General features: G+C 38.4%; 8 protein-coding genes across 8 annotated transcripts in view; 2 read left to right on the top strand and 6 right to left on the bottom strand.

The window, feature by feature from the left end:
• Window positions 1-384, bottom strand: part of LOC110776955 (protein MAINTENANCE OF PSII UNDER HIGH LIGHT 1) — a 2577-nt gene extending 2193 nt beyond the window's left edge. Inside the window, exon 1 of the mRNA XM_021981524.2 lies at window positions 42-384. Coding sequence (XP_021837216.2) covers window positions 42-218 — 177 coding nt within the window. The 5' untranslated portion in view covers window positions 219-384. The remainder of the gene's footprint in view (window positions 1-41) is intronic.
• A 3413-nt stretch (window positions 385-3797) lies between these two features.
• On the top strand, window positions 3798-6549 carry LOC110776961 (uncharacterized). Its single transcript, XM_021981532.2, has 3 exons — window positions 3798-4198; window positions 5229-5302; window positions 6190-6549. Exons 1-3 carry the CDS (start codon window positions 3962-3964, stop codon window positions 6275-6277), a joined length of 399 nt encoding a protein of 132 aa, XP_021837224.1. The 5' UTR covers window positions 3798-3961; the 3' UTR covers window positions 6278-6549.
• A 667-nt stretch (window positions 6550-7216) lies between these two features.
• On the bottom strand, window positions 7217-11252 carry LOC110776959 (cytochrome c oxidase assembly protein COX15). Its single transcript, XM_021981530.2, has 7 exons — window positions 10936-11252; window positions 9951-10246; window positions 9544-9769; window positions 9203-9448; window positions 9001-9111; window positions 7812-7943; window positions 7217-7666 (listed from the first exon to the last, which is right to left on the bottom strand). Exons 1-7 carry the CDS (start codon window positions 11134-11136, stop codon window positions 7496-7498), a joined length of 1383 nt encoding a protein of 460 aa, XP_021837222.1. The 5' UTR covers window positions 11137-11252; the 3' UTR covers window positions 7217-7495.
• Window positions 11253-41755: 30503 nt separating this feature from the next.
• LOC110776958 (uncharacterized) lies at window positions 41756-43984 on the top strand. Its single transcript, XM_021981529.2, has 4 exons — window positions 41756-41944; window positions 42488-42881; window positions 43217-43333; window positions 43747-43984. The coding sequence occupies exons 2-4, from the start codon at window positions 42531-42533 to the stop codon at window positions 43819-43821; spliced, it is 543 nt and encodes a 180-aa protein (XP_021837221.2). The 5' UTR covers window positions 41756-41944; window positions 42488-42530; the 3' UTR covers window positions 43822-43984.
• A 3133-nt stretch (window positions 43985-47117) lies between these two features.
• On the bottom strand, window positions 47118-48585 carry LOC130465401 (uncharacterized). Its single transcript, XM_056834145.1, has 3 exons — window positions 47953-48585; window positions 47494-47842; window positions 47118-47310 (listed from the first exon to the last, which is right to left on the bottom strand). The coding sequence occupies exons 1-3, from the start codon at window positions 48520-48522 to the stop codon at window positions 47138-47140; spliced, it is 1092 nt and encodes a 363-aa protein (XP_056690123.1). The 5' UTR covers window positions 48523-48585; the 3' UTR covers window positions 47118-47137.
• LOC130465433 (uncharacterized) lies at window positions 48572-50546 on the bottom strand. Its single transcript, XM_056834185.1, has 4 exons — window positions 50271-50546; window positions 49426-50047; window positions 48670-49203; window positions 48572-48583 (listed from the first exon to the last, which is right to left on the bottom strand). Exons 2-4 carry the CDS (start codon window positions 50044-50046, stop codon window positions 48572-48574), a joined length of 1167 nt encoding a protein of 388 aa, XP_056690163.1. The 5' UTR covers window position 50047; window positions 50271-50546.
• A 1234-nt stretch (window positions 50547-51780) lies between these two features.
• LOC110776956 (cytosolic sulfotransferase 15-like) lies at window positions 51781-52683 on the bottom strand. The gene has a single exon (XM_021981527.1). It carries the CDS (start codon window positions 52681-52683, stop codon window positions 51781-51783), a length of 903 nt encoding a protein of 300 aa, XP_021837219.1.
• Window positions 52684-56156: 3473 nt separating this feature from the next.
• LOC110776960 (PLAT domain-containing protein 3-like) lies at window positions 56157-58320 on the bottom strand. The gene is made up of 2 exons (XM_021981531.2): window positions 58067-58320; window positions 56157-56609 (listed from the first exon to the last, which is right to left on the bottom strand). The coding sequence occupies exons 1-2, from the start codon at window positions 58139-58141 to the stop codon at window positions 56157-56159; spliced, it is 528 nt and encodes a 175-aa protein (XP_021837223.2). The 5' UTR covers window positions 58142-58320.
• Window positions 58321-71084: the final 12764 nt, after the last annotated feature.

Genomic DNA, 71084 nt, shown 5'->3' with positions numbered 1-71084 from the left:
AATTAAGAATTAAAAAGAAAATAAAAAAGAGAGAGAGAAACCTCTTTATCAGGGGCGCATTCTTCGACATTGCAATCCTCAGGCTCAACAGAAGAAGCTCGGATTTTGAATCTGGAAGCATCAATGCGCCCAAATTTGTTACGGAATTGGTGCGTTTTGAATGAAAATGAGCTAGAATTTGCTGCAATTGATATTACTGAGCGCGAAGCACACGCCATTGTAACAAGCCCTGTTGCTAGAAGAAGCTAGAGGAGAGAGAAAGTGGCAATTGTCTGACACCACAAATTCTCACCTTGTAATAAAAATTAAGTACGAATTTTGTTTTGTTTTCGTGATGAGAGAGGGTTTTGCCTTTTTGGAGGAATTTCTAAATTTTCCTTGAGCACCCTTTTTTTATAGCTAAATTTTGAGAGGGTTTTTATTTGTGATGATGCTCAAGCCACCTAGTCAACTAAGAGCATCAATAAGGGGAGACTCTTATTTTGGTGACTCTTAGTCTCTCTCCTATGTCCACATAAGCATAAACTCCAAATAAGAGCCCTTTCCAAAAATTGTAGAAATGGACTAACTCTTAACACTACCTCTTATTCTCTCTTACCCTATTATTTTATTTTATTTTCATGCAAAAATATTGACATGGCACTAGCTCTTATTTATTGGAGCTAGCTCTTATTTCAGAATTTTTACTTACAAACTCTAATTAAGAGTCTCCCCTTTCTCACCTAAGAGTTAGCTCTAAATTTTTCTCTCTCCTTAAGAGACACCTAAGAGCCTCCTCTTATTCATGCTCTAACTCTTGCGGCTCATCCCTTCTTACTTCTTACTGTGCCTACTCTTTCAAAGCACCAAGCTTTGCGTCTTAGAATTCTTGACGTACATTAGATCATGTATACATGTCAATACGATGCGTGCGAGAGTACATATCATCTCTATTCTATAATACAATAGTAATCCGTATCTCTCTTACTCCGTATTACCTTTAATGCGCCCTTATTAAAAAATAAACTTGTAAAATCTTTACCATTAGATCAAACTTAAAGTAATAAGCGAGTGACAGCCGAATATCAGATAACTTATACGGAGTAATGCTATACAGAAATTTACATAAAGGTACTTCCAACTGGGTCAAGGTGTTTGACATGTCGTTATATTGTTGTTCAAGTGTTAATCCCAAATCTTACCTGCTCTACTTTATGAAAATGGATTTTTTACGAAATACCCCCGAGGTTTAAGTTTATTTACCAAATACCATCGTTGTTTCAGTAATTCACCAAATACCTCTGAGGTTTCTTTTTCTCGCATGACTTAATCCTGTCGTTAAGTGACCGTTAGAAACTTTATTTCAAAAACTTTATTTCACCAGATACCCTTGTGGTTTCTGATATTTTCACCATATGCCCCTATGATATACAATATTTCACACAATTTAACTTGACAACATACAACAACACATTCGATGAGCAAACTGTTCATTCATCACAACTTATTCAATCCAATCAACTACAACAAAAACTTAACAAACCCAAAATATTTGAATACGGAGACATCAAATTAAAACCCTGATCATAATCAGTTACTATCGAATCATTCAATTCCACAAAACTAAACAATAAAAATCCACCATGAAAATAAAATTCAACAGTTACCCAAATTAAAACCCAACCTTTAAACAAAAAAACACAAACCCAATTCAATACCCAACAAAATTGCAAAAACAAGTAATTAAAACTTACCTTGAAATTAATTGGGTAATTCACCAAAATGGTTTTCTATAAATTGAATTGAATTCGGAAATTGAAGAACAATAAAATCTGAAAATGAAGAACAAAAACCAGAATAATATAGAAGAGAATCTGAAATTTATGAATTCTAATCATAGAAAATAAAAATCTATACTCAAATTCGAACTCCTAATTGTTCTAATCTACCTAAATGTTGTTGTCGGTGTTCCTCTAATTACGCTATTGCTGCTGCTATCTTCAAACATAAAATATGGGCTGCCAAACAAAAATAAGAAAAACGAAGAAGGAAAAACTCAAAATACGAAAAACTAAAATTCCAATTCTAAGCTACAAAATCTGTTTTCTAATTTCTCTCTAATCTCCCCACCTCGGGTTGCTGCTGCTATACTCCATATATTCTTGTTGCTCCTCCTCCGAACAGAACCTAGCCCCCTTTTCGCAAAATGAATCAGCCAGCAGTTGCTCCGTGTTTTTGTGTGGGCGCATGAATATGGGTGTGTGTGGGAGCACGGCTAGGCAGAGAAGTTTGAAATGCATCATAAACGGAGAAGAAGAGGAGAGGTGGCAGAGGAAGGAGAAAGAGGGTGGTGGTTGAGGAAGCGCGGCGGAGAGAGTGGGGGAGTGAGAGAGTTGGTGTTTTTTGAGGGAAGAACATAGGAAGAAGGACGTACGAAGAAAGTTCGGGGGAGTAGAAATTGAAGTAGGGGTAGAATAGTAAAAGCACACTAACAGAGACTTAACGCCGTAAGTCATTAAGGGGGGTGTGGGGCTGGGGTTTTATCGCCGGAGTGAAGAGGGGAAAGGAAGGAAGTAAAGAATAAAAAACAAAATAAGTAAAAATTAATAAGTATAATTTAAAAAACAACGAATGGTTGCATGTCACATGTATTAGTTACATGCTGTATCGGGTTGGTGACCGGCTGGGTGCAATATAAATTAATGGGGTGCAAAAGTTAGATTTTTAAATAATAATTTAAAAGTTAGATTATTAACTGAAAATTGTCGAAAGATTGGATTATTTAATGTAATATTTTTATTTTAATAACTTTCCCATCTTTTTAATGCCAATGAGTAGTTATTTTGCAATTCATATTTCACAGAACCTCAACTTTGTACATTTAAGGATTAATTGTTTATACCACCAAAAATTTGAAATTTTTACACTATCAATTTGAGAAATATTACCAATTATGTGAATTAATAGGAAGACAAATTATGTGAATTAATAGAAAGAGAAGGAAACAGATACTCCGTGAAATCGTGGGAGAAGAGAATGATAATAGAAATAAAGCTGTTGAGAGAGACTCACATAACGTTTTAGTGTGTGTGGGGTTTTTTTTGTTTGTTTTTTTTGACAAGGGCGATAAATGACAATATTTGTTTTTTTTATTAGGTGGTAAAATACAAAATTTTATTTCTTAAGATGGTTAAAAATAATGAGTCAATTTTTTAAAATGGTAAAATATAATTCACAAGGTCTTGCGCGCACAAGTTGTACAATAAATTTATTGTACACCAAGATAACTTTTACCCATTTTTTTTAACTTTAACCTAGTTTTGATTAACTTTTATATTAGTAAAAAAAGTTGATAGATAAACAATTTAAAGGTTTAAATGATTAGTTTTATACATTATTAGTGATTTTGAAGAAATAAGTTTTACTAAAATTAAAAAATTTATCACTAAAAAATACTTCCTCCATTTCTATATATTTGCAACACTTCCCTAAAATGGAAATGTCACAATAGTTGCAATATACCTAAATTGAAAACATTTTTTACCCAAAGTTACAAATTTACACCTAAGATGAAGTGAGTAATGTGACTAAAGTGGTTGTTCCCCACTCAAGTACCACTTTCTTAACTACCGTGTAGAGGGGCATGTTGCAACAATAAATAATTGGAGTAATTAGATAACTTTTACATATATAAGCTTAACTTTTACTCCGTAATCATTTTGAGTTAACATTTACTCCGGTATATAATATTTATCGTACAATCCTTATAAATAAGTAATTGTGAATACTCCATATAATTTATTTTTCCATTAAATAAAGGTTAGTTTCTCCCTCTCCACTCTTAAACCCAGCCGAGTTTCCCCAAACACAAAGAAGCTCACTATTTTTCTACATCAACGCAAAAAACTGAAAAAAAAGTCCCTGGATTTGATATCATTTTTCCTTGTGGGGATTTCTCACAGAGTAGAAAGATAGCGAATTGATGGCGTTCAGATTGGGAATACAAAGAAATTTGCAGGGAAATGTTGATGGGTGCCTGCATACTGTCAGAAGATTTACCCACGCTTTTGCACTTCCACCATCTTTCGCCAATTCAATTGACCCAATATCATCGCCCCCTTCAATTCTTCCTGAAGATGATTCCAGTTTTTCCTGCGAATTTCCAGAATCTGCTATTGGGAGCGGATTCATGGACCTCATGGCTGTTCCCAAAAAGAAGGTAAACGAATTAAATTTTTTATTATGCCCTCATTTTTCGTTTAATTTTAAAAACACAATTAAGTAATGTTGTTTGTTAGATTGGTTTCAATTTCAGTTCCTTTGTTGTTCTTTGGGGATTTTTGGTTGCTGGAGTATTTAGGGTTAAGGAATAACGTTTACAGTTTTTTGGGTTTAGGGTTTAGCTACTGTGCTACATTGTTGGCGATTTATGTTAATTGTTGCTTGTTCCTGACTTTAGTGTGCTATTGGTGTCATTTGCGTGCTTCAATTTACTTGATATTGTCCCTGCTCAGTTGAAAACGGGTGTTAATTGTTGATTTGGAGGCATGCTGATACGAAATTTCTACAATATATGTACTGATGTTTATGATTTCTAGATTTTGGACTTGTTGTTGTTGGGTTATTGCCTGCATTTTCAAAATTGTTGAATCCTGAAGAGGGTGAGGATATCTCAATATTAGCTACTATGTCGATGGTTTCTGGTTTGTTTCTTGGGGCCGTGGAGTGTGAATTAAATTTTGATTGCTGCATTATCTTGTTTTTGGGTGTAGTAGTTGCTAGCAAACTAAAATATTGAAGCTGTTTGTTGGTTCTTACGAGGGTATTAATTCAATTGGCACTGTATCGTAGCTGCTGTTCCGACTTAGAAAACACTTGTTGTTAAGGACCTCATGTTTGATATGAGTGATACTCGTGGAATTTGGTTTTCCTTTTTTCTTATGCTGCCTGTTTTTGTAGACATCTCATCATGATAGTTTAATTTGGGAAAGGTTAGTACAAAAGGCTTGTTCTAGTGCATATTAACAGTCATGTCACCTTGCCACTGAGTTCTTTAGACACCAGATTTTGATGTTCTTTTGAACTGGGCTGGTTTAAATGTTGTGATGTCTTTATTGAAAAAATTGCGCTGTTTGTAGAAAATGATTTTAACAGGTATATAAGCAAAAGAGGTTAACACCTGTTATAACCTACAAAGAGGTTTGGCTAGTTGCATAATTTACTAATGTGAATCATATTTGCTTGATCAGATTTCAAAATACAAGAGAGGCCTTAGAAACGGGCCGAAGGCTTTGAAACCTACCCCTGTTATAGTCCGATGCAAGTAAGGTTTTTCAACTTATATTTGTTTGTAAGTTTTATGTTTGACTTGGCAAGAACTGTGTAAAGTATTGTAGCATTTATGAGTTGTATAGAAGATATAAAGGTATACTATAACATGTGGATCCTCTTTGGGGTCGCAAGTACATTAGAATTTGATTAAGAATGATATTATGCAAGTCCCCTTCACACAGTTTATTATAGTGGGAGTATGGGACATTTGTGAACTTATTCTCCTAATTGGATATCATATGATAATATCCAGTGTGAATTATACACCAGATAGGACAGTAAAGTCAGTGGCAAACCATTGTATTATTTTTGGCCATTTGAGTATTTCTGTAGCTAGATCTGATTGTCTTTGGAGCAGTGGGGAATTTCTTGTTTCCTACTCCCTTTGTCCCAAATGGAACTTCACATTTGGGGTTGGCACTAATATTAAGAGTTTTTTTTTTAATGTAAAATATAAAAAGTGGCCAGAGAGAAAAAACAAATTTCAGCATGTTGGTCAAGAACAGCATAGTTTATGAAGAGATGAAGAGAGAAAAGATAGAAGTTTGTAAAAGAAATGCGAAAATCATTTTGGGCACCCAAAAATAGAATGTGTGAAGTTTATTTTAATATTTAATAAAGCAGATGGAGTAAGAAAGAATGCTGAATACTAAGAGCAATGTAATTGTCCAATCTTAGTGGCATTTTTTTCTATCTTAATAAAGAGGCATCTTGGAGAAAACCACCTGAATCACAGAGATTGGTCAAATTTCCCAACGCTTTGTGTGTGTAAATATTATGATGTCATGGAATTAAACTCCCAGTTTACCACCTTGTCTCGCTAAATTTAAGCAGTGTTTGCAGTTGTATTTATGAATTAACCTCTACTATTGCCTGTAGGAGTTGTGGTCGTGTGAAGTTGCCACATTTCTACTGTTGCAGTGGCCGTGTTGAAGATTCTGGCGAGAGAAGCGATGCAGTCAATTGATTGAGCTCTTTGCTTTAACGGAGTAGAACATGAGTTTTCTTCCAATTTCCTACCGTTGATAAAGTGAAACTTGGAATTTGCTAAAGTTGAATGTGCACGGATATATGATCATTGCAATTTGCATATGCATATGCTTATTTCCTATAGGTATTTAGGTAAATTTTGATAATCTGGTGAAATATCAAAGTGCTTCGCTCTTATTCTGGTTATGGTCTCCGAATTCTATTGCTTTATTCACAAAATTAAGTAATAAAATACCGCAATTTTGAATACAGACTTCTTATTATCGGGATTCTGTTCCCTTAGAAGTTGGTAATACCTTGGAATCAGGATGCCAACACATGTGGATGAAATTTTACACTTGGGTTTTGTTGCGCCATGGTTTTGTTGGAAAAAACTTTATCTACCCACCGGGTAAACTACCCACCACTAATAGAGAGTGTGGTAGTGGAATCCATATCAGCTTTATTAATTGTTTTTTAATGTTCTATTAGTAGTGGGTTATCTACCCAGTGGGTAGATGTAGCAATGTCCGGTTTTGTTGCATTTTTTAGAAGATTTATTGTACTTACTGAATATAAAGTCGTATAAATATCAACCATTATTCCAAATTTTCGCATATTTTAAAATAGGATCTCAGATTTACTCTTGAAAATTGTCAATTTGTCACATGTCATATTTAAAGTGTATTCAAAATAGAATATAGGAAGGAAGAAATTTGTCACACTTTGATCGATCAAATTGCTTAGCATGGAAAAAAATGGTTCATTTGGTCTTTTAAAATCGATTTGGCAACAAGAAGGTTAGAAATTTCAAAGCAACCATTATTAAAGAGAGTTCCTTGGATTCGATACAACTTCCGCTCCATAAATTTAGAAACATCAATTCATCAGTCCAGAAAGCAATGGGAAAATATTTAAACAGGAACACAGTGTGCACTTGGCCGGGAGGATCCATAGGGACTGGGGGTGTATTTTTGCTTCAATTCAATTTAGTGATAAACACTAATAATCTGGTATTACATATCTTTGTACATGAATTGGTACAAAGTTTCCAATTTATGATGAACACTATCATCTGAAACTTGAGGATTTCATATTATATTGTTTGTCCCAGAGTCTAGTCCAAACTATGCGAGAACATGAACATTCTCAATAATGAATGTTAAAGAAAGTTTAACTAAATACTCACAATTTCTGAAAAAGAGGGATGATGCAATCATGTTGTTTTTGCAACTGAAGGCAGTGTTCTTAGAAGAGATAGAGATGGCTTGCGAACAATATGAGTAAGCAGGACCATCAGGGTTAAAAGTGTTAATGCTCCAGCCTGATGAGCTGTGCCAAGCGAAACTGGAACGTATGACAACAAAGTTGAAACCCCTAGTGTAACCTGCAAAAAGAATTATGCTTTTGAGATAAGTAAGAAGCACCAGGGCCCATCTAATTTGTACATAAAATGTCTACAATTTGCTGAATCAATAATAAATTATTCCAGGTATAGCTGATTATGCAAGCACTAGAAAGTTTAAATTCACCTGTAGACCGGCCATTCCGAGAGTAGTGCCAATTAAAGATCTCACAGCAGGATGGATATCCAGCTTCCTTGCAGCCCACCACAAACCACAGATTGATGCCAGTGTTGCAGTGGCTAAGATACGATGATCCAACTGCATCACATAGTAATACAAATTATTTCATCGAAACATCCTTCAACATTTTAATTATGACTTTAGAATGTTCACTACAAGAAAGTTCAAATTATCTAATCATTCTAGTCACATAATCACAATACATGCTTGAATATAACTAAAGATAGGAATTGACTGTGGACAGCAAGATCTTAAGGGACTGCAAGTGCATATACCAAGTCAAAACCAATCGACACACTAGTAGAATAAATTATTGAGCAAATACTTGACTACAATCAAGCGAATTTCAAGACTTCTCATTTTCGTTACTACAACGACATTCCTACTAAGGTACGCTACTCTACAGGTCAAAAACTATTCGAGGGCCATTATACTGGCATCCGTGCCGAGAGATCCTATTAAGGCTTTTCATTCCCAGCTGTTGGCTTGCAGTCATAGCAATTGAATTATCCAGTATGGCATATTACAAATACAATCACACAAGCCACAAGGATTCAGTAATGCTGCCTATGAGCTTATCTTACCCAATAAAACAGAAGTAGTAGAGATGGGATGCACTAGAGGACTCCACCATTTCATGGTGATGGGTTGATCTTAACTTCCCTATTGTCAATGATAAATTGTAAAGGACTATAAGAACGTCCAATAATTGGTTCATTATGCACATTTAGAGTTTGTTTGAATTTCTTATTTCTCCTTTTGTTTGTGGTTGCGGTTGGGGTGGGGGTGATCAGATCTGATTGGAAGATTCAAAAAAGAAACTTTAGAAGACCACAATTCGCCAGGATCCAATAAGGTAATTTGAGATGCAACCATGCAACTCGGCAAGAGAAGAAGAGCAACTACAAACACAATAAGCTTATTCAGTGCCACTTTGCCCCTGAGCTTGTAATAACAAAGAGAAGCAGTACCACGTAAGGAAACATTAACTAATCTTCTACAAATGGAAGATACCATGGTTTCAGGAACGCTTTTGGAAATCACCAGTATGACATAGTTTTATAATACAGGCAGGATATATTTTTACACTAATTACAGAGTTGACCGTTGTATAAAATGGAAGCATAACTTGTACCTGCACTGTAGATGTATTTTCAAAGAAATTTCGCATAATTGGCTTCATACTCAAAACATCATCTGGAATCCAAGTATCTCCCATCTTAGGAAAGGTATTATATGCACGGCCCTAATGAAATATACCTTGTCACTCTTTGTCACAGATAATAGCAGAGAAACCAAATAAATGAAGATGAGAGAGGAAAAGAGAACTTTCATACAGCATCATTTCCAGCAACAAATGCTCCTGAGACTGCAGTGACACCAACAAGGAGACTCACAGGGATGGCAAGTCTCTTAAGCTTTGCTGCACCGTTAACCCAGGCTAATGACTCGGCTGGTGGTTCAGGCATCACTACAGAAAGAGCAGTCCAAAGAAGACCACAATATATAGCAAAAGCCGAAGTAAGGTGGGCTGCAAGCCGGTAAGGACTCACCCTTGGCTCAGCATATTCAGATTCAGGTTCCTAAGTTAGGGAAAAATAATTGGTTGAGATGTGACTAATCATTATTATGCAAGCATGGAATTGATGTAGTCCTCGATTAAGTTTGAGTGCATTACCTCAAGACCACTTTTAACCATCCACCAGCCAATGAGCCCTTGCCCAGCCCCAAGCGCAAAAAGAGCTGAAAGCCTTACACCGAGGCGTACAGTAATAAACCCTTTACGTAGGAAATAAGAAAATGGCAAAGCAAACATGATACCAAGGGCCCTTCCCCACATACGATGTGCATATTCCATCCAATAAATGAACATAAAATCTTCAAGACTCATCCCCTTGTTTATACTGGATGAAAACCCATAGAAAAACAACAAACATTAGACAAATTAAACAAGACACAAGCTTATATACTTCAGATTTCATGCAATTACTAGTAAGAATGCCACCATCGTAAAACACTTGTCATACGCCACAACAGTTGCTTAATAGTAGTACCACAATGAACTCAAAGGGAGTGAGCACTAACCGTTGGTACTCCGGTGATTGCTTGTATTTCTCAAATTCAAGTGCCCACTCATCCTCCGTCATAGGAGGAAGGTTCCCGGTAAATTTCCAATCAGTCATTGAAAGACCAGAACGAGTAAGCCGAGTTATTCCACCAAGGATAACCATGCTAAACACCCATGCTGCAGAACCAAATAGCCATATCCCAACCATCATCTGAGCACGTGGCCCAGCAGTCACTAATAGTTTCAATCCTGATTTTCCAGTGGGAATTGAAGGCGCTGTGCACATGCCCCTCATTGAGTATCTATGGATACCCTGTTATTAAATTTACAATCAGTAGCATGATTAAGGAGCAAAGACTTATTACACATGAACATAGCAACAGAAGCTGAATTAAAACAAGGACATTACAACATTTAACATCCAATGCACAACAGGCAAAAGTTATTCTTTTTCTGCCACCGAAAACTCCAAAATAGTGTGAGTTTTCCTAACAATTAGTACCCCAATTATATCCAATTTACTTTGCCAAATCTCACAAATTGATACATTTCTCAAAGCATAAAGAAAAATGTCGGATTTCCCCTATCTAGCTCAGCTCTTAATTTACTAATTAATGCCAAAATCAATATAAAACGGAACAGTACTTTCATCAGTGTAAGATAGGAAATGATAATTTTACAAGAATACTACTTCATACTCCAATCATAAAGGCAGGCAAAATTATAAATTCGGGCACGCAAAAAAACAGAATAAACAACAAAAATTGATCTAAAATGTACCCTTTTCAGATTAATAAAAGCTAAGTGTTTTTCATGATCCAAGCAGGTCAGGGTGATATTAACAAATTCCGGTAAAATTAGATAGAACCCAGAAAATAGAGCTAAAATAATACCCTTAACCCAAAAAAAAAGGTCCATGATCCTAGCAAGTAACAACATCGAAATATTGACAAATTCCAGGAAAATCAGAAAGAACCCAGAAAAATTGAGCTAGAAAAATACCTTGGGAAATGATCTGAAGGCAGAAATAGGTGCATTTCTGGCGGTGATTGCAGCAGCAGAACCTAATGTAGAGAAGAATCTGAAGCCTTCATTAGAGGAATTTCTGCAACTGCTATTAATTAATGATCCCTTGACGTTGTTGTACAAGATGGAATTCAAAGCTTTGTTTTTCTTCAGCAAAAATGACGCAACTCTGTTCATTTCTCTTCCTCTTTCTTTCTCTCTTTCTTCGGTTTCAACTTTCAAGGGTTTAGTGGCCTGAATAGCATACACGAAGTGGGGGTTTAAACTTCGAGTTGTGCACTTGTGCCTACGGGAATTGAGAAATTGTTACCTTCTTTGCGAATTTTGTAAAACACCGGGGATTTTCGTAATTAAATAAAGTATTTTTTTTGACGGGTCGTAATTAAATAAAGTAAAATAATGTAATTAATTTTTTTAATAATCACCTCTTATTTTTAAGAAAGACTATATATAATCAAAAAAATGTATTGAGTTTGGTATTTTGGCCAGTTGTTCGGGTTGTACGATAATATTTTATGCATTGAAAACATGAGAAATATAACCAAACTCTTTGAATCTATGTTTTTTCTTTCTCAAAAAAACAAAAAACAAAAAAACAAATCATTACTAAAGTAAACTACTTACATAAATTTGTATATGTATAATGTATTAGTTTGATGTAAATTTGATGTGCTATGTGAAACTAATCAACCAGACGCTTAGTTTAAGGTCAACAATGCTTATCAAACTCCTAAAACATACTCTAAACGTCGAACAATATTCAGGCTACGAATCAGAAACAAAATTCCGCAGTCAGGAGCCTAATGCCAGAAAAAAGTAGCGCGCTCTGACCTGCGCTAGAAATTTCCAGCGCTCAGAAGCTGAGCGCTAGAAAGTTCTAGCGCACACGACGAGGAAAAGAAAAGTAATCACAATGGTCGGCGCACCAGAATCCCACGCTGACCAGGCCTGTGCTGGAAAATTCCAGCGCTGCCCTGTCGTGCGCTGGTATTTCCAGCGCACACTCACTTTTCCTCGCATTTGAATTATTTACCAGAACTCGAAAATTCAGAACCCAATCTATCGTGCAACCAGTTCGAAAGACCAAAATACGCATTTGCCTAAGCACTACGTAGGTCTGGCCGAAAATACCCATGTCGGAATGCATATTCAAAATTGCGCCGAAGGTATTTTCGCAAAATTGAAGTATCCTTAAATCAAAATTAACGAAAATCCGCATTAGCTTTTACCAATCCAACCCAAAGGCCAGTACGCGGAAATTACTTATCACTTGCGTCGGAATGCTGAACGTTTGAGTGCACGAACGCTCTAATGAAGGGTCCAGTTTTGTAAAGTTCAAAGCCACGGATTAAAACTGACTGAAAGGAAAAATCTGCACAAGTGCCTGCAATTCCAGCGCTCCACAGGCAAGCGCTAGAAAATTCCGACACTGCAAATTCAAGCGCTGAAATGTTCTAGCACAGCTGGCTTCATCTTTGACAATTTTCGCGTACTCTGGCCTAACTATAAAAAAACGATTCGTAAAAGTAATTGTCGGCTCTCCAATGATACTTATGGATGGCATGACACCATTCAAGCTAAAAAATAAGTAATTTGACGTTCACCTGAGTTAAGTCTTTGTAAGAAACTACCCTTACCCAAGAAATTGAGTCATTCCGAGTCAGTATTAAGTTTGTATCCTATAGTACACCAATCCGTCATCCTAAATAGATGTCTTGTAACATAGGGCTGGTTCCGCTACTTGGCGCCGAACTGAAGATCAAAGATTAGCACGTCTTGAGTCTGTCACCCCAATTGCCAGTCCGATTGCAGAAATAGTAACTCCTGTCTCCACCCATCGTTCCCCTTTTCCAGGATCTCCAGCCTTCCAACCCCGGTTCTCCTCTGCATCAACTAGCAACATGTCGCTCGAATATTTGACCGCACAGGTCCAGCTAATGGCCACTGCTATGGAACAGCTCCGCATGGAAAATAAAAAACTAACGGCTACTCAGGCCCAAAATGAGCAGGATAACGCTAGGAAAATCGAGAAAATGGTCCTCCAACAGACCACGGGAAGCAAATTCTTCTGGTCGACCCTACACCCCTTGCTGGAAAATTACCAGACAAGTTCAATTCATCTGACTTGCCCAAATTCAAGGTGACAGATAATCCCAGGAACCACCTTTTGAGCTTTGTGGGCGCGATGAACCTGAAAGGCGTAGACAGATCCATGTATCTACCAGCCTTCCCCTTGTCCCTGGAATCAACTGCACTCCAGTGGTTCTATGAGCTAGACCCTAAGACTTTCCCCACTTGGGAGGACTTTACTAACATTTTTGTCAAACAATACTCGTCAAACATGGACTTCCAAGCTAAGTAACCATGCGCGAGCTAGAAGGCCTCTCGCAGAAAAAGAACGAAGGATTCACGACTTACTTCAGTCGATGGAGAGCGCAAGCCACTCAGATAATAAAGAGGCCTCCCAAACAAGAGTTAGTCCAAAATTTTATTGACAACTTGGACCCAGCTTATAAAAAACATGTTCGGTACCTCGGTCTGGATTCTTTTAAAAGAATCTACTACGTGGGCATCAAAATTGAAGACGATCTCTTCAAAAGCACCCAAAAGGCCGCGGCAAAACTGCAATACACACCTCGGAACAACACTTAAAAGAAAGGCGAGAAATCTCAGGCCCAAGAGGTCCACGCCGTCGAAAACAGTCCGCCAAGGACCAAACGCTGGTTCAAGGGCCGAAAGTTCGCCCCAGTAGGGTCAACTTTGGGAGCGGCATTCGACAAACTATGCGCTCAAGGAAAATTGGTCCCATTAGAACCAACACCAGAGCCTACAGTCAAAAGCAAGTACTGGGTTGACTCTGCCTACTGCAAATGCCACAGGGTCAGAGGCCACGACATCGAAGATTGTTGGTTCCTTAAGAACACGATACAAGATATGATAGAAGACAACATCATTCCCCTGCCCAACGTGAACAAACCAAGGACCAACACCAGCCCTCTGGGAGCCTGCTGCATAACACTCGATCACCCATAGTGCACAACTATTGACCCCTCGAGGTATATAACACCTCAAGGGGAACCGCTGGCCCGATTACCAGGACACTTTGAATTTAACGACGTCTGCGGCATTTGGGGCCAGAACTACTTCACCGAAGAATGGCACGCAATACCCTTCACCTACCCTCCTCTGGAAAACCGAGGTCAACAACTTAACCCGATCTGGAAGAGTGTACCGAACAGATAATAGCCCGCCACCTACGAGCGATATCCCGGTCCGGCAAAACACCGAAGAAACCCGACCCAACACCATAGCCGGGGTTATCAAAGATCCCTTTCTGAGACAGTTGAAGAAGACCAAGGAAGAAATAACCATATGGGATCTCATGTGCACCTCAAAAGTGACCACGTACAAGTAGCAAATACAATGTTCTAATTGCATGATTCAACCGACTTAGTGTCATGATTAGGATTCCATGAAATTGATCCTTGTCTTTTATTCGAATGTACTTGAAAAGCTTGCCAAATAAGCGGTTTGTTCCCGTGCCCGAATCTCACACATTCGGTTTCTAAGATTCAATGCCTTATCCACAAGAGTCAATCTCAGTCCTTCCAGACCGGACCCTTAAAATGTTTGGTGGCGACTCCTTCGAAATTAAAAATCTCAAAACCCATAGGGATACAAAATACAATACAAAAAAAAAATCCCTACAATGTGTACGGAACTTTTATCTCGAAATTTACTTTTGCACTCACGCGACAGAAATTCTGGCATTGGCCTTAAGATTACCCCACATGCCCCTATTATTCGTCCTACTCTTTGCAGATGATAGCTTATTACTTTGCAAAGAAAAATCTTAAACATTTGCTAAGCTGCGAGACATGCTTGCAAAATTCTTGTCCATGTCAGGACAATTGATTAATATTCTTAATTCTTCAATTGTATTTTATAAAATGGTAAACAATAATAGAAAAAACATATAGAAAATTATTTTAATATGTCTAAATATTTTTTGGGTCGATATTTAGGTATTATTTTTAACTCTACGTCGTTTGCCAAACAAAATTTCTACCATTTAGTCGTAAAAGAGGAACAAAAAATGAATAGTTGGTCTTCCAATCTATACTAATATATTAAAAGGAGTTTGTGAAAACATATATGTGTCACATAGGCTCCCTCCGTATTACGCCATGTCACCACTAATAAGCATCATGGTATGTTATTGACAACCAAAAAAGCATGTAGGAAGGATCGAACATCAAACCTCATGGATTAAAAGTTTCACTTCCTACCATCTCAACTAGCTACAATGTTTGTCATATTTTCACATATAAATGTAAAATACAATCTTTTAAAATTGGGCACATTTTTCGAAAACGTAAACCCGACTAAAAGTAAAACCCGGAGCAACGCCCGGGCCACACACTAGTTTGGTTTCAAAATCAGGGAAAAGAATTCTAATTCTAAGTCACTTAGAGGCCCTACCTTCGTATGCTATGACGACATCACGTCTTCCCAAGACAATTTCTAACTCTCTAGATCAAATTAATCGAAATTTCTTCTACAAGCAATCCCCAGAAAAGAAAGGTGAGCCTAAAAACAAAGGGGGCCTAGGTGTGAGAAAAACTGAAGCTGCTAACTCTGCTTTCTTGACAAAGTTAGGTTGGAAGATACTTTCAGATCATAATAATTTATGGGTTCAGACTATCCATGCAAAATATTTGCAACATAATACTTTTTTTTTGAATGTAAACCTCAGGCAAAGGTGTAATCCCTCGTAATTTTATTTATATATTTTAAACGTATATTTAATATATATTTAAACATAATTTACGGATTTTAGAAACGAATATGTAATAGAAATATAATTATTTTATTTCATTTGGAATACTTTTAATGATTTACGAAATCAAAATGCATTTTCGGATTTTACGTCAAAACGAATTCGAATTACGAAATCACGTTCGATTGAAATTAGAAATTTGAATTCTAACAACTTAAATCCTACTCCTAGCCCAATTGGGAAAAGCCCAAACCAATAAAACCCAAACCAATACTCCCTTCCCCTTTTCAAATTCGCGTGGAAACAACTATACCCTAAACCCTTCCATCCTCCTTCAAAATCACGTACAACACCATACACTCATCCATCAACCGTTTTCTCTCTCTCCTTCCTTCACGTCGTCGCATCCTGCCCTGCCGCCGACCACCTCTCGCCGCCGCTAGCACGGTAACTTCTCCTTCTTCTTCGAGCTCCTCCTCCTTCGTTCCTCCTTTGTATTTTAGTTTCGTTTCTTGCAAACTCTTATTGGTTGTTCGTGTTCCGAACCCGCAGCCACCACGGGACTCTCTGCCGCCGACTCCCTGCCACCGCCAGCACCATCTTGACCGCTGGTAGTCTCTCCTCCTTCCTCCCTTTTTCTTTTTATTTCTTTTATTTTTGTTCCTTTTTCTCATGGCTTGTTCTCTCGATTTTCATGGCTGACCGCAACCCAGGCCAGCCGACCACCGCACGCAGCCACCGTGCCCAGACCCTTGCCGCGAGTCACCACCTGTCCGCCGGCCAACCTCCTCTCTCCTCTTTAATTCTTGGTTATTTCTTAAACCCTAAGTAACTAATTATTTTAATTAAAGTTTGTTAATTTAAATGATGTTCTTGAATTAAATTTATAATTTTTATTGTTAAATATGATTTTCATATTTGGGTGTTGTTATTATAAACCAATTATTTTCAGTTTTGGTTAATCAAAAATTAAGTTAGGGCTTAATCATGATTTATTAATTTGAATTATGTTTTCTTGAATTAAAGTTATGGGTTTTGTGATTTAAATTATAAATTTCAGATTATGCGAATTATATAATAAAGTTATTAATTTTCAGATTATCTAATTACATTGAAATATTGGCTTTTGATTGTTTAAAGTATGAAATTCAAGGTTTTTATGATTATAAATCATGGTAGGTTGAGTATGGATTATTAAATTTATTGTTTTGATGTACTAGGAACGTAGATTGACCTTGGTGAAGCTTTTTAAATGAATTTATATTGCTGTAAATTTAAAGTACGATGAAAGTTTTCAACGAATTTCAGTCACTAGTTCAATAATTATGATGCTAGGAAATCAAATGTTTAAGTTTTGATTTTGGGGAAGGTTCTAAATATGCTTAGGATGCATTTAGAATGCTTTATTATGGTTGTCAATGATTAGAAATTGATTGGGATTATTTGTTGGTTATTTTAGGCGGAGAGTTCTCTTTAGGCGACTTTTGAAAGTGTTAAAGTGGCCTATCAGTTTGTTTACACAAGGTACGTACATACCTGTGTGCTTGGAATGCGTGCTATTTGTTGAAACCATGTTGAAATTGTTGATGAACTTGGTTATGTTGAGACTGTTGATGAACTTGGTTATGTTGATATTGTTGATGAACTTGGTCAGGTTGAAATTGCATGTTTAATACCGTTGGATGGACATATTGAACCTATATTGCATTATGAGAATTATAACATGTTAGTATGGATGATTGATGCAAACATGTTGGTTGGGAACACTAGATTATTCTATATATGTTGGTTTGGATCGATCAATCGTTGTTCCCTTTTTAGCTTTTCACTACGTTATGAGGGCTGTGGACCTTGTTTAGTAAGTTGAAACCTTATACCCATATACAGGGGTTGATCATGGTTAAAGGAAAGGTTGGATTAATTGGAATGAGTCTTGATTGATGCCTTTATGATCACTTACTTAATTCCAAGATAAAAACAGTTGTGAACAAATGTGGATTGTATGCCTTATGTGATTGTTGAGTCATAACAGAGTCTCAATTTGTAAATCATGTAAAGTGAAACTGAGTAGCAATAGCTTTAGACTGTGCACGTCTAAAGTGACGGACAAACAGGAGTTGGGGTTCATGGTGGTAGCCCATGGCCTTTTCTGGGACCGGATTGATCACCGTGTTCTATTTTTTATTCAAACGTTCCTCGATATCGCAGGTCACTGAGGTTACGGAGTCGCGCCCGTACCTCGTCTTCCTTAGTGAAGACTTCTGGATGGACAACTCGGTCCATTGTCTATTTCAACCAAAATAATATTATTGTTATAAGTCTAGCCTAGTCTAGTCAAGTATGGTCGTCAAATTATCATATTTTGTCTGCCCTTATTTATGTTCATTAGTATCATGTTAGGGTTGTTCGTTTAATAGTATCATGTTAGGATTATTATTGTTTTAGTATGTAGTACTCAGCTTTGCTGATTACGTGCTTTGTTTGTGTGTGTTGATCATGGCTATGCCTTATTGATCCTGTGATGACCCATCTTTGGTGAGCAGTCTCTAAGGATCAATAAGCGTTGCCCACCTACAGGTTTGAAGATGATGCATCATTGGGATCGGGATTATTGAGCTTGTAGTTAGATTTGTTTTGTTAAGTGATTTGGTTTGTTAATTTGGATTTGAAATTTGTCGTACTATTCGTATTTCCTTATTTCCGTTAATTGGTTTTGGACTTAATATGTAATCGATTATTTATGAACCTAAAGTTAGTTTTATGTTTTCCGCTGCAAAATTCTGAATAAGCCGTTACGTTTTCACACGGGCGATAATACTTTGATAATTCTCTATAGTTATATTTATAAAAGGGTTATTTTAGGAAAAGGGAATTGTCGTGGTGTTACAAAAGGACTCCCGGATCTGGAAAAAAATCCTCCAAATCAGACCCCTCCTTCTCAAGGGTCTCAAATGGAAAATAGGTTTGGGATCTAATGTTCTTTTTTTGGCTTGATAATTCGTATTTTTCTACCAATTTAGTTAACCATTTGAACTTAGATATTTTTGTAATTCGAAATCTAGATCTTATAGTCGATCATTTTATCACAAATGACCGAACTTGGGATATTTCAGCCCTCTCTTTGATCCTGCACCCTTCTGTTGTGCAAACTATCAAAGGAATCCCTTTACCAACAACTGATTTACCAGATGAACCTTGTTGCGGTTTTCCTAGTAATGGTGATTTTACGCTTAAATCTGCTACACGGCTAGCACATAATTTTTATTCCCCCATTAAGTGGGAATTTTCTTGGATATGGAAGCTAGATATTGCTCCAAAGTTAAAAATGTTGGTTTGACAATAATTGCATAACGGCCTCCCTACTCGGGATAATTTATCCTACCGCCATATAAATATTCATAATAGTTGCCCATTCTGTGCTAATTCTACAGAAACGCAAGACCATTTCTTTTTGCATTGTCCTGTTGTTAGAGATTATTGGGATGCAAACGCTTTAGTTCGCTGGCTTGGCACCCACCTTCGATCCTCTTCGGTTCTTACTCTTTTCCGTGAACTCCGTAACAATGTAACCTTACCGGTTAAAAAAATCTTAACTTCTATTTGGAGTATTTGGAAAACACGTAATGCTCACATTTTTAGACAATCTCCTGTCTCTTCAACGAGAATATATACAATAGAGCTTTCATGATCTTTACAGAATGGAATATGTGTACACGTCTTGATTCACTGGATGTTAACATGAATAATAATTCTCTTTCAAAGTCTCCATGTACCACGCAAGTTGCTTGGACACCTCCGGCCCCTGGTATTGTGAAAATTAATTTTGATGGGTCAGTTAGTAACAACTCTGGAACAGCTGGTGTAGTAATTAGAGACCACTTAGGAAATAATGTTGTTAGTCGAACTTACAATCTTGGAACCTCCTCTCCACTTCTTGCTGAAGCAATAGCTCTTCGTATGGTCTTTTATTAGCCATCGGAAAAAATACACGACATATTTTCATTGAGGTTGATCATTTATTAATCATAAATAATTTGCAGGGACAAACTCAATGCCCGTGTGTGAGGGGGTCGAAAAAGCACGAGGCTAATGCGTGACCTCGTCCCTCGTGGGTGTGACGATTCTTTTTTATTCAATCAAGTGTAATTGGATTTCCTGTGAGTTTACACCCAATTGACTAGTATTATAGGAGTCGCCATTCAGTTTTTAACAACAATGAGAAAAACTGACAAAACCCGGTTATCGTGACATAAAGGGAGTGCAATTATGTTTGACCACGACGGCCGTAGGTTCCCTTGTGATCCCTGGTGTGGGGATCTCTCAACATACACCCGCAAGGTAGAGATTGAGGGTTTGGGGGACTGTAACTACCGAGAGGAGTACTTCGCTCGTCGATAACTCCAGAGGCAGGATATCCTTACTAGCTCAGCATAAATAATTGAAGGGACATGCGTTAATTATTAAACTAATCTGAGTTGATTTTAGCAATATGCAACATATAATACTAGATCGATCGCGATTATCTGATTTAGATTGCATTAAGGGACCTAGCATGATAATCCAATTTCCCAAAAATATTATATTTGTTAGGCGTGATAGAACAATCAGATTTAGTTAGTTTAACAGTTCATAAAAAGGGCGAGGAAAGCAATTAAATCATCGAGAAGGGACACATTACGACGCACCCTTGAGAGGTGCGTCACGGTTCTCAGAAAACTAACCACTTTGACTTTGCTATTTCTCCTTTTTATTTAACGAATCTCAATTATGGGACAGGATACGTTCTGTTCGATTTATGGATCGATTGCGACAGAACGCGTGAACAGTTTCGCAGCGTGAGGCTTAGGCTAACGGTTGGAGTCAATACTCAGAATATAATTGTGTGTTGTGTGTGTCCCTTTCACGTCGAATTTGGGGCTGTATTTATAGGGAAGAGTTCGTGGAAAGATAGAATTGCAGAGTTCTAATCCACAAAGAATTAGGAAAAAAAACACGTACCCATGTATTTTCAGCGCCCAGGCCTGGGCGCCGAAGATTTCGGCGCCCAGAGCCAGGCGTTGAAAATAGGGTCTGGGCTGTTTTCTTAGTCAGATTCGGATTCCTGAAATCCGTAGTGTTTGAGACTTAATCGAGTCTTTTAGTGCGTATCAATTTCATGACGGAATGCGTCTGGGCCCGTTACGAACTCTAGGCTCGTTAGGATTTTAATTAATACGCAACTCTTATTTCCGAATCATATTAGGAATAGGATTCTCACAGTTTTCTACCTCATTTAGGATTTATGTTGGAGTGCAACACCTAATTCTGACAGGTTTCTATCTTTTATGACTTGCCACTTTTAGAAGCTACCCTTTACGGCAGTTACTATTTTTAGCAGGTTTCCATAAATAGCAGGTTTCGGGTGAAATGAAAAGAGGAATTGAGATTCGTTATTTTATAGGAGATGCGTTGTCAAGTGGAGATTTATGTTCTCATCATCGAAGCTTCCCCTTTCGGGAATGGGGACAAAAGTAGGTGTCTACAGTTAGCCCCCACTTTGACTGAGTCTTGGAGTAAGACGATGGTCAAAGTACTAGACGGAGTGCGTCACACAAGCCATGGTGTATGTGACCTGTTTTGCGAGGGTCTCACGAGCCCCCGAGTGATAACATTTGACTTAAGGATCATCACTTTGAAATGTCGACATATCCCTCATGTGTCATTGGGATTTGTCAACGGATAGTATAGAATACTCCCTCACTTTGTCATTGGAAGTATCTAAAGAGGCGTAGAAACTCCCTCACTTTGTCATTGGGAGTAGCTACAGATGTTTTCGAAATCAAAGCTATAAAGTGTAATTGGGCCTGGCCAAGCCCAATCACGAGGTAAAAATGTTTTTAAAGATTCTCATTTTCAGGGCTAGCTAAACGAGAAAACCCCCTTGTTTTTATGGGACGTAAAACGAAGGAAAATCCAACACATCGCTCTTTTTTGGAAAAAACGGAAAACCAATCCTTTTAATTTTTGGAAAAGGGAAAACTAGAAAAAGTTATCGCTGCAGCGACTAAGGACCTGCGCGGTTAGTGACGCAGACCCCGCCGGCTAAAGACGGCGAGCCTGTCCGCTAAGGGTGGACACCCCGTCCGATAGAAGTGGACGAATCTGTTTTTGAAATTTGAAAATAAGGACCTACGCGGTTTGTGACGTAGACCCCGCCGGCTAAAGATGGCGAACCTGTCCGCTAAGGGTGGACACCCCGTCCGATAGAAGTGGACGAATCTATTTTGAAATTTGTTTGTGCTTTTTGAAAATAAGGACCTACGTGGTTTGCGCCGTAGACCCGCCGGCTGAAGATGGCGAGCCTGTTTCATTTTGTTTTTGAAGATTTTGAAGGAAATAATGCCCTTGGTCCAAGTATGCATTCTATGTTAAGTCTAATAAATGCGGTTCAGTATTAATTAACAAGTTAATAATTCAGTGAGATCAAGTGAGCTGAATGCCTAGCTAGAGGCCGCTTCAGTTCAAGTGGAATTAATGATATTAATCCACAGCTTACTCTTGACTGAACCCGTAGGGTCACACAAATAGTACGTAAACGGATCAAGTATTTAATAGCATTAAATACTCCATCTATGAATATTCGGAACCGACGGATCTTGGTTTCAGTGGGAGCTAAGATCGTCACAGGCAAGGAATGAATGCTCCGGAAACGATGATATTGCCGGAAACGGAAATATGGATCGTATCGGAAATATAAATATTATCCAAGTCGTAGATGTTGCCGGAAACGGAAACATGGTACGTGTCGGAAAATATTATCGGAAATGGAAATATTTCCAGAATCGGAAATATTGCCGGAAACGGAAATATTGTCAGAATCGGAAATATTACCGGAATCGGAAAATAATTCCGGAAACGGAAATATTAAATATTTGTTCGAAACGGAAATTAATTCCGGAATCGGAAATATTAAATAGTGTTCGTATCGGAAATGAATTCCGGAATCGGAAAATTTAATCGGAAGCGCATCGTACGAATAAGCATCGGACGAGGCCTGCCGGACGAGGCCCAGCACGAAGCCAGGCCATCGCCCAGCAAGCCAAGCGCGCCGCACAAACAGCCACGCCAGGCCCAGCGCAAGGCCAGGCCCAGCAGGCTGCGCGCAGCGCGCACAGCACGCGCAGCGCGCAGCGCGCGCGGGCGCTGAGTGGGCTGCTGCTCGCGCGCACGCATGGGGCCCATCGTGGCTGCCGTGCGTGTGTGTGCAAGTGTTTGTGTTCGTGCACGTTTCCTAAAACATGCAGAGTTCGGTTAATGATTAAATTCCTAATTCTATTTGATAAATTAATTAAATTAGAGTTCTTATAGGATTCTAGGTTTAATTAATTTGTATCTGAATAGGATTTCGATTCCCTTTCCATACCGCTATAAATATGAGGCTAGGGCTCACAATTTATAACACAAGTTTAAAAGTATTCAAAGTGAGTTTTTGAGAGAAAAATTCAGTCACACATTTGCCTATAAAGTGCCGAAAATAATAGTACCTTAAGGGCGATTCTAGTTGGTCAATCTTAAGGCGGATCCGGACGTGCTGTGGACTATCTACGGAGGGACGACACTTGGAGTCCTAAAGACTTGTTCTTGTTCGGTTCGGGCGCAGCTAGGGAAGGCACGCAACAAAGAGTATGCATCTAATCTATGCTAAATGATTATGTGTAAATAATATGTTTTCCTGGGTTTATGGTTTTTCTGCCGAACCCAGAATTCTCAAATTCGAAGCCTAACTATGACTTTTCGAAGGTTTTAGTTTTTCGAATGCAAAATTTCGTAAATTTAAGATGTTAAATTAAATATTTGCGATTCTTGTTGATAAATCTTGAATTTTTGATTGACCTACTGCATATGTTTAACAAGTTTGAATGCCTAGTCTTGTTAATTATGCAATCTAATTTGTAATTATGATTAATTTGTTGAAAATTAGAATAATTTAGAATTAATTTGATTTTCATAATTAATTGTAATTTAATTAGAAACCTATGATTAAAAACCACCATAAAAATTGTAAATTTACGAAAAATTTTAATTTTTATGACCTAGACTTGAATCCATAACAATCGGAAATCAATTGGATAATAAATTTTCGATTTTTCGCCCTAAAATTATGAAATTAATATTATTTATTAATTTGTCATTAATTTTAAATATAAATTTTAAATTTTTATGCGATTCGTTCATATAACTTGCACGCACGAGGCAATGGACGCTTCGTGTTACCCTTAAGGGGTGTTGTATAATGCGGGCATGCGACGACGAGCAAGGGAGCTCGTCGCCCGTGCGGCACGAATGCAATGAGCAAGGGCGTAGTGCACGAGCACAAGGCAGCAGCCCTGCCTTGTGTCGTGTGCCACGACCAATGGACGAATGGGCATGGGCGTAGGGCGAGCCAAGGCAGTCGCGTGTGGGCAGCAAGCGAGCTGCGCCACAACGCGCGCTGCCTCGCACAAGAGCGCGCAGCGAGCGCAAGCTCGCGTGCCACGAGCGCTGCGCCTAGCATTGCTCGCGCGCACAGCGAGCGATGTCGCCCGCCCAGCGAGCGATGTCGCGCGCCCAGCGAGCGATGGCTCGCGCGCCCAGCGAGCGATGTCGCGCGCCCAGCGAGCGATGTCGCGCGCGCACTGCGAGCGATAGCCCGCGTGCGATGAGCGCTGGCGCGCGCAGCGAGTACCAATGCGTGCGGAGGCTTGCGATAGGGATGCAGCAGCTATGCGACGAGCGCATGGGCTGCGCGCACATGGCCAGCAATGGCTGTGTGCGTGCGGCCCATGGGCGTGCTACGCGTAGGGTGTTTGCGTTACGATTAGATCGTTTTGAATGTTTAATTTGAAAATTTCAGTTCACGTAATTTTAATTAATTTTAAAATTAATAATTTAAATTATTTTCTTGGATTTTAATTTTGAATATTATAATTATAATAAATGTTATTTATTCTAATTATTTTACTAAAATTAAAATCATGAATTAATTTAAATGCGACTGAAATTAAATTAAACTTTTTGGATTCAATTATAAATTTATATGAGCTTTAAATTTTAATTAAATTTGTATGTTTCCGGTTAGACTAGAAATACATTTTTATGTTTAAAATTGGTAAAGCATATGAATTTATTGGTTTAAGTGGGAGCGCTTTTTAGTCATAAACTCTTGATTAGGTCTACAAATCCTTAAGGTTAAAACAACTTGATTAGAATTAATAAGGATTGAATAATTGGTAGATTATTGGTGCCCTTGATTAATTGCTGCAAATGTTTACGTGATGCATAATGTGTTTTACTAACCAGCTATGTGGGCCATTCATGATAATGAATGGGTGAATGGTATATATTGTATATGTACTGTTTTGCAGGTTATGAAGTGACTAGTATGGCCCAAATAGGATAGAAAATATGGTCTGCGTACCATTAATTTGAATGTAATTGGTCTAAAGTACCAAAGTTATTTTTCAATTCAAATATGGTCTGCGAACCATCAAATAGTTGTAATTAGTTATAGCTTATCCTATTTGAAGAAAATGGTGCCTCCCACGGAGATTTTCAAGACGGACTTTGAAGTCAAAGCTTCAAGATGAAGTCGGGCCATACTAGATCACAAATATCTTATGCATGTTTTAAGTTATTTATTGTTTTAAATATGTCTTAAAATGCATGAGATCAAAAGCTTGATTATGTTGCATGATTAAGGATTTTAGTTCACTTAAAATCTAACCAACATAGTAAGAGCCTTAAGTTCCAAACTTAAAAATTGAGTTAAAAGGTGCCATGCCAAAATATACACTTGCTTGGATATCCTTTACATCAATCTAGTAATAGTTTTCGCTCAGCGAGGTGTTACTTATTGGTCCTAAAGGGGCAAGGTACACAAATAATTGTGAGTACATGTTAGTTTTGGTGAAACTCAACGATATAAGTAAGGAGTCCTTTTATGTCGTGGCAAATTCGATAGGTTTACCTAATAAGTTCTTAGACGTACCTATCAACCAAGAATAGTTTCTAGACTATTAGCAAAAGGCTTTTGCTTACCTAAGATGTTCTAGGATTAAGTCGACAAACTGTGCTTAGTTCTTCAATGATTTTAGGATCTTGGAATCATTTTATTCACACCTGCCGGAACACATAATTTGAATAAAATGCTTAATAAACATTGAATTATGCATGTATGCTAGAATTTAAGTTTATTAAGAGAAACTGTGAATGGTTATTTATTTGTTTATTCTTTTCAATTGTAGTTTTTAATATGGCAAACAACAATTCATTCAACATTCGATCAATTCTCGAAAAGGAGAAGTTGAACGGGAAAAACTTCCTTGACTGGCAAAGGAACTTGCAAATAGTTCTTATGCAGGAAGAAAAGGAGTATGTCCTAGATGAGGCGATGCCCGAAGCTGCAGGCGACGGGGTCACTCAGGCAGCCCTCAATCGTTGGATTGATGCCAACAAGGATGTGAAATGTCTAATGCTCGCCACCATGAGTGCGGATCTGCAGAAAACGTTCATCAACTCAGATGCTTTCACAATCATCAGTGAGTTGAAGAACATGTTCCAAGATCTGGCTCGAGTCGAAAGATTCGAGACTCATAGGCAAATTCTTGAGACCAAGCTTAAGAAAGGCGAGCCCGTAAGTCCACATGTTCTCAAAATGATTGGACTCATTGAGAATATGAGTCGGCTGGATCAGCAATTTTCTCAGGAAATGGCTATAGACACCATCCTCCATTCTCTTCATAGCGGGTATGATCAGTTCAAACTGAACTACAGTATGAATAGTCTGGACAAAACGCTCACTGAGCTTCACGGTATGCTGAAGACCGCTGAAAAGACGCTCAAAAGTGATAAGCAGGATGTGCTTATGGTGCGTGGGGGCAAGTTCAAGAAATCTGGAAAGAAGAGGAATGCTAAGAAAGGTGGCAACAAAGCCAGCCCAACTAAGCAAACTGGCGCCAAATCTGCAAAGAGAAAGGTCAGTCAACCCACTTCTGAATCCGAATGCTTCTACTGCAAGAAGAAGGGGCATTGGAAGAGAGATTGCTTGAAGCTAAAGGAAGATCAGAAGAACGGAACAGTCGTTCCATCTTCAGGTATTTTCGTTATAGACTGTATACTTGCTAATTCAACTTCTTGGGTATTAGATACTGGTTGTGGCTCACACTTATGTTCCAATCCACAGGGACTAAGAAGAAGTAGAAAGTTAAGCAAGGGTGAAGTCGACCTACGAGTGGGAAATGGAGCACGGATTGCTGCATTAGCTGTAGGAACTTACTATTTGTCGTTGCCCTCCGGGCTAGTTTTGGAACTGGAAGAATGTTTCCATATTCCAAGTCTTACTAAAAACATCATTTCAGTTTCTTGCTTAGATGCTAAGGGATTTTCCTTTATAATAAAAGACAATAGTTGTTCGTTTTATTTTAAAGAGATGTTTTATGGATCTGCTAGATTAGTCAATGGACTTTATTTATTAGATCACGACAAACAAGTATATAACATAAATACCAGAAAGGCCAAAAAGGATGATTCAGATCTCACCTATCTGTGGCATTGTCGATTAGGCCATATAAACTTGAAACGCTTAGAAAGACTTCAAAGAGAAGGAATTCTAGAACCATTTGACTTAGAGGATTATGGTAAATGCGAATCATGTTTACTTGGCAAAATGACGAAGCAACCTTTCTCTAAAGTTGGAGAAAGAGCAAATGATCTATTGGGTTTAATCCATACAGATGTATGTGGACCAATGAGTACAAATGCTAGAGGTGGTTTCAGCTACTTTATCACTTTCACTGATGACTTCAGTAGGTATGGTTATGTCTACCTAATGAAGCATAAGTCTGAATCCTTTGACAAATTCAAGGAATTTCAGAGTGAAGTAGAGAATCAATTAGGCAAGAAGATTAAGGCACTGCGGTCTGATAGAGGCGGTGAATATCTGAGCTATGAATTTGATGACCATCTGAAAGAATGTGGAATTCTATCAGAATTGACTCCTCCTGGAACACCACAATGGAACGGTGTGTCAGAACGGAGGAACAGAACCTTGCTAGACATGGTCAGGTCAATGATGGGTCAGGCCGAACTTCCATTAGAATTTTGGGGACATGCACTAAATACAGCTGCACTCACTATAAATAGAGCTCCGTCTAAAGCTGTCGAAAAGACTCCATACGAATTATGATTTGGAAAGCCTCCAAATGTGTCTTTTCTTAAGATTTGGGGATGTGAAGTATACGTCAAACGATTAATTTCAGACAAACTTCATCCAAAATCTGACAAATGTATCCTTGTGGGCTATCCAAAGGAAACAAAGGGGTATTACTTCTACAATACATCTGAGAACAAAGTGTTTGTTGCTCGAGATGGTGTCTTTTTGGAGAAGGATCACATTTCCAAAATGACAAGTGGGAGAAAAGTAGACCTCGAAGAAATTCGAGTCGAACAACAAACTCTAGAGAATGCTCAAGATGACATTCAGGATGAAACTCAGAGATCTTTAGAAGAATCTGGTGAGAATCATGGTCAATCTAGAAATGTTACCCCGCGTAGATCGCAAAGATATAGATCTCAACCGGAAAGGTACTTAGGTATTTTGACGAACGAGAGCTATGACGTTCTATTACTTGAAAGTGATGAACCTGCGACTTACAAGCAAGCTATGACGAGCCCTAGCTCCAAGCAATGGCAAGAAGCCATGCAATCTGAATTAGACTCCATGTCTGAAAACCAAGTATGGGATTTGGTCGATTTGCCAGATGGCTACCAAGCCATTGGAAGCAAATGGGTTTTCAAACTGAAAAAGGACAAGGATGGGAAACTTGAAGTTTTCAAAGCTAGATTGGTTGCAAAAGGTTACAGGCAAGTCCACGGTGTGGATTACGATGAAACCTTTTCACCAGTTGCAATGCTAAAGTCTATTCGAATAATGTTAGCAATCGCTGCATATTACGATTACGAAATATGGCAGATGGATGTCAAAACTGCTTTCTTAAACGGCATTTTAACAGAAACTGTGTTTATGACACAGCCTGAAGGTTTTGAGGATCCAAAGAATGCTAAAAAGGTATGCAAGCTAAAGAAGTCAATCTACGGATTGAAGCAGGCATCCAGGAGCTGGAATATACGTTTTGATGAAGCAGTCAGTGACTTTGGTTTCATCAAGAACGCGGACGAATCTTGTGTATACAAGAAGGTCAGTGGGAGCAAAATTGCTTTCCTAGTATTATATGTCGACGACATATTGCTTATCGGAAATGACATTCCTATGTTGAACTCTGTCAAGATTTGGCTTGGGAAATGTTTTTCGATGAAGGATCTAGGAGAAGCACAGTACATATTGGGCATCAAGATTTACAGAGATAGATCTAAAAAGATGATTGGACTTAGTCAAAGCACTTATATCAATAAGGTGCTTGATAGGTTCAAGATGGCGGACTCCAAGCGAGGCTACCTACCCATGTCTCATGGAATGACTCTAAGCAAGACTCAGTGCCCAAAAACACTTGATGAGCGTAGACGAATGAATGGGATTCCATATGCATCATTGATTGGTTCAATAATGTATGCTATGATATGTACACGCCCGGATGTTGCGTACGCACTCAGTGCTACGAGCAGATACCAGTCAGACCCAGGAGAGGCGCATTGGACTGCTGCCAAGAACATTCTGAAGTACCTGAAAAGGCACAAAGATGACTTCTTGGTCTATGGTGGAGATGATGAATTAATTGTTAAAGGCTATACGGACGCAAGTTTCCAAACCGACAAAGATGATTTCAGATCACAGTCTGGGTTTGTCTTCTGCCTCAACGGAGGAGCAGTAAGCTGGAAAAGTGCTAAGCAAAGCACCATTGCGGATTCTACAACTGAAGCGGAGTACATTGCTGCACATGAAGCAGCAAAGGAAGCTATATGGCTAAGGAAGTTCATAGGAGAACTTGGTGTAGTCCCCTCCATTAAAGGACCAATAGCCCTGTATTGTGATAATAACGGAGCTATTGCACAGGCAAAAGAGCCTAGACACCACCAGAGAGTCAAGCATGTACTTCGTAGATTTCACCTTCTACGAGAGTTCGTTGAAAGAAAAGAAGTCGAGATAAGCAAAATTGGAACTGATGACAACATATCAGATCCATTAACTAAACCTCTGCCGCAGGCGAAGCACAACTCGCACACTGCAACTATGGGAATCAAGCATATTGGAGAATGGCTTTGATGTCTCTGTTTAATGTTTTAAAGTTTTAGAGTTTAAATCTTTGTAAAACATTATTGGTTAATCATTCACAATAAATGAAAAGAATTCATTTTTCCATTTAATTTGTGGTTTATTAAATGATGAGTCCCTTCAATTTGACGATATATTCAAGATAGACTGTCAGGACCAGTCCTGTGACTAAGAAATGTCTATCAAGTGAACTTGAATGTCAAAGGTTGAAAATGGTCCCTAATCAGAGTTTTCTATAAAATTGGACGCATAGAAAACGTTAGACGATTAGAATGCAAGATGACTAGTAGTTCTGTTTCTTGAACTATGTGGACATGGCAATGTCATAATCATTTGCATAGATACTTACTTTGGGAAGACTAGTATCGGACGAGACCTATGAAACTTTACTGTAAGAGATGAAAGTCTGTCATAAGTAAATTTCATTAAATTATTAGACACTAAATCCTCAATACCTGAGTGATTTGAGATTACTTGTTTGAGAACTGGTTGCTTTGACGTTGACCAACCGTCGCACCGTAAAAGGAGGCTATAAAGGCAACGCTTAGGTAATCACCTATCAAACGAAGTCTAATCTCAAGATCGCAAGATTGGGATTGTCCTCCCATAAATCGGGATGAGATGCTTAAAAGTTGTACAAGGCCACTCGGAGAGCTAGAAACTGTGAAATGCATGGCCGTGCTCGGATGAATCATAGGCTATGATTATCTGTTTATTTGATCAGTTGAACTCTGAAACCGAGGAACACCTCTGGACATAATAAGGATGACAACTCTTACCTTATGTTCAAGAGCAAGCATCGAGTGACAAAGGAATTAGGAAATGCACACTTGTCCCTAAGGACAAGTGGGAGACTGAAGGAAATAATGCCCTTGGTCCAAGTATGCATTCTATGTTAAGTCTAATAAATGCGGTTCAGTATTAATTAACAAGTTAATAATTCAGTGAGATCAAGTGAGTTGAATGCCTAGCTAGAGGCCGCTTCAGTTCAAGTGGAATTAATGATATTAATCCACAGCTTACTCTTGACTGAACCCGTAGGGTCACACAAATAGTACGTAAACGGATCAAGTATTTAATAGCATTAAATACTCCATCTATGAATATTCGGAACCGACGGATCTTGGTTTCAGTGGGAGCTAAGATCGTCACAGGCAAGGAATGAATGCTCCGGAAACGATGATATTGCCGGAAACGGAAATATGGATCGTATCGGAAATATAAATATTATCCAAGTCGTAGATGTTGCCGGAAACGGAAACATGGTACGTGTCGGAAAATATTATCGGAAATGGAAATATTTCCAGAATCGGAAATATTGCCGGAAACGGAAATATTGTCAGAATCGGAAATATTACCGGAATCGGAAAATAATTCCGGAAACGGAAATATTAAATATTTGTTCGAAACGGAAATTAATTCCGGAATCGGAAATATTAAATATTGTTCGTATCGGAAATGAATTCCGGAATCGGAAAATTTAATCGGAAGCGCATCGTACGAATAAGCATCGGACGAGGCCTGCCGGACGAGGCCCAGCACGAAGCCAGGCCATCGCCCAGCAAGCCAAGCGCGCCGCACAAACAGCCACGCCAGGCCCAGCGCAAGGCCAGGCCCAGCAGGCTGCGCGCACAGCGCGCACAGCACGCGCAGCGCACAGCGCGCACAGCACGCGCAGCGCACAGCGCGCACAGCGCGCACAGCACGCGCAGCGCGCAGCGCGCGCGGGCGCTGAGTGGGCTGCTGCTCGCGCGCACGCATGGGGCCCATCGTGGCTGCCGTGCGTGTGTGTGCAAGTGTTTGTGTTTGTGCACGTTTCCTAAAACATGCAGAGTTCGGTTAATGATTAAATTCCTAATTCTATTTGATAAATTAATTAAATTAGAGTTCTTATAGGATTCTAGGTTTAATTAATTTGTATCTGAATAGGATTTCGATTCCCTTTCCATACCGCTATAAATATGAGGCTAGGGCTCACAATTTATAACACAAGTTTAAAAGTATTCAAAGTGAGTTTTTGAGAGAAAAATTCAGTCACACATTTGCCTATAAAGTGCCGAAAATAATAGTACCTTAAGGGCGATTCTAGTTGGTCAATCTTAAGGCGGATCCGGACGTGCTGTGGACTATCTACGGAGGGACGACACTTGGAGTCCTAAAGACTTGTTCTTGTTCGGTTCGGGCGCAGCTAGGGAAGGCACGCAACAAAGAGTATGCATCTAATCTATGCTAAATGATTATGTGTAAATAATATGTTTTCCTGGGTTTATGGTTTTTCCGCATGATTTATGAGTTGTCATATGTATCATAACCTAACAGATTTCATTTTTGGAAAACTGAGGACCTGCGCGGCTAGTGACGCAGACCCCGCCCACTGAAGGTGGGCGAGCCCTGTCCGCTAAGAGTGGACGTCCCTGAATTCGTTTTTTCGATTTGGGATTCGCGTGCCACGATCTTGCCCGATTGAGGTGGGCAAGTCCCTATTTCATTTTTTCTTGTGATTTCTTTTGAGAATTTCTTTTTATTTATTTTTGTAGGAGCGAATTCTTCCGAGGGATGCTCAGGTTTAGTTGCAACCTGAATGTGGGTTGACAATGTGTTTAGATGGACCATAGTCTCGTGGTCATCACCTTTTCATGGTTTTGAGCTAGTCTTTTCGGCTCAATTTTGCCATTACCTGGGGTCCTTGATTAGGGGACTATGCATAAGTATCAACGGCGACCTTTGTCTTGAGGTCGTAAACTGGTTTTATTTTTTGAGACATCCAAACACGGGACTTCGTACAGCGTAGTCTGGGAATATTGTTTTTACTTTGCATAATATATATTTTCTTTCGAGCCCCCAAGCATTCGTGTTTGACGGTCATTTCTTGTCAAAGAGGTTCCTTGGGGATACGCATTCTGTAATGTCCTTGATCGTGTTTGGGATTGTGCTCGTAAGTGCGAGCGATCTTTGTAGTGGTGTGCTACTCTTGACAAAGCCGTGAGGTGCGACTTCCAGTAAAGAAACCGGCAATTTTCGAGTCGAATGGATGCGGCAGGGCCCAATAGAAGTTAGGGCCTTTTTTGAGCCTGGGTTCATTTTCGGCGCCCAGGCTTGGGCGTTGAAATAATTCACGCCCAGGTGGGGCGTTGAAAGTGTTATTTGGGTTGGTCTTTTGATGACACAGTTGTTAGGTTATGATACATATGACAATTCATAAATCATGCGGAAACAACCATTAAGCCAGGAATACATATTATTTACACATAATCATTTAGCATAGTTTAGATGCATACTCTTTGTTGCGTGCCTTCCCTAGCTGCGCCCGAACCGAACAAGAACAAGTCTTTAGGACTTCAAGTGTCGTCCCTCCGTAGATAGTCCATAGCACGTCCGGATCCGCCTTAAGATTGACCAACTAGAATCGCCCTTAAGGTACTATTATTTTCGGCACTTTTAGGCAAATGTGTGACTAAATTTTTCTCTCAAAAACTCACTTTGAATACTTGAAAACTCGTCGTAAATATGTGACCCTAGGCACCTATTTATAGAGTTATGGAAAAGGATTTGGAATCCTATTAGGATACTAATTTATTTAATTATAATCCTACTAGGACTCTAATTAAATAATCATTATCTAATAGTTTTAGGATTTAATCATATTTCGAATCCCGGTAGCCTTAGGATTCGAGTAACACACTTCGAGTAATACACTAGCACCGCACGCAGGCCTTGCGGCCCACGCACAGCGCCAGGCCCAGCCGAAGCTTGGGCGCGCGCGGGCTGGTCGCATGCTTGGCGTGTGGTTGTTGCGCTTGGCTTGCTGGGCGATGGCCCGGCTTCGTCCTTTATTTTTAGAACGTGATGATTTTCTCGAGAAGCCGTAGCCGATTGGTGGACTACGGTGTTTGTCTCTTTGGGGCGATTATTTAAAGGAACTGTTGCTCTTAAGGTGTACAGTTATTGCAATAGTCGGGCGAGTCTATACGGCCCGAGGAACATACCTTGAGGTGTAAGACTTTGACCGCTCTTGTTGTTGTATATTTTTTCTTTTGAACGCGTTCGTGAATGTTCGATACTTAGAATGATGATATGTATGTGCGAACGAGCGTTCATAGAATGGCCGTTGTGTGCGGTCCATTAATCAGTTTGCTTGAATCATTTTTTTTTAAGCAATGACTGATTTTGAATAGTTTTCTTAGAAGCTTGATAGGGTTCAGGCCCATTCGTGAAGTGGGCTCAAACATCGTACCCTTTCGATTGTTCAAACATTCGCTTCGAGATTTTTTTTTATTTTTCTATGGTCGTTTCGTAGCTTGGAGCCCCCAAGTATGCACATTGGGATGCTTCCTTTTGGCGTACGATTTTTGTAGGTTCTTTTGAAAAAGATGCCTTGGGGTTCCGCTCGTGTAGGTGCGAGCCATCCCTTCCGTGGTAGGTAATGTTTTGCTACCTTTAATCCTTAATGTAGAAGTCGTGTGGCTTGCATTTTGAATTTGGGCGATAAGTAGTCTTTGCCTCTTTTACACATGCTCTTTAGTGCAACATGCCTTACTCTTTTTTCTTAGACTTGTACCGTGGGATGGTTGAACTTATGGTGCGACGTAGGCTTGTGTGGCCTAACAGCGTGTCTTAGAACATTTCTCCAGGTGTTGGGATATCATTATTATTTTTTGCATTGGAGTACTTTATCACGCTTTGTTCAGGTGCTCGAACAAGTGTAGCACCTTCCGCGTGGGTGTGCACGGGTTATTACTTCGTTCGATGCGAGGATTCATAGGTATTTCTTTCTTATTTTTATATCTGGGCAAAACTTGGTTAGCAGAAAGATTCAGCACCCAGGCTGGGGCATTAAAGATATCGGCGCCCAGCTCTGGGCGTTGAAAATGATTTCTGGGTATATTTTGACAGTTCTTATCCTTGATTTTTTTTTCTTTCGCCTTTGCTTTGGAACGAGGTAGACTGTGTAACAGGCGCTTGTAGGGCGAGCGTTATGTGCAGTAGTTTGATCGGAGTTTTGGTGACTCGCGATTTTCAGTTACCCTTGTTAGTGGGGCGACTTTATATACTCTAAGTAGTGCTTAGAATTTGGGAGGGGTTGTAGCCATTCTAAGGTTCGTTTTACACGATTGACGCTTAGGATTGAGCCCCTATGACATATGTATAGCATTAGCGTCGAGAATTTGCGATGAAATCGTCATTTCGAGCATTTTTAGAGTGTTTTTCTCAAGCCTCCAACTGTAGCTACGGGATTGGCTTGGTGCTATAATGCCTTGCATACGTTTTTATGCATTCATGGTGACATGGATCATGAATAGTTTGAACCAGACTCGTTTAGTGCGAGGTACGTTCGAGTAGTGATTTTGCTGCTTCTCTTGTAAATGTCGTATTGTGCGACATTGCCATGGTCAAGGTAGTCACATGTTGAAGTGTGCCTTGTCCAAAAGCTAGGTGCCTTTCTTTACCCATAATCATATTTAGAAATATCTTTGACTCACTTGCAACATCGAGATAAACGCATACTTAGATTAAACCAATGACACTTTATTATGTTCGAAGAAGTCTTTGAAAATCATTTGAAAATCATTTTAAAATCCGAGTCCTACTGTGTACAATCCGAGGTGTCCTAAGTAGGTTTCCTTATAGAAGGGTTCGTACAGGATTACATGAGTGAATCAAAATACTGTTACGATTTTTGGAATGCTGCCTAAGGATTTGCTGGAAGCCAGGGTGCAGGCGTCAAGATATACTGTGCCCGTTTGGCATATGCTTTAGGCTTTTAGGGCCATCTTTTCCAGAATTGCGAGAATATAACCGTTTTCAAATCGACTTAGATTTACTTGGTGTATGTCTGTAAAAAAGGTCAAGGTATACTTAGTTCTTTCCCTAGCTCTTTCATTTCAATCTTTTAGCCCCCAGTTGCTGTTATGTCTTCCCATTAATGATGCTTTCAGATTTCGATTTTAGATGCCCGTGTCATATGTCTGAGTAGGGTAAGCCTTGGTTAAGTGCCAAGTCTTATTGACAATGTCTGACTTTTTTTCAAAGGAGATTCGCAAGCGTTTGAATTACCATGAACGGGTGCCCTGAGTTCGAAGGAACAACGGGGCGATGCCGTAGAACAATCCTCTTTATTGCAAGCTTACTGCCTTTATTACTTGTTGGCGATTAATGACTGTGTCTAGTGGTGAAAGAAGGTCTTTAAGCGAACAACTATGTCTAGTGGTGAAAGAAAGTCTTTAAGTGAGTTAGTTCGCTTTAGGGAGGGTCAAGTCGAGTACTTTAGAGGTCATGGACGCTTGCGCTAGCCCCCATTCAATTGAGGCAAAGCGACCTTTTTGAGTCTTAGGCTAAGTGCCTAGGAGTGTGAGTGCTCCTTCTGGCAAGGGTACGTGCCCTTATTATTTTTCGATGTGTGCTCATTAATTTTGGCATCTTGATGACTTGGATTCTTCCTTTGACTTAAATTTTTCTTTCGACTTGGATTGCAAGTAATTAAATTTCAATAAGGGACTCCTATTTTTTATTCTTGTTTTTCTATAGGATTTAATATTTTTGTAAATTGGTTGGACCGAATCATGGATTGCCTACGTATCCGCCTTAAATAGATTTAATTTGGAATCAGGTCTTGCGTAGTTCTTAGCCTAGAAAATGGTTTCTTAGAATGCCGATTTTAAACAAGTACGTTCCGAGGTGGAAACATATTATTTGAAATGGTAGAATAAGTGAAGTTTATTATTATTTAAATCTGCTGCCTTGCCGTAAGCCAAAAAAATTGTTTTATATATTTTTTGAGTACATGTATTTTTTGGTGGTACGTATGTCTGAATACGTGTTGTACCCCCCCCCCCCCCCCCCCAAGTGTTCGATATTTTTCCGTGCATGTGCGGATAAAATGACGAGCACTTCTGGACAAAATTTGGCGAGCAGAGAGATTCAGCGCCCAGGCTGGGGCGCTAAAGATTTCGGCGCCCACCTGTGGGCGCTGAAAATCATTTCTGGGCGGATCTCTTTTTTTGCTGCGCTAAATGCTTTTTTTTTTCTTTTTAGAATAACTTTAGAGGCGCTTTTGCAAAGTTTCTTTTTTATTATTCACATTTTATTATATATTTTTTTTGCACTTTTCATTTGTCTTCTTTTCCTTACTCGTGACTCAAGACGGTTTGAAAGATGGGTTGAATGAGATAGGATAATTTGTATAGGTATTGGTCAAGCATGAGGATCACATGAACCAAGGCCAATGAATAGCATGGGGACGGTTCAAGGGTATATCAACGGGATGTATCCAAACGAGTTATATGGTCATTATGCCAACGGTGGTGTAAGAGCAGGTTTTGGCTTTGGAAATAATGGGTATGACACACGTGTCAATGACCGTACGTGTTTTGCAGTCAAAAAGTTCAAGAACAAGGGTCGAGGTAATGGTTTCTTGGGTTATGGCAATGAGAACATGGATGAGCTGAACAGGGACCCCAGAGCGAAGGCGTCTAAGAACATAAGGATTGGAAAGGGTAGATATCGTAGAATCTTATGATTTGGATTGGTTGACTCGATTCTTTTCCTTCGTGTACTTGGGTAAATGTTGCACTTTGGGAGGTACGGGCTAAGTATTTCATGGCTCGCTCTTTTCGCTCTCCCTTTTCTCTTTCTATTTTTTTTTCTTTTTGCTCGGGATTTCTCCCCAACATAATTTTTTATTTGGGCTAAAAGGTAGATGGTTGTGGTCTTTGAGTCACGCGGCGAGACTGAGTGAGCCTCGTTTGGTAGGCCTATAGTGGACCTTTAATTTTAGTGGGCCTAGGGTGGACCTTTAGCTTTAGTGGGCCTAGGGTGGACATTTTAAATTGTCTTACTTTGCAAGCGTATTTAGTCGTTTCTTATAAAATGTGCAAATAGCGTAGATTCGAAATCTTGTTTTTACCTTATTGAAATTTAACGAAAGAATTGCATCGAAAATAACTTTTTTTGCTTCTTTTCAGATTCTAATTTTCGGGATTTAATTGGAAGTTGTGATTTAGACTCGAACTTTCATTAATCTTTCTGATTATAACCCGTGTATGAATATAAGGAGGTGGCCTAGACTCAAAATAATGACGTGGCGTAAGCCTATAATACTTGACCAAGCGACTCTCAGACTTAGGCTAATTGGACCATAACTTTCGTTGGTTGACACTTCAGATTTTAACCCTTGGGTGTTCATTTGTCATGTGCCATTTTGCTTAATGTTGGCAAGGTAGTTAATTGGGGAGATCGAATTTTTATTTTGCAAGGCTAGAATCATTAGTGCGGTTTCTCTCTTAGTGTGTATTGCTTTATCCCAATGGTAGCCTTATGGCATGCCGATTTGGGTATTTTCATGGTTTGTCAATGTTGCATTCATGGAAAATCTTTTAGTCCGTACTTAGTAGTATTTCAAGGAGTGAGTGACTCGAGAGGACTATGATAGTCGTGACCCAATGTGATTATAAGCCTTGAGGCCATTAATTTTGTGCTAATGGTATTGACACCTTAGGTTCACTTTGGGGGTTGTGCGACTATGGGGGAATGATTTTCAGAATGTGACTGTTTCCATTTTGCAAATACTATAATATATTCTTTTTATTGGTGAGAGAGAGTATTAAGGCCGTGGATTCCTAGCAAGGGATGACAATTACATATGGGTGCTCATTGATTTAAATGTTAGGAAGGGAGACTCAATATGGTTTAACCTTTTAGCTTGCAGAACAACACCAAGTATTAGGACCGATTCTATGGATAAGACAACTAAGACTTAGGATTTAGATTGTACTTCGGCATAGCCTAGTCTAGACTCGGATTTCTTTGAACATTTTTTTTTCTTGAAGACTTTATTCGAACATTATTTTTTGAATATTTTGCCCATGTGACATTCAAGGTCGTTTAATTAGCATGCTCGGTTTTGGTTCCGAGCATTGTCGTCGTAGGAGGCCTAACAACGACACAAAGAATTATTTATTTTTTTATTTTTTAGTCGCTTTTTAGAGTCGAGTGCCTTTTCATACGCCCCTGCAGCAATTTTTACGAAAAGTTTTTTTTTGCTACGTATATTTTTTTCATGCGCGGGCACCGAGGCTGCTGTGCCTGACCAAAAGGCCAGGCAGCAACTTCAGCGCCCAGCAGTGGGCGTGAGAAATTTTGGCGCCCAGCCAGGGGCGTTGAAAATGCGTCCCTGGCTGGTTCTCGTTTTCTGTTTGCGTATACTTTTGTTTTTGCGACTTTAGTTTTGCGTGCTTGCCTTATAACGTCCTTTACGCGTTGTGCAGTGTTTGTAGGATTCGTTACAGGCCATCCCGAGCATCGCTTATTTTTGTGGCGATCGTTCGGGCTTGCGGAACACGTATGTTGGTATAACTCTTTGGCCAATTGGTTCATGAATGTTTGGGCAATTTTTAAGGTCGTTGGTTTTCTAGCATTATTTGTCTAGCATTATTCGTACGCACAATCATAACATAGTCACATAGTTCGCTACACATAACTACATTACAAACATGGATTTGAAAATTAAATATGTCACGTAGTTTATGATAGGCTTCTATGGGTAGTATTTGCGCCTGGCTTGGTACCGCTTCTATCGTAGATCCAACACATGCCCCGGTCGAGGTAGTGTCTTCAACAGACGAATTTCGCCCAAGAGGCCAACCCGCAAGTGCAAGCCAAGGGGGCATGCAGGCGATAGGGACCTAATGAGCGAGCGATTGGGTTCGGGTTAGGTGTACTACCTGCGCAAGTACCGAGTGGGCAACATGCGCGGCGTATGCACCTCCTATTGGCGAAAAAAGGTATCCTTAGTCCCAACTCCCGAGGGAGCCGAGATTCGTTATGCTGTTCTGCCCGTTCACATTAATATGCTGATTTTCAAGTCGTCCCAACTTGATGGGGAAATAAACGCGGGGTAGGATCGTTTCACCCTTCGGCTATTTTGATTACCTACAAGCACGAGTATTTCCTTCACTATCCCCAGTGGAGTCGCCACTGTGAGGAGGTCGAAAAAGCACGAGGCTAATGCGTGACCTCGTCCCTCGTGGGTGTGACGATTCTTTTTTATTCAATCAAGTGTAATTGGATTTCCTGTGAGTTTACACCCAATTGACTAGTAATATAGGAGTCGCCATTCAGTTTTTAACAACAATGAGAAAAACTGACAAAACCCGGTTATCATGACATAAAGGGAGTGCAATTATGTTTGACCACGACGGCCGTAGGTTCCCTTGTGATCCCTGGTGTGGGGATCTCTCAACATACACCCGCAAGGTAGAGATTGAGGGTTCGGGGGACTGTAACTACCGAGAGGAGTACTTCGCTCGTCGATAACTCCAGAGGCAGGATATCCTTACTAGCTCAGCATAAATAATTGAAGGGACATGCGTTAATTATTAAACTAATCTGAGTTGATTTTAGCAATATGCAACATATAATACTAGATCGATCGCGATTATCTGATTTAGATTGCATTAAGGGACCTAGCATGATAATCCAATTTCCCAAAAATATTATATTTGTTAGGCGTGATAGAACAATCAGATTTAGTTAGTTTAACAGTTCATAAAAAGGGCGAGGAAAGCAATTAAATCATCGAGAAGGGACACATTACGACGCACCCTTGAGAGGTGCGTCACGGTTCTCAGAAAACTAACCACTTTGACTTTGCTGTTTCTCCTTTTTATTTAACGAATCTCAATTATGGGACAGGATACGTTCTGTTTGATTTATGGATCGATTGCGACAGAACGCGTGAACAGTTTCGCAGCGTAAGTCTTAGGCTAAGGGTTGGAGTCAATACTCAGAATATAATTGTGTGTTGTGTGTGTCCCTTTCACGTCGAATTTGGGGCTGTATTTATAGGGAAGAGTTCGTGGAAAGATAGAATTGCAGAGTTCTAATCCACAAAGAATTAGGAAAAAAAACACGTACCCAGGTATTTTCAGCGCCCAGGCCTGGGCGCCGAAGATTTCGGCGCCCAGAGCCAGGCGTTGAAAATAGGGTTTGGGCTGTTTTCTTAGTCAGATTCGGATTCCTGAAATCCGTAGTGTTTGAGACTTAATCGAGTCTTTTAGTGCGTATCAATTTCATGACGGAATGCGTCTGGGCCCATTACGAACTCTAGGCTCGTTAGGATTTTAATTAATACGCAACTCTTATTTCCGAATCATATTAGGAATAGGATTCTCACAGTTTTCTATCTCATTTAGGATTTATGTTGGAGTGCAACACCTAATTCTGACAGGTTTCTATCTTTTATGACTTGCCACTTTTAGAAGCTACCCTTTACGACAGTTACTATTTTTAGCAGGTTTCCATAAATAGCAGGTTTCGGGTGAAATGAAAAGAGGAATTGAGATTCGTTATTTTATAGGAGATGCGTTGTCAAGTGGAGATTTATGTTCTCATCATCGAACCTTCCCCTTTCGGGAATGGGGACAAAAGTAGGTGTCTACACCGTGGAAGATACATGTATTACTGAATGATGTCAAACAACTACTGAATAATTTCGATAAAAAAATATTCTCGCTACATTGATAGGAAAGACAATCGCGTAGCTGATTATGTTGTCGCCTTAGGTCATCGCATACAGATGCACCAAGAAATTGACCCATACATAAATAGTTACTATTTTCTTATTTTATATCTTTATGTAAGTTAGGATATACTTTGTAGTATCGAGAGAAGACTAACCAAACTTTTATTGTATCTTCTTTTTAAAAAAAATAAAAAAAAATGAGTGTAATTAAAAATTTGGGAAAGAAAGGAAGGGAGTAGAGTACTATGTTAATGTTATCCATGAATCCATCCCACATCCCCTTTGTTGTTGTTTGGCTAAGGAAGCCTAACCTTTCTCCCTCCAGATTCCCCAAAAATATCTCAGTAAATTGAGTGCAGAAGCTGGTTTTCAACAACTCTCCAAATTCCTTCACTCACTCTCAAAACCCACCAAAATCTTCCTTCTATACGGAATTAACAAGGTAATATCAATCTATCTGTTTAGTAATATCAGCATTATAATTGTTAATTTTCAATTGTTATCTGTTTTTATCAATTTATTCGTTAATTGTTTAATTGTTTCATTATCTGACCAATTTGCTCATAATTATTGTTTCCAATTTCTGGTTATTTATAGCACGAATTCATTGATGCCCATTTACTTTATTATGGGATTTCCCTCAAAATATGAAGTTACAATTCTTAAGGAAAACTGCCCATAAAAAAGTTTTGAAATTTGCATGAAAATTATGTTGGTAATTCAACTTTTAGGTTAGGGTCACAATAAACAACAATATGTACTGAAATTTGATTGCATATTCGCTTTGTTGAGTTTCACCCTTGTTTAATTGATACTTATCTCATGATTCTGTGTTGAGAATTGAAATTTTGATGAAAATTGTGTTGGTAATTCAGCTTTGTTAGGTTAGGTGCAAAATTAACACATACTAAACCGAAAATTGGTTTGCAGATTTGCTTTCGCCGTGTCTAATCTATACTTTGCTCTCCTGCTCATGTTATTTCAGCTTAACCTAGCTGGAGAATTAAGCATTGAAATAGGAGTAAGCTATGGTTGCAGCAATATCATCTTCTCTTTGTGCACCAAATTTGATATGTGGGAGGAAAGGTCAACAGTTGCTTCACTCAAGATTTTGTCAAGATGCTGCTTTTACAATGCTGAATTCGCCTTTCTTAGGAAGAAGCAACAAAGTTAATCAGATTCGTGCTGGCAGGAAGGAGGGTTCTTTGTCTGCAAAGTCAAGTGAATCCAAGGAACCAGTCCCTTCGTGGGCTAAGCCTGACTCGGATGAGCCACCGCCTTGGGCTCGTGATGAAGGCAAGTCGAATGAATCGAAGGATGGACTTGAGGTCCCTTTCTTTGTTTATTTGCTTGCCTCAGCTATAACAGCTATAGCTGCTGTGAGTTTCTTTTCTAGAGCTTATTATGTGCATCCAGATTTCGTGCTCTTAGATGGTGGTGTGGCAACAGTATAATCCTGTGGCAACAGGAAAATGCGTCATTCCTTTCTCAAAAAAGAAAACTCTTTTGCACCCTTTAGAAAACTATTATCAACCTAGGACTTTACCAACCAAATGAAAGAAAATGGCATAATCAAACACAATATATGGCAAAAGAAGCGGTTCACTCTTTATATCCATTTTTTGGCTTGTTGTCACATCATCTCTGAAGTGCAGAACCTGCTAATATATGGTCTTAAAGAATATGAGTATATGACATTGTTTGAAATTTGCAGATTGGTTCAATATTCGAGTATGTGAATCAAAATCCTGTTTTTGGGCTTTTGAACTCGGATAGCATTTTCTATGCTCCTGTGCTGGGATTTTTTGCGTTAACTGGAATTCCAACTTCGGTATGCTCTCTAGTTTTTGCTTCTTGAAAACTATCTTTATCTGTGTATGCTGAGTTACAATACTGTTCAAATTTTTTGTGAACTGTAGCAGAAATAAACATTATTGTAAGGAATCCAGAAATTGAATCAAGGAAAATTGACTGCATCAACAATTTTCTCAGTGAAGTTAAATCCCTTTGTATTGTAAAAAAAAGTAGCTGAAATATGACATAAAACTATCACCAAATTCTAATTGACTCCTATAACCCTCATCCCAAATGATGAAGACTGCATCAGCCTAAGTATTTTCAGTTTGTTCATCCTAACTCCTATAAACATACAAGTTTCGACTTTGAGAAATGTTGAACAATTAAAATGTCTAATGGGTGTCATTGTTAAATGAACTAATAGCACCTTGTGTACTGACTATGCAGGCTTTCCTTTGGTATAAATCTGTTCAAGTTGCCAACAAGGAAGCTGAAGAACAAGATAAGAGAGATGGTTTTTGATAGGGCTTGAAAGGTTAGGGCTTTGGTTCTTGTTTTTATATACCATTGCTAAATCAATTGTAGTCGTACCTTGATAAATTCCTCCATGTAATTAGCCTACCACGCTGCTTCCCTGAAAATACAAAAAGAAGTATCTATGTAAATGAAATGATTGCTCTGCTTATTCTTTGTCGGCTAAATAGTCTTAGACTCGTAGTAATGGTACCTGAATAAAACACTATTCCATATTTCTGGTGTTGAAGTCTTCCTAGCTAATTACCAGTCTGGACATGGTCATTGGGTGATCAATAAGGCCATGACGTTGGATGGATGAATTCATATGTCATTCTGTTACTACTCTCTTGTTCATCCTGAAGCTTGTCATAGTTCTAGGCTTCTAGCAATGGTAAGGTTAGCTTAGCGATATTCTTATAGTTAGTACTCCGCACTACAATGGGTTGAAGTTATGCACTTGTCTAATTTAATAAAAACAAAACAGATATTAAAAATAAGGAAAATTAAATTCTAATAATCTGCTACGATTTGGATGGCAGAGCAATACTGGTGGATAGACCTGTCAAACAGGTCGGTCGGGTTGTAAAAAATTATTTTCGGGTTCGGTTTGAATCGCGTCGGTCACTTTCGGGTTCGGGTCAACCCAACGGGTTGAGAGATTTTTAAAACGCACATTATATTTTCGTTAATTTAGGTGATAAAAATACTAAATATAGGCACAAATTAACAAATTTTCCTACACAAGTTTATATTTAGTCAAATTCAATTATAAAATGGCCTATATTTCCAATTAAAATCATATTATACACAACAATAGTAAAAAAACAACGTGTTTATTATGCTTAAAATTTCTCATAAACTCATTTATTGCTATAAATACAATGATTTTCAATCGGTCGGGTCCAAAACGGGTTCAGTCGTGTTTTGACCCATTATTTTTCGAGTTGCTGGGGTTCGGATTAAATGGGGTTACGGGTCACAAAATCTTGTTCAAGACTCAGTATTTTCGGGTCGATTTTTGAAAGGTCTACTGGAGGAGATTATAAAATTTATCGAAAGACTGAGAAACGCCAAAATACTACGTATTAAATTCAAGTTATCTATATCTAGTCTAGTATTTAAAAAAGAAAATCATAAACCATTAGATGACACGTGTCACCCATCTTTCAAAGATCATTAGATAACACGTGTCATCCCATCTTTCCTCCATAATTTTCTTTTTTCATTTTTTCATTTTGTTATACGAAATATTTTACAGCTTCAACACCTCACCCCCTTCATCTTCCCCATTTAACATCAATTCACCATTTAGTTCATATATTCATTCAACCTCTTCTACTCCATTTCCATCTTTAACACTCAATATTAATTCACCATCTAATCTATATGTTTTTTAATTTAAATTTAACTCATATATAAATCATATATTTCCATTAATTAATCAAGATCACAAACCTTCAATAAAATTAACGGATTTTTCACCAAATGCCCCTGAGGTTTACTTTAATGCACCAAATACCCCTAAACTTTCCAAAATGCACCAAACACCCCTGACGTATGCAATAATATCATTAAATGCCCTTTTGTCTGACGGACGTTAACCCTCCGTTAGGCAGTTAGTTCGTTAAAACATAATGCACCGAATACCCCTGAGGTTTGGTAAAAAGCACCAAATACCCCTGATGTTTGGTAATTTTTTTTCCAAAAACTAGCCGTTGAATTTGAATAATATAGCCGTTGCAGTCACCCATACACTAATTTCCCTTATATATACCATACCCAACAACAACACCACACTGCCCTAAACCCCAATCCCCCCCAACTGCACAAACAGTCCACCCCAAACCCCCACCTGCACAACCAGAACACTACAACAGGAGCACCAACAACAAGCAGAACCCTGCAACACCAGCAGCAGCAACAGCGAGAACAAACAACAACAGCAGCAGCAGCAACAGCAAGAATAACAAGACAGCAGAGCAACAAGAACAAACACCAATAGCAGCAGCAGCAAGGACTTCAACACAGCACAACACCAGCAGCAAGAACAACACAGCAACAACAAGAATAGACAACACCAGCAGCAAGAACAACACAACACAACAACAACAATAACAAACAACAGAAGCAGCAACAACAGAAGCATCAACAACAGAAGCAGCAACAACAGAGCAGCAAGAACAACAACACAGCATGAGTTCTTGTTCCAATACATCATCATCCAATCTATTTTCATACATACTTGTTCCAAACAAATGTTGTCCTATTTGTTCCAAAAAATGTGCAATAAAAAGCTCCGAGACATCCAAAAATCCACAGAGGCTATATTACAAGTGTGATCCTTGTAACCATTTTATGTGGTGCAAAGGAAGTGTTCTACACCAAAATCAACAACACCAACAGCAACAGAGCAATATAGAGTATGAGGGAACATCGGAAGACAACGACAATATAAGTGACGAACTGAAGAAACTGAAGAAAAGAGTGAAAGAGCTCAAAAAATTCCAAGCTGCAGCAATTAAAATAGGAATTGTAATGTTTTTGTGTCTAATGTTTGTAGTAAAGAAGTAATCAAGACAAACAATGATGGTTGTAATGGCACGAGCACATGAATTTCATTTATCAATAATATGCAAGTCTTTGAACTCGTAACTGAAATAGTTTGTTTCCAAAATAAACCGAACATCAAGTTGTGGGTAGCTTTACAAAAAAATGCCAAAATGTGCCACAACCTAAGTTGTTTTTCAAAATAAACCTAAGCTTTAAAACAGAAATACTAAACTGAATCCTAAGCTTACTTCTAGTTATGCAGCTTTGGACTTCTTGCTGCTCGATGCATTAGATGTTGGAGCCTTCCTCTTCCTAGCACCAGATGTTGATGCACCAGCAGAACCAGCAGCAGCTGCAGCAGATTCTTTCCTCTGTTTTGCAGTGGAACCTCCTTTACAGGTTCTTGAGTTATGCCCAATTTGCTTGCATTTCCCACACTTGACAGTGGTGTTTCTTTTCCCCCTCTTCTTCTCATGAGCACCTCTTCTTCTCTGCTTGGCTGGTCTGCCAGCTGCCCTTCTCATTAGTGGGGGAAGAATCCTAGGTAGCTCAAATGTAGGCCACTGTGTTGAGTCAGGCATGGGGTGAATATGCTCTGTGTATGTGAGCTTATAGGCTGCCCCTTTGAAGTAAGGAGAAACAAAATCTGTAGGATTGAGTCTTTGATGGTATATTACCCTAATAGCATGCTTGCAAGGTATACCACACCCTTGCCATTTCCCACAACCACAAACTCTAGCAGCAAGCCTAATAGGGAACTTCACATGACCATCTAAAACCTCAAATTCACCCCCCCCCCCCCAGCATTAGTTGCATAACAGAACCTCGAGTCAGCACTCCTCTCTTCAAGCTCCTTAGTAGCATATGGCGTCAATTGATCGGGTCCAATGTCAACAGCTTTATCAAATCTGGCCCCGATCTTCGTCATGCACCAAGACCTTATTTCTAACATAACAGAATACAATAATTGGCATCACACATTTTAATGCAAAATAAATACCCGACTCGGAAACTTGAACACATACCCGACTCGGACACTTGAACACAAACCCGACTCGGACACTTGAATACAAACCTAAATAAATAAGTTCCAATGACACAAAAATAGGATAAAATGTAAAGGATTACCTTCAAGAAGTGACAAAACAGGAAGATCCCTAAAGGGTTTGGTACACGCGTTGAAGGATTCCACAAAGTTGGTGGTGTTGTGATCACAAGTGACCCCAACATCAAACTTGTGTCTGGACCACTGTTCAGGCACTTTGTCAAGATATCCCACTGCTTCTGGGATGAGTTTGCCAATCTTTTCCATGGCTTTGTTGAAGACATATGGATTGTATGCATCAGCAGCAACCCAGAACAAGTCATGGAAGGCTGTGCCACTGTATCCAGCTTGTCTGCAGTTGGTATACAGATGCTGAGCACAGACCCTCCTGACTGCTTTGGGGAAAACATCATACAAAGCAGATTCTACTCCCTGCATAACACAATTCCAAGTTTCAATAACTAGGGAAGTGAACCAGAAAACTGAAAAAAATATAAACAATACTACAAATAATAAAAACCAAGAAAGGGAGGAGTAATTACCCTCATTCTGTCACTAATAAAAGTCCAGTCATCCCTCTGGCACCCATGTTGAACAAACAAAGCCTTCAAACTTCTGAAAAAATAGGACCATGTGTCCATACTCTCCGTACTCACAATGCTATAGGCTAATGGAAAAATCTCATTATTCCCATCGATAGCAACTGCAGTGAGGAGAATTCCCTTATAGTATCCACTCAAATGTGCACCATCAATGCCTATGATAGGCCTACAACCTCTTAAGAAACCCCTAACTTGTGCAGCAAAGGAGAAAAAGCAAGCCTTGAAACGGGGTGTCACGTTACCAGAATCTGCAGTCCAAGTGACCAAGGCATAACTCCCAGGATTGGTAGATTTGATCATTTCAGCATAGGATGGTAAAAGGGCATATGACTCATCAAAACCTCCATAAATTTGCTGCCTCCCGAGGCTTCTCACCTTGTACATCAACCTCTGTTTCACTTGTACCCTATAAATCCCCAATGCCTTTCTTTGAAGTGTCTTAATTGGGATTTCTGGATTTGCTTCAATGTCAGGAAGTAGTTTGGTGCATAGCCACTGAGATGTCACCATGGGATTCTCCTCAAGTCTCCCACAAGACTTGTGCTCACTGACAAGAGTTTTAATGGCCCAACTGACCCCATCCAACAACACACAGGCATGGATCCTCCAATTGCATGACTCAACCAGACACGTTGTATCAGCCTTTTCAACACTCACAGCAAATCCCTCTTGAATACAGAAGTCTCTGAAGACCTCCATGAAGTGTGTCTTGCTTTGGAATATCATCCATGGTTGCAACTTGATAGTCCCCCATGGCATGCTTCCCACAACTTTCCCATTTGCATACAAATTATCCAGCTTATTACTCCCATCTAAATGATCCTCAAAACTTCTCTCAGAAATTACCTCCTTAAGAACATCTTGTTCTTCATCTTCTTCAATTTCTTCGTCAATGAAATCGTCGGAGTTGAAACCAGTTTCACTATCACTCTCACTCTCCTCAAAATTTTCATCATCACTCTCATCATCCCATTGCTCCTCTTCCTCCACATTGTATGCAGTGGGTTTCCTCACCCTTGAACCAGCAGGCCTTCCCCCCCTCTTCTTAGGAACAAACTCACCCGTCTTCTTAGCATGACTTCTGGAAATTCTGAAACCCCTCCCTTTGTTTAACTCAGCCCTGTTAGGAGGGGGTGTCTGATCTGGCTGGTGTTCTGTTTGATGTTGTTGCTGCTGTTCTGTGGGTTGGTGCTGCTGTTGTTCTGTTTGTTGTTGTTGTTGATGTTCTGTTTGTTGTTGTTGCTGATGTTCTGTCTGTTGTTGTTGTTGCTGTGGTTGTGTCTGTGGTGAGGTTGGTGGTGGTGAGGGACTTCTTGGTGGTGGTGATGGATTATTTGGTGGTGGTGAGGGACTTCTTGGTGGTGGTGATGGATTATTTGGTGGTGGTGAGGGCTCTCTTGGTGGTGATGGAACATTTGGTGGTGGCGAGGGCTCTCTTGGTGGTGGTGAAGGCTCTTTTTGTGTATTTGGTGGTTGGGAACCTCCCGGGGAAAAGCAGTCAGCATGTTGTGAGCTGTAAACACGTACGTACTCTACGCTTAAATCCTCAACATCATACACAGGCACCTCAACTGCCACTGTGTTTGCCAATTGCTCCTCCAAATCCCTTTGAATCTCAGCCTCCCTTTCTAACCTTCTCCTTTCCTCTTCCCTCTCCCTCTCAAACTCCTCAGCTTTCCTTCTAAGTTCTGCAGCCTTCCTTTCCTTCCTATCCTTCCTTTTCTTAACTGCAGTCCTAAATTGGATTGAAGTTTCCTTCTCATTTGCCTTCTCTATCCATATTTCCACAGTATCTGTGCGCTTAAATAAACCCCACATGCCCATCAAACCAACATCATTCAACAATTCTACTCTTTTATTCGTACTAGGATTAACATAAAACAATCTAAATAAATCGGGAATCAGAACATCTTGCTTAATAGAATCATCAAACAAGTCATCAACCAAATCCATGTAGTTCGTTTCATCAGTATCTTGTACCCTCACATCAAAATTCCGATCATTATAATGACATAACAACCAAATTGCGACCATCCTATACAAACAATAAACACAACACAAAAATTCAAATTAATGAACTAAATCATTAGGCAAAACAACAAAGCACAACCAGACACTATGTTTTACCATTAACACCCCAAAATTCAAGTTAACCCATCTCATGGAAAAATCACGATTTTAGCAAAACCCTAACCCTAATCAAAGCAAAATTCGCAAAAAATAGCACCAAGAACAAGAAACGAATTGAGTGAACTAACCTTGACACAATTTTGATGAAGTTGAAGCCACAAATTCCAGTCCTTTGCTCTCCTTGCACCCACTTTTGTAGGACTCGCGAAAACTGCAGATTTTTGGACCAAATTGTCGATCTTTTCGTGGGGATTTACTTCGACTAACTATTGCGAGTTGTTTTACACAAATCCCAGCGAATTTCGATCTTTCTCTCTCTTTGGTTTGGTACTCAAGTGCTCTCTAATGGTGTAAGAGAACAGAGAGAAATGTCGAGGAAGAAGTTGGGAAGTTAGGTTTTGAATTTTTTTTCTTTTTTTTTTTTTTTTCTTTTTTGATATGGCGCCAGAAAGGACAAGTAAGGGCAACAAGGTAAAAACATGGTAACGGAGGGTTAACGTCCGTCAGACAAAAGGGCATTTAATGATATTATTGCATACGTCAGGGGTGTGTGGTGCATTTTGGAAAGTTTAGGGGTATTTGGTGCATTAAAGTAAACCTCAGGGGCATTTGGTGAAAAATCCGTAAAATTAACACTTTAAAAGACGGCTTAATAACCACTAATATAATTGCTCGTTCTTTGAACGGGCTCAAAAGCTAGTTATTGATGAAATATTCAGAGATTCCAGCATATTAATCTATACTAATATATTAAAAGGCGTTGTGAAAAACGTATGTGTGCCACGTAGTACGTTCCTCATTATGCCACATCATCCACTCACCAGTCACCAAGTGTTATGTCATGGACAACTAAAAATCAATATAATGAGGTTCGAACACCAGACCTCAAGTGTGGATGGTAACTCTCTTTACCATCTTAACCAACCACCAATTGTGGTTAATCTCTTCATATAATTTATAAATAAATGGTAACGTGAAGTCTAAAACAAATAAATTTTATGTGACTTTTTTAATTTCTATGGACTATTGAAAAAAAACAATTAAAGCATTATGTCAACCATGAAGAAACATGATATCATAAGTTTCATAAGCATCAACTATAGGATTGTCATATATATCTAATTTGGTGTTTATTAATTTGACACACTTAGTTCTACGAGAAAACAAATTATACAAATTGTAAGATGATATGATTGAAAAATTACTTGCCATGATAGATTACGAACTTAACATATATTTTTAATTCTATAGAATACAAGTATTTAATCAAATATTGAGCTTAAGAAAAATCTAAAATTTTAATTAGTCAATGTAACAGCCGGGGCATCGCCCGGGCCACACACTAGTTTAAAGTTATTATTGACGAAGAAACCAAATTAGAAAAACAGAAATACATTACTGGAAATACATTGAACTAAAACAGCATTACAAACCAGGATTCCAACACAATTTAAATTCAGTTCCATTGATGAACTGAAAATACATTATAAACCAAAACCAGCATTAATTACTTAGTAATAAAAGTACCCAAAACCGAACAACTCGTCACTGGAAATAAGCTGAAGTAAAACAGAGTGAAATAACAAGTTTGCCACCTTTATGGAATAAGTGAATATGCTAGGTTAAGGTAGATGTTATTCAAAAACTTAACCCGGAACCATTGAAATTTTCATCCATGATTTTAGTTAGACGTTCAACCATAGGAGGTGTAAGGTAATTAACCCAATCTCCAACCACACCCTTTCTAAAGAAACTTTTGTTGTCAAAATCAGGATCACATTTTCCTTTCTTATTAACCTCCATTTCCTTCAAACTCCCTATGCTGCAAAGATTTATTATACCTTGTACCACTCCTTGTTCTTCTTCTTGTTTTGAAAATGGGTGTTCCACGAATTCACCCACCCTCTTCAACTGCAATGCACCATCTTCCTTCAAATCTTCGTACTTCAAAAAGAGTACTTTCTGTGGCCTCTCCAAACTCTCTTTCCAGTATCCCACAACATGGTCGAAGAAAGGTCCATAAAGGCTCCTCCCCTGGCAAAACTTGTCAAAGTAGTCATCCCTAGAAGTATGAATATCAAGTTTCTCCAACTTGGAGTAGTAAAGCCAAGAGGAAACAAAGGTGTCAAAGGGATTGCGAGTAACATAAATGATCTTACACTTGGAATTTTTCACTGATTCTGGGAGGGAAGCATATGGGAGGTGGGTTGAGAATAGCCTAGGTGGTGGTATTTTGGTCAAGTCAGGGGTTTTATCCTTGGTATAGATCATGATCTCAAGGCTTGAAATAAGCTCGTGAGGGCTATATGTTTGCAATGGGGTGTTTGAAAGGTGGTGGTTGTCACACCTGTTTAACAGTGTGTATAGAAGAGACTTGAACCAAGTGGTTCCAGTTTTTGGCATGTTGATGACAAAGATGTCGGTGTCGTGTGCTTCAAAGTGGCTTTGGAGTGCTATTACTGCCTCCAAGCTGAATTCTGGACACCAGAACTTTTCGGATAGACACATTTCGTAACCATAACTTGCTTGAGGAAGTTCCATTTCAACACCACTTTTAGTATTAGAGATGGTTATAAGATGAATTCTGTAGAAACTTTTATAACTGATAGTTCAGTAGGAACACTTGACAAGAGGGGGGGTGAATTGTTTCTTGGGAACTTGGGTAAGTTTCTTGCGGAATTTAAACAATAAAGAAACTGAGAATAATGAGCGAAGAAAGATATAAAATGGAGGAACCTTCTTGACCCTAATCAAGAAGAACCTCACTACTCTTTTGTATTAACGTAATAACTCTATTACAAATACACTCTCTAACTCGAGTTCCTCTCGAACACGAGTTCCCCACAGCAATCCCCTTTGATTACTGTGCTCCTCTTTCTCTCTCTGACTTAACTCTAAGTCGCTCCTTTTCTCTTTGACTTAACTCTAAGTCGCTCTGTTTCTCTTTGACTTAACTCTAAGTCAATTAAGGATCACTCAACCCTTAAACCCAAAATACAATTTGATATAAAACTCTAGTACGTAATAAAGCTCAAAGTAATAAGGAACTCAAGGGACACTCTTTTGAAAACTGATTCTCTTTTAAAACGTTTAAGCTCTTAAGATATATTTTGCAAAGATCAGTTGTGTTTTGAAAAGCTAAAACTCTTCTCCTTTTATAGGAGAGTTTTACTTAGGGTTTGGTACCCATGTTCTCCTCAACTACCCACTAACAGTTACTGCTTAGTAACATGGGCATAGTTGGAGAGAAACAAGGGAGACCAAATCAAAACACTAAATGTACGTTGAACAGAAATACGTGGGGAGAGTTTTAAGGAACGTGGAAAAACTTTTACTTGAGAAACAAGGAGAATAAATCAGAATCCTATGTTTCATTTATTAATTAAATACTTTTTATTTATTAAAAAGATTTTCCAAGTTAAAACTCTTTTATAATTACAGTTAACATATTTCATTTAAAACGTACCAAAAACTATGTCCCTTTCATACCAAATTACTTATAAACTTTATTAAATACTTACATAAATCCTAAAACATAAACTCATATGTTGTAGTCTTCATGTTGCACCTTTAGAAGCTTCACTCGAAGACTTCCCAATTTGTTCCTTCTCTGGAACGCCGAGGATCCACATAATATATGAGGATCTCGCCTTAGGAACTCGCCTAAGGATCTCGCCTTGCATAATGATTATTTCTTCAATGTAGTGTCTGACATGGATCAATTACTTGCTTATATTCCACGTTGCTTAGTTTATCCAACTCAGGATCTCCTTAACTTAGCATTATCCCTCTAAGGATCTCGGAACCTATTATGCAACATAACTTAACCAATTGTCAGGAGTTTGTTTTGTCATCATCAAAACTTTAGGGTCAACAATAACCAAATATATATTATTAAACTATCAATAATTTGGATTTCCTGGTATTTCTTCTGACCTCATCTTATCTTTGCAAAACCATTATTTCATGGATCCTATCTCCTATAGGGTGTTGTGAGGTGGGAGCTTTTTTCACGTTGGCCAAGACACAGTACTTTCTGATATTGCTTAAATGTGCATTAATTGGATTCTAGTAACAAAATAAACGTGTTACTATATCACACTCCGTCTGGCCTTAATTAGCTGTTCCTTATTACATTTACTCAACCTGTTAATTATACGACTAGTTAAAGGGTTGTCAGAGAACGATAATGTCAATGCGTTACCGTTGCTGATATGATATGCATAGCTGTTAAAATCCTGATTATGTACTAATATAATACGGAATACAAGTTAGTTTGCTATTAAAAAAAAGCACATACGTAGTAATTAAGTAGTAGTACTCCATAACTACGTATTATGCTGCATCAAATGCCAATCATTTGGCTCAATCCCTTAAATTTCTATCTGTATTTTCTATTGTTTTTCAACGTTAAAGATTCATGGTTAAGTAAGAGATTTAATTACTGTTATGACTCCCTCCGCTGCTTTTTTATTTTTTTTAATTTTTTGTTCTTAATTACTAAAGCTACATACTGATGAGGATGACTTGTTCTATGTGGACCTACTATTTCGGCCATAACTGGAATTTTTTTGGCCTTTGGATATGTTTACAGATCTGAAATTATCTTTCTTTTGGTTCAAGATTCTTTTGTTGGGTGATTTCAAATTTATTTTTATTTTTATCCCAACTTCTAAGCTAGTTGTCAGAGCGATTTCCTTCAATATTGTTTAAAGAACGTCACACAAAATGCGTCACTTTCTAACTTAATCCCCACCATACCGTCCACGTCAGCATTAAAACCGGTCTACTTTTTTTTTTTTTAACAAAGCGGCATTAAACCGCTATCTGAGATAGCGGTTTATATATTCCCTAAATCAAAACTTACAGTGAACTTACCGTACCCTCGTTATGTTTTAAAGCAAACCGCCATTTGAGATAGCGGTTTTGTTTCAAAGCAAACCGCTATCTCAGATAGCGGTTTATAACATTTAACCGCCATCTGAGATGGCGGTTTGCTTTAAAACGAAACCGCTATCTCAGATGGCGGTTCAACGCTGAACCGGAAAAAAAAAAACTCTCTTTCTCCCTTGCTGACGTGGACGGTATGGTGGGAATTAACTTAGAAAGTAACGTATTTTGGGAATTACTGAATCTTTATGCAATATTGAAGGAAATCGCTCTAGTTGTCATCCACTTCAAAAATTCGCAAATTATACAATGTCTCTATTACAACGGTTGGAGATACATCAGACATGCTTCAATTTTTAAGTGTGTAAGCATAAGCAATTTGATAGAGTATAAAACTAATTTTGGGGCTTCAACCATCAGCTTAAGCTTTTGGTTGAGTTGGTCCTTTGTCATGGTATCAGAGCCAACGTGACGCAAAGGTCACTGGTTCGAATCTCATCCACCCCTCCTTTCAAAGTGGAATATTTCGCGCTAGGTATGAGGAGGCCTATGCTGCATCCACACTTCAAGCCAAAATGACTTTCATGTAATGGGGCGTGATAGAGTATAAAACTACTCTTGGGGCTTCAACCATCAGCTTAGCTTTTGGTTGAGTGTAAACCACAAAATATTTCAAGTGCAACAATGGAAGAGACATTGCTTCAATATTTTGGTACTCCATATATACTACGGAGTAGTCATTAAGTGAATTAACAAATATGGTGTTGTTGATCGCTTTATTCCCATAAAATTCTGAACTTAGAAGAGAAAGTAATCCGTAGATTAAGTAGTGAAAACGACATGATAGAACTAATGATGTCTTAACGTAGTGGTCAATTTAAGATTGAGAGTATGTACATATATAATAGGTTTGATGTATTAATCCCCATTCCCTCATATTGAAATTTGTATTGCCATTAAAGTTCATTCGCACCCATAAAAACAAAAACAGCAGGTAAAAAATATTAAAAAGAAAAACATTTGTTATTTTTATCTGGCAATACAAAAGAGGCAAAATAAAGTCAATAACCAAGCCGTGCAGTAATGGAAATGAAGCACAGGTACTAAATAAATTGAGCAAAGACTCAAATCTCCGAGGAGCAATTAGCATGATCGGCAACAATCATCTCATCACATAAATAAACCCCGTGGCTAGCGAAACCACGTGGTGGCTGATCAACGGATAACCATGCATTGACCGGGAACTTAATCTTCCGACAATGGCGATTAGGTGCAACGGAGGTGACTTCAACATAGTCTACGTGCCAACTAGGGGATACGCCGGTGTTATCATGACTCAATGTCATACTACAAAATGGGCCGTTAAAGCATTTGCCTTTAACAGAAAACACATCCAAATTTCCTCTTCTAAAGTAGTCGTAGTAATGGTGTTTTCCCATTAATCCCCAAGATTGTAGATTTGTCATGTTTAAACGATTCACGTATTTGTCCCTTAGCTCAAGGCTCACTCGAGCATGGGTTGTTGCGGCTTCTGTATTTCCGGTTTGCACGTAAACTACGTAAATGCATTCATCGTCCTGCATTTCAGAAATATCAATTATGTGTTGGATCGGATATAAAATATATTCATGGAATACATATGTCCTTCTATCAAGTATGCAATTAGTATAAACCTCTTGCGATGTGTTGGACCAATAGTATTGGCCAACTAAACTCGTAGCCGGACTTTGATGGTCTTAGAGTCTATCACTTTACACGACAGAAGCTAAGGCCTAAGGGGATAGGAAGAGCCATGCCACCGATCCACATAGCAAGACGCCTTCACCAAACTACCTTGTGGGCTAACAACCCAATCGCAACTATTACAACCCATTTAATAGCTGCTGGAGTAATAAATTCTGTAATTGAGTATATATATTCCGTATAAATCTAAGTGTTATTCCGTATTTGACAAGAAAAATAACATCATAATATCCATGGCTAATAATTTTGCGTACCTACCCAACACAACTCCTCAAATGGTAATTGATGATGCAAATTTATAAAGAAAAATAGATAATATTAAGTGAACTGCTCCCTCTGTGTCTTTTTGTTCTTTACGTTTTTCTTTTTGGGTCTCTCAAAATGTTCTTTACATTTCCTTTTATATCATCACATAAATGTTTTCATATATATTCTATCAAAATTTGTGTCTAATTATTATTTTAACCAATTAAATTCATTGCGTTATTTAATTTCTCACATCTTTCTATTAGGACATTAAATTTTTCTCTCATATTCCCAATATCAGAATTTTGATAAAAGTGAAAACATGGGTGATGATAAAGGTAGCAAGTTGCGGCAACATCTAGTTGTCACAATCTTACGTGTCGTAGTGTAATTGGTACATATAGCCATATAGGCGTCACGTAGGCTATGCGTCATCAGAATATTTTTACTATCAATATAATATTGTTACTATGTAAATATGGTAGTCGATATAAAGAAGGAAACAAATTAGAATATTAAGATTTTTCTACATTTTTTTTGAATATGTATAATAGGTTATATAAGTTAAATATTTTAGTTTCCAATTTAAAACATGACACATAAACATGAAATGTCATCATTGTGACACGGCTTAAAGGTCACATATTGCGACCTTTATCATTTTTGAACATTATAAATAAAAGTATTCTTTGTTTAAATTAAAAAAATAAAGAAATCTCAATGCACATTAATTAATCGTTAATAAATGTGCAAAAAGTCAAACGTAAAGAACAAAAATAGACGGAGGGAGTACCATTATCACGGGAATAAATATTGATTTTGAAGTAAATGTAAGTAGACATTTTCCCACCATCCTAGGTTCCTAGTTATTGTTTCGACTTATGTATTGCAGATTATAATCGCCTAATCGGCTTAATGCCATAAACAATGCAACTCTCGACTCTTTAATTTAATTGTTCCTTAAAAAAAAACTAGGAAATTAGTGGGTTCAATTAGATTATCTAAAGACGACATAACAAACGAAATTAGTGGGTTCAATTCTTACCGATGCATAGGCCGGCGGAAAGGAAACATAGGCAAAGATGAAGATTGTACTGAATAAAAGAAGCTTGGTTTCCATTCATGCGCGCGGCTGCTGCCTCTTTCAATTCTTTCTTCTTATTTTCTGTAAAATTGGTGGATATGATATTATGAATTTATGATTGTCTTTTATTATTTCAGCTTACATTGAAACAAAACACAGCAAAAATGGAATAAAGTCTAAATTTCTAATCGATCGATGTTAAAACCATAAAATAATCAAATACAGCAAATGACATTATCATGGGAAGCACGATCGAATTAAACGCAATATTTCAACGTAAATTATCAATGTTTTTGTTTTATAAGGATTTTTGGACGGTGACGTGAATTAGTCGTTATTATTCAATCACTGAATTATATTGCAACTGGTCACAACAAATTATACTTAATTAATTATTACTAAGAAATCAGAAGATGGGGAAAAGGGAAATCAGAAGATAGGGAAAAAATTTAAATCTTAAAATTTCATTTCTAAGGACAAGTTACATGTTTTATTAATAGAATTTCCTTCGTTGGCATAGAATTTGTCGGGCAAATCGGCCTTCCCCTTGAAGTCATCCTCCACCGAGGTGCCGAAGTAGTTTTCCTTGTTGGTTATCTTGTTGACCATGCTTTCGATTTTCTTAGTAAGATCAACTGGAGCTGCGGTTTGTTCTGCTACACCCAGACAGTTACTCACAAGTTCCAAGTTGGTGTTAAGACTAGCTATGGCGGCCATGAGCTTGGTGATTTGGTCAATTGTTGTCATTGGCTCTTGAATTGATTGTGGAAAGAAGTTTGAAGTTTGATTTGAAAGAGGCGGACTTGCTGCCTGTTCGATGCCGGCTATAAGGGAGGATATGATAGGACTGACAGAGCTCTCTTCAACCTTTCTCCTCTTCGGCGAACCAACAAGATCCTTTGATTCCTATTTCATATGACATGACATGACTTTAGAACTTGGACTACCCGACACATGATATGTTATGCATGCAAATGAATGAGACCTAGACTTGACTCTAAGTGTCACTCCGAAGATTCAGAATTTTGGATGTTTGTACTCGTATTGGGATTTGCGACCCATTGAAAATATTTCAAAGTGATTTCAACCTATTGGAATTTGTTTTGGAATTCATACTTGTATAAGGATTTGCAATCCGTTGGAGGTATTTGGAAAGGAGCTTCATTCTTTTGTGGAGGCTTCCTTCTTGTGTGATTTCTAAGGAATTTCAACCCGGTTATAGAACTTGGAATATTTTAGGGGAATTTCAACCTGGTTATAGAACTTGGAATATTTATTCCGGGATTTGCAACCCGTTGGAACTATTTTTAGGGAATTTCAACCCATTGGATTTTGAATTGGGTTTTGTATTATTTCAAGGGAATTTCAACCCAAAATAGGACTTGGAATATTTCAGGGGGATTTCAACCCATTATAGGACTTGGAATATTTTAGGGGAATTTCAACCCATTATAGGACTTGGAATATTTTAGGAGAATTTCAACCCATGATAGAATCGGAATATTTTAGTGGGATTTCAACCCCAAATAGGACTTGAAATATTTTAGGGGGATTTCAACTCAAAATAGGACTCGGAATATTTTAGGGGGATTTCAACCCAAAATAGGACTCATAATATTTTAGGGGGATTTCAACCCATTGATAGCATTTTGAATATTTCAAGGGAATTTCAACCCATTATAGAACTTGGAATATTTTAAGGGAATTTTAACCCATTAATAGCATTTGAAATATTTCAAGGGAATTTCAACCCATTATAGAACTTGGAATATTTTAGGGGAATTTCAACCCAAAATAGAAATGTTTTTGGAACTTGTGCTATTTCTAGGGATTTTCAACCCGTTGGAAATGTTTTTGGAATTTGTATTTGAAAATGATGGTGGATTCGAATTTTTGTGGTTTGAACATTGAATTTTGACACTTGGGTTTTAAATTGAAAGTTGAATTTGGAATTTGACAAGGGAAGTTTTGTATAGAAGATGCGGCTTTGAATTTTGAATTTGAAGAATTTCGAATTTTTGGACTTGAAAATCCGGCATTATGCCGCCATAGGTTTGAGGCTTTTGAAGTTTGATTCATAACTTGATTTTGAAAGGTTTTGATTAGAGATTTGAAGCTTGAAATCCGGCATTACGCCATCATGGATTTGGACTTGAGACTTTGAACATAGGGTTTTGGACTTGAAAGTTTGAATCGAAAATCCGGCGTCAAGTCATCATAGATTTGAACTTGAGGTTTTGGAGATAGGATTTGGTCTTGCAACTTGGATTTAGAAAATCCAGCATTACGACGCCGTTTGAATTTGGAGACTTGAATTTGGAATTTTGAAAATGCGGCATTATAACGTCGTTGGATTGGGTTTTAAAATTTGGATTTGGTAATTTGACTTGGAAATCCTGCATTATATTACGCCGCTGGGTTGGAATTTGAATTTGGAATTTGGAATTTTGACTCGCGAATCCGGCATTACAACGTCGTTGGATTAGAATTAGAATTTGGCATTTGGAATTTTGACTCAAAAATCCGGCATTATAACGCTGTTGGATTAAATTTGGCATTTGTGCGTGAGGCGTGTTTAGGGGTTTTGAATCAAATGGAGTGGAACTCCTAGAAGACCCTAAATCGGCGATTTTTAGATGTATGAGGTTTGCATGATGCTCCTAGCGGTTAGGTTTCCTAGTTGGAGGCTAATGGTTTTGGCAAAGCTAGAATTTGATTTGAGGTTAGCCATTTCACGCGTGCAAAGACACCCACACAATGCACAAATAGCACATTGTCACAATAGCATGAATATGAATGCGACATGCAAAGTTCTCAACCTAAGGTCGGTCTAAGTTTGTATGATGCAAGTGGTCGACTTTGGGTATCGAAAGGGTGCTTGACTAAGAGGTGGATCCGGCAACAACTGTTTCACCTCCTCATAGGGCAGGTGTTGGTTGGCGGACGACCTCCGTGCTTGACGTCAGGAACGTCAAGCAAATTTCATGTTTAGGTTGGCGCGGGAGTGGTCAGACACTTTGGTCGGGAACCGTATGGAGAATCACCATTCCATTTCCCCCGGGGCTAGCCCGAATGTAGAACACATTCATGTTGGGAAAGGTAGAAATTCGTTTTGCACAAGTATGGTTTTTGGAAATATGCATGTAATGCTTAGAAATCACAATTGTACTCGAATATTGTACTTGAAAAACTTGTTTTTTGGCATTCGTTCTCAAGGTTTGGGAGTGTTCCTTCGAAATTCAAAATCTGAACTGAACTCCCACTCGAATACTTGGGCAGAATGGCCAGCCAGCCACTGGAAGCCACTGTGCTGAAGGCTGACATCAGCGCCTGGCGCAAGGCTTGCGCCAAGCGCTACTTCTGGCATATCATCCAACACTTGAGCGTAGAAGTGGCAGACTGCTCATGGGCTGCTTGTATACTCGAATTTGAAATCACAAGTTCCCCAGGAGAGTCGCCAGATTGTAGGGGGGGGGGGCGTTGTATTCTTTTTATTCTTACGGGTTTTGAGATTTTGAATTTTGAAGGAGTCACCACCAAACATTTTAAGGGTCCGACTTGGAAGGACCGAGATTGATTCTTGTAGATAAGGCATTGAATCTTAGAAACCGAACAGGTGAGATTCGGGCACGGGAATAAACCGCTTATTTGACAAGCTTTTCAAGTACATTCGAATATAAGACAAGGATCATTTTCATGGAATCCTAATCATGACACTAAATTGGTTGAATCATGCAATTAGAACATTGTATTTGCTACTTGAACGTGGTCACTTTGCTATTAAGTTAATTAAGGGAACCTAAGGTCGGTTTGTCCAAAATTATCTTTGTTAAGCGTGATGTAACCTTTTGTATATTATTGAATTTAGCATATGGGGGTGATGAAAGCAATAAACATGTAAAGAATCATCACAAAAAATAAAGGAATTATTGAAATGCGTACAAAACCACATCATCTTAAAAAAGGTGAGTAAAGAGTGTGGAATTGAAATTGCAAAAATAAAGGTGCGTTATTGAAAGTGCGTTATTGAAATGCGGTATTGAAAGTGCGATATTGAAATGACGATGTTGAAATGACGTTATTGAAAGTGCGATATTGAGATGGAGATATCAAAAGTACATTATTGAAATGACGATATTGAAATTTTTATTATTGTACTTCAGAGCCGAACGCCAAACAACTACTTAATAATAAGTTTGTTGACACGGATTCAATTCTCTAAAAATCTCAACTTTAGATGAGTTGCTCATCACAAAGCATCCTTGACTTTGATTATTGAAATAGAACTTGAATATTGAACTTGAATATTGAAATCAGGAGACTGAGTTCTTAAATATTAGACCTTTTAATGTGAAAAAGGCCTCACCTTTAATATGCTTCATAACTTGAAATTAATCTATACCTAGTATTTAAAAATTGAAACCATAGGTTAGAATGTGACATGTAACCATATGTTATAATGTGACATGTGTCTTCACATCATCAATCTTCTCTTTTAGGGAAAAAAATATTAAAATAAACAAAAATCAAAAGACATCATCATTAATGTACATGTCCTTGTATTTAAAGAGGGAAAACTCAAAAGACTTCCCCTCCAAAAAAAAACAAAAAAAAAACTAAAAAAACTAAAAGACATTCATACAAATAAATAATCATAACTTAATAAGCTAAGTTAAATTGTTATTAATATTTCATAACTATAACATTAATAAACATTAGTTCATACTAAAAAGAAGGCATAAGAAGCTAAACATTTGTCAGGGTGACTCCTCAACCTCTCATCTTCAATGCACTCCTTATAAATAAATTGACTAACAACCATTTTCGTTACATCACTTGCACAATAAACTATATATAATCACACATTTTCAAAGGTAATGTGTGTTTTACTTTATATGTCTATTATTTTTTGTATGGCTAAATTTCAATTTTCGTCAATTTATTATGATTATATTAATAACCGTTTGTTTTTCTATTGACGTAAGATTATATGTTACATTATCATCACCTTTGATCGATTGTTCTCACTAAATGTTGTTAGATTAACTTAGTAATAACCTTAACACATACATAATGTGGTTTTATTTATTTATATATTTATAACTTACATTAAGCAAAAATTTACGAATGCATATAAATAATTTAAAATTTCATAATATCTAAGTTATTGTATGTCGAGCAATATAACTATGTAAATTCTTACAAAAACTTTACAAATTTCTCCCGTGCATTGCACGGGTCAAAATTCTAGTTCTAGTTTAAGGAGAAGTTGATCTCACTTAAACATCATTGAATATTGAAAATAAAACTTGTATTTGAACATAGAAAGTTGAATGTTCATGTGTTCTAGTTTGGAAAAGGGTTTGCACTTTTCCAAACATCCTTGAAATTTGAAAAGATTTGTATTTTGTAAAATTGTATGGTGATTGTTGTAAAGGAGAAACCTTTCAAGTATGAAAGTTCATCACTTTACTAATCATCTTCGAAAAAAAATCTTGAATCTTGCATATAGATATTGAAAATGTGCTTAGAAAACCATTTGGGAAGTGTTTCAAGAGTGAAAACGTCCCCAAAGATGGCACTTTTGGATATGCTTCCTAGTTAGTCATTGAAGGAAATAATGCCCTTGGTCCAAGTATGCATTTAATGGTAAGTCTAATAAATGCGGTTCAGTATAAATTATACAAGTTAATAATTCAGTGAGATCAAGTGAACTGTATGCCAGCTAGAGGCCGCTTCAGTTCAAGTGGATTAATGATATTAATCCACAACTTACTCTTGACTGAACCCGTAGGGTCACACAAATAGTACGTAAACGGATCAAGTATTTAATGGCATTAAATACTCTATCTAATGGATATTCGGAATCGACGGATCTTGGTTTCAGTGGGAGCTGAGATTGTCAAAGGCAAATAGTGAATACTCCAGAAACGATGATATTGCCGGAAACGGAAATATGGATCGTATCGGAAATATAAATATTATCCAAGTCGTAGATGTTGCCGGAAACGGAAACATGGTACGTATCGGAAAATATTATCGGAAATGGAAATATTGCCGGAATCGGAAATATTGCCGGAAACGGAAATATTGTCAAAATCGGAAATATTATCGGAATCGGAAAATAATTCTGGAAACGGAAATATTAAATATTTGTTCGAGACGGAAATTAATTCCGGAATCAGAAATGTTAAATATTGTTCGTATCGGAAATGAATTCCGGAATCGGGAAATTAATCGGAAGCGCGTCGTGAAGGAAATAATGCCCTTGGTCCAAGTATGCATTCTATGTTAAGTCTAATAAATACGGTTCAGTATTAATTAACAAGTTAATAATTCAGTGAGATCAAGTGAGCTGAATGCCTAGCTAGAGGCCGCTTCAGTTCAAGTGGAATTAATGATATTAATCCACAGCTTACTCTTGACTGAACCCGTAGGGTCACACAAATAGTACGTAAACGGATCAAGTATTTAATGGCATTAAATACTCCATCTATGAATATTCGGAACCGACGGATCTTGGTTTCAGTGGGAGCTAAGATCGTCACAGGCAAGAAATGAATACTCCGGAAATGATGATATTGCCGGAAACGGAAATATGGATCGTATCGGAAATATGAATATTATCCAAGTCGTAGATGTTGCCGGAAACGGAAACATGGTACGTATCGGAAAATATTGTTGGAAATGGAAATATTACCAGAATCGGAAATATTGCCGGAAACGGAAATATTGTCAGAATCGGAAATATTACCGGAATCGGAAAATAATTCCGGAAACGGAAATATTAAATATTTGTTCGAAACGGAAATTAATTCCGGAATCGGAAATATTAAATATTGTTCGTATCGGAAATAGATTCCGGAAATGGAAATTTAATCGGAAGCGTATCGTACGAATTAGCATCGGACGAGGCCTGCCGGACGAAGGCCCAGCACGAAGCCAGGCCATCGCCCAGCAAGCACGCACGCCACAGCCCAGCGCGCACAAGGCCGCGCATGCGTGGGCCGCGCTGCGTGGGCTGCTGCTCGCATGCGTGGGCAGCCCTTGTGGCTGCCGTGTGTGTGTGAGTTTGAGCTCATGCGAGATTCCTGAATCTGCAAGAGTCAGTGTATGATTAAATGTCTATTCCTATTGGATAAATTGATTAAGTAGAATTCATGTAGAATTCTAATTCCAATTAATTCGCATCCTACTAGGATTACGATTCCTTTTCCATAACTCTATAAATAAAGGCCTAGGGGTCATAATTTAAATACAAGTTTCAAAGTATTCAAAAGTGAGTTTTTTGAGAGAAAATTCAAACACCCATCTTGCCCCAAAAGTGCCGAATTTTCTGAGTACCTTAAGGGCGATTCTAGTTGGTCAATCTTAAGGCGGATCCGGACGTGCTGTGGACTTTCTACGGAGGGACGACACTTGGAGTCCTAAAAGACTTGTTCTTGTTCGGTTCGGGCGCAGCTAGGGAAGGCACGCAACAAAGAGTATGCATCTAAACTATGCTAAATGATTATGTGTAAATAATATGTTTCCTGGGTTAATGGTTGTTTCCGCATGATTTATGTAAATGTCATATGTATCATAACCTAACAGTGGTATCACGAGCCCCTTATTATTTTCATAATCTAAATTGCATGAACATGGTTAAATATTACAAATTTGCAAGAATTAAAAGGGGTGATTAATTTTCGTAATTGTTAATTAATTGCAAATTGCGTTTATTTAATTATATGTACGCAGTTTTTCGGCAGTTTCTTCATTACTCATCCGAATTGAGTGATTTTTGTGTCAATTCCGCATGTAAAAGGCATTCTAAAATTTTCACAAAAATAGTTTTTTTCTGCCGAACCCAGAATTCTCAAATTCGAAGCCTAACTATGACTTTTCGAAGGTTTTAGTTTTTCGGATGCAAAATTTCGTAAATTTAAGATGTTAAATTAAATATTTGCGATTCTTGTTGATAAATCTTGAATTTTTGATTGACCTACTGCATATGTTTAACAAGTTTGAATGCCTAGTCTTGTTAATTATGCAATCTAATTTGTAATTATGATTAATTTGTTGAAAATTAGAATAATTTAGAATTAATTTGATTTTCATAATTAATTGTAATTTAATTAGAAACCTATGATTAAAAACCACCATAAAAATTGTAAATTTACGATAAATTTTAAATTTTTATGACCTAGACTTGAATCCATATCAATCGGAAATCAATTGGATAATAAATTTTCGATTTTTTCGCCCTAAAATTATGAAATTAATATTATTTATTAATTTGTCATTAATTTTAAATATAAATTTTAAATTTTTATGCGATTCGTTCAAATAACTTGCACGCACGAAGCAATGGACGCTTCGTGTTACCCTTAAGGGGTGTTGTATAATGCGGGCATGCGACGACGAGCAAGGGAGCTCGTCGCCCGTGCGGCACGAATGCAATGAGCAAGGGCGTAGTACACGAGCGCAAGGCAGCAGCCCTGCCTTGTGTCGTGTGCCACGAGCAATGAACGGATGGGCATGGGCGAGGGGCGAGCCAAGGCAGTCGCGTGTGGGCAGCAAGCGAGCTGCGCCACAGCGCGCGCTGCCTCGCACAACAGCGCGCAACCTCGTGCGCAGCGAGCGCAAGCTCGCGTGCCACGAGCGCTGCGCACAGCATCACTCGCGCACACAGCGCGCGACGTCGCCCGCCCAGCGAGCGATGTCGCGCACCAGCGAGCGATGGCTCGCGCGCGCGCAGCGAGCGATCTCGCGCGCCAGCGAGCGATGGCTCGCGCGCACCAGCGAGCGATGCAGCGCCCCAGCGAGCGATGGCTCGCGCGCACCAGCGAGCGATCTCGCGCACCAGCGAGCGCGGTAACGCGCGCGCGCTGCGAGCGATAGCTCGCGTGCGGTGGGCGCTGTGCGGAGGCTTGCGTATGGGACAGCAGCAGCTATGCAACGAGCGCATGGGCTGCGCGCACATGGCCAGCAATGGCTGTGTGCGTACAGCCCATGGGCGTGCAACGCGTAGGATGTTTGCGTTTCGATTAGATCGTTTTTGAATGTTTAATTTGAAAATTTCAGTTCACGTAATTTTAATTGATTTTAAAATTAATAATTTGAATTAATTTCTTGGATTTTAATTTTGAATATTATAATTATAATAAATGGCATTTATTCTAATTATTTTACTAAAATTAAAATCATAAATTAATTTAAATGTGACTGAAATTAAAATTAAATTTTTGGATTCAATTATAAATTTATATGAGCTTTAAATTTTAATTAAATTTGTATGTTTCCGGTTAGACTAGAAATACAATTTTATGTTTAAAATTAGTAAAGCATATGAATTTATTGGTTTGAGTGGGAGTGCTTTTAGTCATAAACTCTTGATTAGGTCTACAAATCCTTAAGGTTAAAACAACTCGATTAGAATTAATAAGGACTGAATAATTGGTAGATTATTGGTGACCTTGATTAATTGCTGCAAATGTTTACGTGATGCATAATGTGTTTTACTAACCAGCTATGTGGGCCATTCATGATAATGAATGGGTGAATGGTATATATTGTATATGTACTGTTTTGCAGGTTATGAAGTGACTAGTATGGCCCAAATAGGATAGAAAATATGGTCTGCGTACCATTAATTTGAATGTAATTGGTCTAAAGCACCAAAGTTATTTTTCAATTCAAATATGGTCTGCGTACCATCAAATAGTTGTAATTAGTTATAACTTATCCTATTTGAAGAAAATGGTGCCTCCCACGGAGATTTTCAAGACGGACTTTGAAGTCAAAGCTTCAAGATGAAGTCGGGCCATACTAGATCACAAATATCTTATGCATGTTCTAAGTTATTTATTGCTTTAAATATGTCTTAAAATGCATGAGATCAAAAGCTTGATTATGTTGCATGATTAAGGATTTTAGTTCACTTAAAATCTAACCAACATAGTAAGAGCCTTAAGTTCCAAACTTAAAAATTGAGTTAAAAGGTGCCATGCCAAAATATACACTTGCTTGGATATCCTTTACATCAATCTAGTAATAGTTTTCGCTCAGCGAGGTGTTACTTATTGGTCCTAAAGGGGCAAGGTACACAAATAATTGTGAGTACATGTTAGTTTTGGTGAAACTCAACGATATAAGTAAGGAGTCCTTTTATGTCGTGGCAAATTCGATAGGTTTACCTAATAAGTTCTTAGACGTACCTATCAACCAAGAATAGTTTCTAGACTATTAGCAAAAGGCTTTTGCTTACCTAAGATGTTCTAGGATTAAGTCGACAAACTGTGCTTAGTTCTTCAATGATTTTAGGATCTTGGAATCATTTTATTCACACCTGCCGGAACACATAACTTGAATAAAATGCTTAATAAACATTGAATTATGCATGAATGCTAGAATTTAAGTTTATTAAGAGAAACTGTGAATGGTTATTTATTTGTTTATTCTTTTCAATTGTAGTTTTTAATATGGCAAACAACAATCAAAACATCATCATGGGTTCTGAGCTTATGGTCAAGCTGAACCTGACAAATTTTCTTGAATGGGAAGCTAAGCTAGTTGAAATAGTCAAACTCAATGGACTTGAGTATGTACTATCACATCCCATGCCAAGCTACTATGCCAGAGACATGACCCCTGAGAGATTTTACGCCTGGGATGCGGATCTCAAAAAGGTTATGAGTCTCATGCTGAACAATATCCCTGATGATTGGGCTAGAAGGTTTGTAGCCTATGAACCTTTTACGCTCATCAAGAATCTGAGGGATATCTGTCGTGGAAGTACGGAGGACAGGGACCTGAACGTCCATGAGTTGATTGAATCAATGTCTGGACTAAAGGTTAGTTCTCCCAACAGGTGTTATAGGATGGAGGTCCAAGAAACACATGTTCAGCTCCTTCGCACTAAACAGAGGGTAGGCGTCCCACTGAGGTTCCATGTGGATCTTATGTGTTCATATTTTGATCGCCTAAGTCTACTAGGAACACCAATAAGCGAAAGGATGGCAGTCTCTGTCTTGCTCAATTCACTACACAGTGGGTTTGGTCGCTTCAAGCAACAATACCTAAGTGAACCAAGAGAAGAAACAGTTGCAGAATTTATTCACCTTGTCAGAAAGGCTGAAATAGTACTGGACTGTGAAGCCAAGGATTTACTCAAGGCTAGAAAGAGACCATTCAAGAAAGGTGGAAAGTCCAAGGGCAATGCTAAATCAAAGCAGGACAAGTCCACATCAAGCTGTCTTTATTGTGATGGAATAGGCCATTACAAAAGAGAATGTCCAAAGCTAAAGGAAGATCAGAAGAACGGAACAGTCGTTCCATCTTCAGGTATTTTCGTTATAGACTGTATACTTGCTAATTCAACTTCTTGGGTATTAGATACAGGTTGTGGCTCACACTTATGTTCCAATCCACAGGGACTAAGAAGAAGTAGAAAGTTAAGCAAGGGAGAAGTCGACCTACGAGTGGGAAATGGAGCACGGATTGCTGCATTAGCCGTAGGAACTTACTATTTGTCGTTGCCCTCCGGGCTAGTTTTGGAACTGGAAGAATGTTTCCATGTTCCAAGTCTTACTAAAAACATCATTTCAGTTTCTTGCTTAGATGCTAAGGGATTTTCCTTTATAATAAAAGACAATAGTTGTTCGTTTTATTTTAAAGAGATGTTTTATGGATCTGCTAGATTAGTCAATGGACTTTATTTATTAGATCACGACAAACAAGTATATAACATAAATACCAAAAAGGCCAAAAAGGATGATTCAGATCTCACCTATCTGTGGCATTGTCGATTAGGCCATATAAACTTGAAACGCTTAGAAAGACTTCAAAGGGAAGGAATTCTAGAACCATTTGACTTAGAGGATTATGGTAAATGCGAATCATGTTTACTTGGCAAAATGACAAAGCAACCTTTCTCTAAAGTTGGAGAAAGAGCAAATGAACTATTGGGTTTAATCCATACAGATGTATGTGGACCAATGAGTACAAATGCTAGAGGTGGTTTCAGCTACTTTATCACTTTCACTGATGACTTCAGTAGGTATGGTTATGTCTACCTAATGAAGCATAAGTCTGAATCCTTTGACAAATTCAAGGAATTTCAGAGTGAAGTAGAGAATCAATTAGGCAAGAAGATCAAGGCACTGCGGTCTGATAGAGGCGGTGAATATCTGAGCTATGAATTTGATGACCATCTGAAAGAATGTGGAATTCTATCAGAATTGACTCCTCCTGGAACACCACAATGGAACGGTGTGTCAGAACGGAGGAACAGAACCTTGCTAGACATGGTCAGGTCAATGATGGGTCAGGCCGAACTTCCATTAGAATTTTGGGGACATGCACTAAATACAGCTGCACTCACTATAAATAGAGCTCCGTCTAAAGCTGTCGAAAAGACTCCATACGAATTATGGTTTGGAAAGCCTCCAAATGTGTCTTTTCTTAAGATTTGGGGATGTGAAGTATACGTCAAACGATTAATTTCAGACAAACTTCATCCAAAATCTGACAAATGTATCCTTGTGGGCTATCCAAAGGAAAGAAAGGGGTATTACTTCTACAATACATCTGAGAACAAAGTGTTTGTTGCTCGAGATGGTGTCCTTTTGGAGAAAGATCACATTTCCAAAATGACAAGTGGGAGAAAAGTAGACCTCGAAGAAATTCGAGTCGAACAACAAACTCTAGAGAATGCTCAAGATGACATTCAGGATGAAACTCAGAGATCTTTAGAAGAATCTGGTGAGAATCATGGTCAATCTAGAAATGTTACCCCGCGTAGATCGCAAAGATATAGATCTCAACCGGAAAGGTACTTAGGTATTTTGACGAACGAGAGCTATGACGTTCTATTACTTGAAAGTGATGAACCTGCGACTTACAAGCAAGCTATGACGAGCCCTAGCTCCAAGCAGTGGCAAGAAGCCATGCAATCTGAATTAGACTCCATGTCTGAAAACCAAATATGGGATTTGGT

The sequence above is a fragment of the Spinacia oleracea genome, chromosome 1 (genome assembly GCF_020520425.1).
Source record: "Spinacia oleracea cultivar Varoflay chromosome 1, BTI_SOV_V1, whole genome shotgun sequence".
NCBI classification, from domain to species: Eukaryota; Viridiplantae; Streptophyta; class Magnoliopsida; order Caryophyllales; family Amaranthaceae; genus Spinacia; species Spinacia oleracea.
The sequence above is the reverse complement of the archived record's forward strand: the minus strand, read 5'-3'. Positions and strand labels throughout refer to the sequence as shown.

Bases quoted from the DNA above. Each gene is read 5' to 3' on its own strand.
- LOC110776961 (XM_021981532.2), top strand. From the start codon at position 3,962: ATGGCGTTCAGATTGGGAATACAAAGAAATTTGCAGGGAAATGTTGAT. The intron at 4,199-5,228 runs GTAAACGAATTA...TTGCTTGATCAG, and splicing joins TGGCTGTTCCCAAAAAGAAG to ATTTCAAAATACAAGAGAGG. The intron at 5,303-6,189 runs GTAAGGTTTTTC...TATTGCCTGTAG, and splicing joins CCTGTTATAGTCCGATGCAA to GAGTTGTGGTCGTGTGAAGT.
- LOC110776956 (XM_021981527.1), bottom strand. From the start codon at position 52,683: ATGGAACTTCCTCAAGCAAGTTATGGTTACGAAATGTGTCTATCCGAA.
- LOC130465433 (XM_056834185.1), bottom strand. From the start codon at position 50,046: ATGGTCGCAATTTGGTTGTTATGTCATTATAATGATCGGAATTTTGAT. The intron at 49,204-49,425 runs GTTCCATCACCA...GAACAACAGCAG, and splicing joins AGCCCTCGCCACCACCAAAT to CACCAACCCACAGAACAGCA.
- LOC110776960 (XM_021981531.2), bottom strand. From the start codon at position 58,141: ATGGAAACCAAGCTTCTTTTATTCAGTACAATCTTCATCTTTGCCTAT. The intron at 56,610-58,066 runs GTAAGAATTGAA...TCTGAAATGCAG, and splicing joins TTCCGCCGGCCTATGCATCG to GACGATGAATGCATTTACGT.
- LOC110776958 (XM_021981529.2), top strand. From the start codon at position 42,531: ATGGTTGCAGCAATATCATCTTCTCTTTGTGCACCAAATTTGATATGT. The intron at 42,882-43,216 runs GTGAGTTTCTTT...TGAAATTTGCAG, and splicing joins CTATAACAGCTATAGCTGCT to ATTGGTTCAATATTCGAGTA. The intron at 43,334-43,746 runs GTATGCTCTCTA...CTGACTATGCAG, and splicing joins TAACTGGAATTCCAACTTCG to GCTTTCCTTTGGTATAAATC.
- LOC110776959 (XM_021981530.2), bottom strand. From the start codon at position 11,136: ATGAACAGAGTTGCGTCATTTTTGCTGAAGAAAAACAAAGCTTTGAAT. The intron at 9,770-9,950 runs GTTAGTGCTCAC...GTTTTCATCCAG, and splicing joins CAATCACCGGAGTACCAACG to TATAAACAAGGGGATGAGTC. The intron at 9,449-9,543 runs GTAATGCACTCA...TCCCTAACTTAG, and splicing joins TGGTTAAAAGTGGTCTTGAG to GAACCTGAATCTGAATATGC.
- LOC130465401 (XM_056834145.1), bottom strand. From the start codon at position 48,522: ATGGTGACATCTCAGTGGCTATGCACCAAACTACTTCCTGACATTGAA. The intron at 47,843-47,952 runs GTAATTACTCCT...TGTGTTATGCAG, and splicing joins TTATTAGTGACAGAATGAGG to GGAGTAGAATCTGCTTTGTA. The intron at 47,311-47,493 runs GTAATCCTTTAC...CTGTTATGTTAG, and splicing joins TGTTTTGTCACTTCTTGAAG to AAATAAGGTCTTGGTGCATG.